This window comes from Onychomys torridus, chromosome 1 (genome assembly GCF_903995425.1).
Source record: "Onychomys torridus chromosome 1, mOncTor1.1, whole genome shotgun sequence".
Classification (NCBI taxonomy): domain Eukaryota; kingdom Metazoa; phylum Chordata; class Mammalia; order Rodentia; family Cricetidae; genus Onychomys; species Onychomys torridus.
Window position 1 is genome coordinate 65,379,015 of NC_050443.1, and position 72,089 is coordinate 65,451,103.

At 38.1% G+C, this 72,089-nt stretch overlaps 1 protein-coding gene across 1 annotated transcript; it reads right to left on the reverse strand.

The window, feature by feature from the left end:
- Positions 1-10,049: 10,049 nt before the first annotated feature.
- Positions 10,050-33,135, reverse strand: LOC118568868 (vomeronasal type-2 receptor 116-like). The gene is made up of 6 exons (XM_036166381.1): positions 32,936-33,135; positions 25,155-25,434; positions 23,981-24,787; positions 23,049-23,273; positions 22,540-22,663; positions 10,050-10,969 (listed from the first exon to the last, which is right to left on the reverse strand). The coding sequence occupies exons 1-6, from the start codon at positions 33,130-33,132 to the stop codon at positions 10,050-10,052; spliced, it is 2,553 nt and encodes an 850-aa protein (XP_036022274.1). The 5' UTR covers positions 33,133-33,135.
- Between the last annotated feature and the right edge of the window lie 38,954 nt (positions 33,136-72,089).

Below are 72,089 nucleotides of genomic sequence, written 5' to 3' on the forward strand. Positions count from 1 at the left end.
ACCATATTGTCTTATTCTGCCAAATATGGAAGAGACATGACATTCTCATTAAAAGATCCTGATAATTTTTCAGCCAAAATTTTATTAAATTTTACTACTTGTTCATAACCTAAATAAAAGTTTGATAATGTCATGATCGTTGTTGGTCACCACTAAGTGGATTATTTCAATTTCTTTTTCCTTGAATCCCTTTGTATTTTTCCATGCATTATTCAAATTTATGAATTTAATGTGCTGTGCAAACCCACTATATATAAAGAGAAAAAAGAAACTAGACCCAATTCTCCCTCCCTATACAAGTAAATTACTACAGATGGATCAGTATTGGCATTTGAAAAGTGCTGGAAGAAGGTAAAAGGCTGTGGGCTCTAGAGAGTCAAATAGAGACTAGTGACAGGCCACATGTCCAAGAACATATCAGCAGTACAAATTAAATTTGATGAGTTAAAAAAGAGTCACAGGAGAGCCAATGTCATGAAAAGTTATTGTATAAAATTATCAAATAAGTGATAAAATTGTACCCAAGGAAATCAACTCCAAAGCAGGACAGGTTTTTAGTAATCTCATAATCTTGGAAATTAGACTTAATCTGAATGGGGTTTTATTGATTTCTTCATTTTCTTGAATACATTTTGCCTCTAGGTAGGAGAGAACAGGAACCAAACACATTTACATCACATATTGGATAAAGAAGAGGATGTCAGGAAAAATTGGGATTCCATAATCCCAATTATATCAAAAAAATATCAAAAAAGCACACTGTGAATTACTTAACTTACTATATCATGCACAATGTACAGAGAGTTTCAAACTGAAGTTCAGCCATTCATGACGCCAGCACTTACTAACCTTCCAATGCAATATATAGAAATTCTGGAAAAATAAATAAATGGAATATATTAAATAAGCTTCATTTTCTTCTATTATTTAAATTACACATTTTAGCTAATAACAAATCCAGAAGAAAAAAATACTTTATTATTCACAGAAATTCTAATTACATAAATCATCAGAGGAGTTGGCACATGTGAAATCTAGTTTGGAAAACCACACAAGAAATATTCAAAGTGTATTGACCTGGCCAGCAAGTAGATAAAACAAAAATTCTTTTGAGGGATTGTATTTGTGAAAATATGTGGGTGCAAAATATTGGTGTTGTACATTGGATTAATTCTTTAATTCAAGATTAGAATAAATTCATATTGTATGTTGTCCATAAATACTCTAACTTGTTACAAAAATCCCTGATTTTCTTTAAGGCGCATGAAGAACAAGAAATGCCCAATATTATCACATATTTAGTAGGTGAACTGTGATGTAATAAGATGTTTGGCAGAAAGAATCAGGAAAAGTTTGATGATATTTTGTTCTCTCTAGAATGTCACATTACTACCATAAATATGCCACACTCATTTTTTTTTCCAGACAGGTTTTCTCTGTGTAGCTTTGTGTCTTTCCTGGATCTAACTCTGTAGACCAGGCTGGCCTCAAACTCACAGAGATCTACCTGCCTCTGCCCCACAAGTGCTGGGATTAAAGGCATGTGCCACCACTGCCCAAGTCAAATATTTTTATGACAAACATAATCACAGGAACATCCTTTTGTTGCTTAAATGCAATTGACATTTACCCAACTGGTAAATATCCTCATTATGAAAATACAGTGTTATCTTAATAATGTTCCTATGAAGCAAGGCAGAAATATGAAAGTCCTCTCTTCACAGGAATTGGGCATTGCATTACGATATTAGAAATACTAGCAGACCATTGAACGAAAATTTTATTCATTCTGTAAGATAAGAACTCATGGCAGTGCTCTGGAATGTGCTTCTTAGGGACATCAATTGACTCAAAATAGTGTGAACTGCCACTACCAAGTGTATCCCTATAGAAGAAAGGTAGACAGAATGTATCATTCAGATTCCAGTCAGAAAGATGTGAGTTTAAAATGACATGCAAGGTACCATCTAAACCACCACAAACAGGGAAGTGATAAGCAGTAAAATAACATAAATTTGCTTATTTCCTAGGTAATAAAGGAGTGTAAATTGAAGAGAAGTGCCGCAGACCACCCAGAGGGAGACCACCACTGCGGGAGAACCAGGGAGAAGGCTCAAGGAGAAGTCAGGAATCGGCGAGGAGAATGACAGACAGACACATGTGTTGATGTGCTGCTGCAATTTTACTTCTGTATAGGCAATGCTTATATACTTTTACAATCAAGGAACTTGGCAGGGGGTTACATCAGGTCATTATTTTTTACAATTACTCAGAGTCAGCAAGAAACAATAACAAGAGACATCCATATCTATTTTTGTGTATCACTTCCGCAGCGCGAGTTCACCGTGGCTATTGTCTGAGGGCATGATCTCAGAATTTTGTGAAATCTGTCTCGCGCCAGTGACCACATCTGTGGGGAGCCAAACTCTTGCCAGTCTGGGTTATATTTTACTATCATATACCCATTTGCTTTCCAAGCCGTTCTTTATAATTTACCCATCTGTTCCCAACTTTATCATAACTTCCTGTATATGGGAGCGGCTCTAGGTAACTTCCACCTTCGGGGGTCCACCTAGGGGCTGTCCTCCAGCTCTCTCCTAAGAAGTACTGTGTATACCCCCCGGGAAGTGTGTGTTGGGGAATTTTCTCTAACTCTTTCTCTCTAGAAGGGTCTGGCATGCTATGTTTATTCCCTCGTAACATTTTTATTTTTACTTTCATTTTTGGGCTTTCTGGCTGTTTCTGACAAGAGCTCGCGCTGCTCTACTCTAAACAGGAATGACCCCAGAGATGTATTTGAGGAAGTCTTTTGAAGTTCCTTATACACTGGTCTGATAAATGGAGGTGCTCCGGGTACAGGTGACCTGGGTCAGTCATGTTGGTGCTGACCTGTACTGGTTGTGCTGTTAACTGGAGAAGACACAGATAAGACATACAGAGAAAGATCATGATTAGTGCCAACAAGGACTGTTGTCAAGGCCATTTATTTCTCCAGGGCTTCCTGGGATCCTCAGGCTGCATGACGATTGCTGATTGTGGGGGAACCGCTTGAGGCCACGCTCCGGGAAGCTCCAACCTCAACCCTTCAGCTGCTGGGCCCCAGCACAGCGGCATACTTGCTACAGCTACACAGGTGTCACAGCTGTGGGCGTAGCAGAGAAGCTTAGTGGTCTGCCTATGTTCAGCTTTATTCTATATTCTTTACAGTGAAAATTAATAAAAAAAAATAAATAAATGAAAGGTACTTATGCCAGGCAGTGGTGGCAGAGGCCTTTAATCCTAGCACTTGGCAGAGGGGAAGATGCAGGCAGATCTCTATGAGTTTGAGGCCTGCCTGGTCTCCAAAGCAAGGTCCAGGAAAGGCGCAAATCTACACAGAGAAACCCTGTCATGAAAAACCAAAAAAAGTACTTACTTATCTATATTCTTAATGAAACATTCAGTCTTTCCATGACCATGCAACTGCATAAATGGGAGAAAAAAGAAACATTTTATCCCCACCCCACATTTTTTAATCTCCAAAAGCACCCAAGATCAGTCAAACTGAAGAAAACAAAACAAAACAAAAACTTTAGGACAAAGAACAATAATATCAAGTAGAACATCTTTATCATGTCAACAAGAGGGAGCATCTGTTAAAATTGCTACAGTAAAGCTTCATAGAAAACCATTTTGTCAAATATTCCTGTACCCACACAAGTGTCTCTTTTTATTATTATAGTCACTAAGAAGTTCATTGATCTTTCCCAATACTTTTCTTCTCAGCTTTCTGTTCTGTGGAGTTCTCATTCCTAAGGCTCTGATTATCTGGACTCATGTCTAGGTGCAAACAACAACTGTTAATTTGCTTTCAGGATCATTTTTCCTTCCACATTCTGGATGATTAGATCATATCAGTGGACATGAAACACTCAGGCCAGAATCCTTTTGAGCATATTAGCTCATAAGCATAATTCATCACATCACTAGCTACATCACCATGTGAACTCCTTGAAGCAGATTCCATTAGACATTCCAAAGCAAGATTAAGGTAGAAGCACAATAAACAACTCATCCTAGACACAGCTTAGTATAAACACACAGGTATTATGTTCATGAATACCTATAACATGCAACATATTTGGTATCTAGACATCCATGGAATATTCATACTATCTGTCTCTTTGTCTCTATCTCTGCCCTCCTTCTCTCTCACACACACATACATTACCAGATACTGAACAAAATCTACCAAACTAGCAGAGATTAGTGTATCATGAATAGTTATAAGTTCTTATTAATAAAAACAAGCCTGGAGCCAGGCAATGTGGTGAACACTGGAAGATCAGAGAAGCAGAACAAGCCACAGCCACCTCAGCTTGCCAATTTCTCAGCTGATCCTGTTTCCTCAGAGTGGAAGCCTCTGAGTCCTTATCCAAATCATTCTCAGCTGAACTGCTTGTTGAAAGCCTGAAAGCTTAACCAGCAAAAAGATTCTAGTTTCAGGTTCTCATGCCTCATATACAATTCTGCTTTCTGTCATCACTTCCTGTCATTAAAGGCTCACTTTCTCAGATTAAAGGTTTGAGTCACCATGCTTGGCTGTTTCCAGTGTGGCTTTAAACTTACAGATATCCAGATGGATCTCTGCCTCCCAAGTGATAGAATTAAATGCATGTGTGCCACTGTTTTCTGGCCTCTGTGTCTAATGGTTGTTCTGTTTCTGTTCTCTGACACATGGATAAGGGGATGCACAATATTTTGGGGAACAAAATATCACCACAGATTAGATAGAGAAACATTTATCATTCTAAAACCAGAAATCCCATTAGTATGTCAATATCAAGGTAGACACTAACTTTCATTTTAAAGTACTCTTTATGAACTTGAGGTCATTTTCAGTGGATAGACATCTTGTGATCAGATACCTATGTCTGTAATATTGGTTTACCCCATTGTTTATTCTTTTTTTTTGAATAGTGTGCTCCCTGCAATTGACTCCATAATTTTTAATGTTCTATCTGACCAAAATAGAATGCAGCTGGGTCTCTTTGCATTTCCACTTTTTTGTATTGTTCCTGGTTTAATTTTTTCCTTTTATTTAAAAGAGCTTACTTTCCCACAACATATATTTCAATTATGGTTTCCCCTGTTTCTCCTTCTCCCACTTCGACCTCACCTCTTCTTCCACAAGATTGAGACTCTTTCTATCCCACATTAGAAAACAAACAGTCTTCTAAGGGATAATAATACAATATAAACAAGATAAAATAAAAACTAACACATTTGCATTGTACAAAATGAACAAACAAAAGGATAAGAGCCCAAGAGAAAGTTGAGATAACAGAACCCACTCATTTGCACACTCAGGAATCACAAATACTTACTAAATGGGAAGCCATAATACACATCTGAAGGAAATACAGGATAAAAGGAAAGAATTAAAAATGCATTGTTAAAATAAAATGGAAATAGACCAAACACCCTAACTGTCATGAGAGTACTCTCATCTAGTGACTGGTGGAAGCAGATGCAGGGATCTATGGCCAAACTCCAGGGGAAGCTCCACAAGTCCAATTGGCATGAGAGAGGAGGAATTATATGAGCAAGATATATCGAAACCATGATTGGAAAAAGCATGGGGACAAATAGCCAAACTAGCAGAAACACATGAACTGTGAAGCAATAGCTAAGGAGCCCCCATGGAACTGGACCAGGCCCTCTAGATAAGGGAGAGAGTTGGAGAGCTTGAACTGTTTAGGAGGCCCCCAGGCAGTGGAACTGGGGCCTGTCCTTGGTGCATGAGCTGGCTTTTTGGAACCTAGGGCCTATGCTGAGACACTTTTCTCAGCCTTGTTGCAGGGAGGAGGGGACTGGACCTGCCTCAACTGAATCTACCAGGCTTGGCTGAATCCCCCGGGGAGACCTTGCCTTGGAGGAGGTGGGAATGTGGAGTGAACTAAAGTTAAATTTATTATAAAATAAAATATTTATAAAAAGAAGTAAAATTGATATTCTTGAGACCTAAAAAAAGAGAAATAAATGAATCATTGATGGAGTGGCTCATCTATCTCAGTAGCAATATTTGGTTATCTTCTTCTGAAATCTTCACAAATAGCAGTGGTTACAGGACTATAGAGGAGGTACAGGTGCCATGTAGGGAACCAGGAACAAAGAATTCTGTGTGTGTAACCAGTTAAGTAGAACTATGCTCACAGAAGATTTAATAAAATGTTAATACAGCAGGGATTTTGAGACTGGTATGGAACTTTGCTCAAAGTGGCTTTGCTCAACTCTTCATTGGAGCAAGAGCCTTATAAATTAGGAAAGGCTTTGCTTTATCTCAGCTTTTTGGGCCACAGTGTAAAGAGAATTTGTAAGGTGATAGAGCAAGCTAGAAGGGATAGAAAGCACTTAAAGCAGAGGATGGCATTTGTCTGGGTTACTTTCAAACAAATATGGTAAACACTTGGATCAAGCGAGACTTTGTAATAAAAAAAATGGACAAAAACACAAACTGTGTGTTAAGGAGCTTCTGGATGGATTTAAAGTCTGAGGAGCAATTCCTGTAAGATATCTGTGATAAAACAATACAGGAAAAATGATCAAGCCTCCCCCAGAGTGGGGTAATTATCCCCCCCAATATAAAATGGGTTCATTTCCCTCTAACAAAATGTTATGCTAGGGGAGGAAATATTTTGCCCAGCCTTGGTGTATTTAATAGTGTGGTAAATGCTATACCCATAGTCACCACACCAACCAAGTGACACTCAGACACAGGAAGATAGCAGGAGAATCAGGAGAATAAAGCAGTGTTCACATCTGGCCTTCCATAGGTCTGAATTGATTTAGTCTGGCTTCAAGATTTCATCATGGTTAGAGAAATGTATGGGGTTCTCTGGAAGAGCTCAATCACATGCAAATAAAATGGCTTGGAGAGAAATACTGAGGAATACAGAGAATATATTACATTAGCACTGCCTACTCATGCTTTGTAACAAACTTTAATGTTTGGAGGAAGCAGGTGATGAAATGGATGAAACCTTTCCATGCTGTTATGAGGTCATGCTGATGTTCACTGTTAGTATCTTCTTAGCTGTGATTGTCCAGAATCATCTAACACTTGCTGAAACAGATGGCAACAGAATTTCAGAGTGCTTCACCTAGGTAATCTTTGTAACCCCACTGTTGTAATGGAGTGTTACTCTGTCCTGACTATCCTCTGAAAAGGATTTGTTATATAGATGACATAATTTTAAGCAATAAGTGCTTTGCAGATTTGGAAAGCCCTTGCTGAGACACCTAGTTATAATGAATAGTACTTTGATCTATCTTGCCATGCTTCTGACAATGGCATAATTAAAGAGAACAGCTGGACAGTGGTGGTGCCTGCCTTTAATCCCAGCTCTTGTGAGACAGAGGTCTGTCAGTTCAAGGCCAACATGGTCTGCAGAGCTAGCTCCAGGATAGGCTCCAAAATTTGTACCGAGAAACCCTGTCTTGAAAAACCAAAAATAAACATATAAATAAATAAAGAAAAGAAATTTAAAAAAAGAATCCAAAAATGAGGATATGCTATACGGCTAAAAAATGGACATTGCCAGAGACCCTAAGGGTATTAAATTAAAACTTTAATGCTAAGAATAAATATGTTACTATGTGTTTTGGGGCAGAGAAGCCCTTGAGGCCCACAAATCATGAAAGTTATTGTTTATTCTCTTGATTGTATGCCAAGACTAGATGGTATGACTGTCTATGGCTAAAAACATTGAATTTACATACTTTGAGTTTAGGACACTGAATGTACATATTTTGAATGTAGGACATAGTGAAATTAAGCTGGAACTAATCTGGAAACTCCCACCATTCTAGAGTCCTTATGGTGTGTCAGAGGGGCAACATGCAGACTTCCAGTGGAGAATTGATAAGAGTCTTTCACAGATAAAATTAAGCCAAGCTGCAAAGAAGTCGCTCAGAGAATCAAAGACTTTGAGACCAGACCACATCCACATCACAGAACAAAACTCAGGCCATGGGAAATTTTTGAGACTTCAATTCTCATTCAAATTCTTATTATTATACCTTCTACTGGGAGAGATCACAGAAGAGACACATTGGTTTTTCTTATAACTTCTAACATTGTCCAACATGTTATCTCAAAGAGATCTCACCAGATCTGGACTTTCCCTAGGATACATTCCTGTCACACTGTCCTTTAAAGAAACCAATGCCTTGCTGAAAATGTCAATAAACTTAAAACCATGAATTAAGGAAAGAATAGCAACCAGTTTCTAAATTATTGGATACTAGCCACAAAACACATGAACCGCTTCATGACCAAGCCATTTCTAGTCCATAAAAATGTCACAAAAATTTTACAGAACAATCCATAGTTAGAGGGTTATAAATGATATGTGGTCCCAGTCTATACTATAGTTCTAAGAACATCAGGATTTTAAAGATGACAAAAAGCACCACCAATTTTCAAGTTTTAATCAGCATTCCTTTGCCTTCTGTCTATGTTTTTTTCTAGTTTCTGTTACCATTCAGGTAATAGGAACTCTCTATTTAGTTCGCTTACTAGATAATCTAGGCCCTAGGACATCTGACCTTAGGAATTCCTATAAAGCCCAAGAATAGGGCACAGGTTAATATTATTCCCATGGACACTTATGTTGATTTCTGGGAACAATCAGCTTCAATTCATAGATGAATGATGAACAATCTCATCGAGAACATTTTTAATTTTATTTCTTTTTGAGAATGTCTTTAATCAATGAAACAGAATTATATCTACTCCTTGATTCTTCATACAACATTCTACTCATTGAAAGAGACCCATCTCCCATATTTTTGACTATTGATTTTCATAACACAAAAAGCTCAATTAGTGATGGTAACATGTGCATGAGTTTAGGGTCATTTATTAGAATCCTAATAGAAAACACAGAATCAAAAGAACTTTTCCCCTATAAGCACTATCAAGTGCCTGTAGTTCACTTGTGTGTTGGATTGGGTTACTAAAGAAGATCTACTGAGTCTTTGCTGGTATTTTCCCATGTTTTTTCTTGTGGAGATTTTGTCAAGTATCCAGAAATACAATAGAAACATCTTGCTATAACAATGGAATTTCCAGAACTTTTTACCGTTTGGCTCTTAAATCTTTCTACCACCTATTCCAAGAAGTTCCCTAAACCATAATAATGAGAGCATTTTGTTAGATATCCTGTTTAGGTCAGAGCACTAAGTCTGTTCTTCTCAGGAATTTAAAATATTATGCATTTCTTCTTTGCCTTCTATTACATAAATAAGCTTTTATGACCAAGGCTGAGAGCAGCCTATGTCTCTAGATATAAGCATAAATATTAAAAAAACATTTGATACTTTGATCACTTAGCAAACTATCAATACACTGTTATACTGTGAGCCCTTTTCCATTTCCAGCCATGTGATATTCAATAGCCTTACATATTGAGACATGAAATATCTTCCAATTGTTCAAGCCTCAAATTAAATAAGAAAGCATTTAGCATTTTATATATATATATATATATATATATATATATATATATATATAAATATATAAATATATATCATCATTATTTGTATTATCCCATTTTCTGGTGTTATACCCTTTCATGGAATATAATTTAATTATTTTTATAGTTTTCTTTACAGTTCTAGATTAATGTGAAGCATTTCAAATTTAAGTTTTTTTGTATATACACTCTACATTCCAGTATTTTTTGGAATGTAAAATTAACACACAATTTGTAGTGGATAACTGCAATCAAATGAAATACTGTAAAATTTTCCATGCCCATACTCAGATGCTACACTATTCAATAATAAACAATAACAAAAATCAGATTTACATAAGTAGAAATGGCTTATTATAATGTTTTATTTAATAGAACTGAAATCCAGATTTTGTGTTCAAACTTTATTATGCAGTTTATTTTGTACATTTTTCCATAAGATCAAACATCTTACTTTGACATATTTGCTTAGCAGAAAGGATACTTGTGATATTGTAGGCATGTCTTGTACAGGAAATAAGTTTGTTATATTTAATGGAAATTTTCATTCTTAGAATGTGTTTTGGTGATCTTATGAAAAGAATTTATCTGTGGCTTGAACAAAATAATGTAGCACTTTGGGGCAAAGATGCACAAAAGTAGCCCTGCACTTGAGGCCAAGATACAGAAAACCTCCACAGCTACTGTAGCCTTGCCCTTAGTGCTTTGGTAGACAGGAAGGAAGGTGATCCAGACACTGCAGAACACCAGCATGCTGAATGTCAGGAACTTGGCTTCATTGAATGTGTCAGGCAGATTTCTGGCTAAGAAAGCTACAGTAAAGCTTGCCAGGGAAAGGGAGCCCAAATATCCCAAGACACAGTGGAAGGCAATAATTGAACCTTTGTTGCAGACAATCAAAATATGGCCATGTTCAGCATGTACATCCTCCTCAACAAATGGAGGAGAAGTTCCCATCCAGATTCCACAGATAATCAGTTGGATCACAGTACACATGGGAATGATGAAGTTAGGTGCACCTGATGCCAGCAGCCATCTCTTTCTTCTATCTGGAACAGTGACTTTGAATGCTAGTACCACAGTAATTGTCTTAGCCAATACAGAGGAGGCTGCCATGGTGAAGACAATTGCAAATGCGGTCTGCTGCAAGATACAGGTGGCCCTATGGGGATGGCCAATATAGAGCAAGGGACAGAGAAAACAAAATATGAGGGAGATGAGGAGGACATAGCTGACAACTCGGTTATTGGCCTTAACTATGGGTGTATCTTGACATTTCAAAAAGATAGCTAGCACAACAGCTGTAAGTGAAGAGAAACACAAAGCCAGGCCAGCCAGACATGTTCCCAAGGGATCTTCATAAGCCAGAAAGGTCACAACTTTTTTGAGGCAGTGAGTTCGTTTTGCATTGCTGTACTGATCATCTGGACACTTCACACAATCAACCGAGTCTAGTATAGGAAGGGAAACATTTGAGTTTTAATTTTATATTAAATTTTATAATGTGAAATATGACACATTAATGCTTTAGGAAGACATAGCTAAATTTTATTTACATCTTGTGTTATATAAAAAAATAAATGTATTTCATGAATAGGATTTAATTCTATTTTCTGTTGTCTTTCATCTTAAGGCAATGGTTTTTTGTATATTCATCTCACTATCCATGAACATTTAAAAAAAAACAATAATATACTTTTAAGTAATGTTCAGACAGCCACAGTAAACTAACTTTGGTTGAATCATTTATGGAAAAACACATTTGTTATTCATAGTTTTATATACTATACAAAACAAGAACTGATAATGAGATAGTTCACCACATCTTATAATTCATCTATTGGCAACAAATTAGGACTCACATATAAATGACCTCATGGGGAACTTTGGAAATCAAATTATACCCAACCCATATCATAGAACTCATGTGTAATACATTATGGTTACAATATAATACGTAACAATGTTTAAAATATTTATCCTTACACACATATTAGTAAAGTCCTCTCCACTCATCAAGGAAACTTATCATTAAGGCAGAGCCTACTAGAGAAAAATAACAGCCACTTAAAATGTAGACTTGTTTTCCCTGAGACAGAGCCTGCCAGCACCCTACTAGACTAAGAGGTGAGTCTTTATCCACATACCTGAACACCCCAGCCCCTAGGCTTTGGGCCCAGGGGTACACCCCTGTGCCCCAACACCCCCACCCTTGGAAGTTCCAGTTTCAGGCCAGTTGGCAGTCAGACCTCCTGCACACAGGACAGACTACCACAATCCCCCATCAGACCTTGTAACCAAAGCCCCACCTCCACCAAATCCCACCCACCCTCCCAGACTGCAACTGTTCCCTGAGACAGAGCCTGCCTGCAAACAATTGGACTAAGAAGTCAGTTGGCAGGTAGACAACTGGCAGACAAGTCAGACTACCACCATCTACCACAGGCTAAGACTGCAGCTATTCCCTGAGACAGAGCCCACTAGCACCAGTTAGACTAAGAGCTGTCTCTAAGAGAAAAAGTTCATTAGCATCGACTAGACCAAGAACTCCCACTGGATCAAGAGTATCAATCAGACCAAGAGAGGATAACAAAATGGATACAAAAACAAGATCCATTCATTTCCTGCATATAAGAAACACCTCAACTTCGAAGACAAACTCCTCCTCAGAAGAAAAGGCTGGGAAAAGACACTCCAATCAAATGGATTTAAGATGCAAGCTGGTATAGCTATGCTAATATCTAATAAAATAGACTTCAAACTAAAATCAATCAAAAGAGATCAGGAGAAACATTGCATATTTATCACAGGGAAAATCCAACAAGACGAAGTCTCAATTCTGAATATTTATATCCCAAATACAAGAGCACCAACATTCTTAAAAGAAACATTTCTAAAGCTTAAATCACACATCATATACTAGTAGTGGGAAACTTTAACACCCCACTCTCACCAATGGACAGGTCTGCCAGACCAAAACTTAACAGATAATTAAGGGAACTAATATACATTATGACTCAAATAGACATAATAGATATCTACAGAATATTTCACCCTAACACAAAAGAATATAGCTTCTTTTAAGCACACCATGGAACCTTCTCTAAAATCGACCACATACTTGGCCACAAAGCAAATCTCAACAGATAACAAAAAATAAATAAAATAACCTCCTGTGTCTTATCAGACCACCATGTCTTAAAGTTAGACTTCAACAACAACAAAAATTAAAGAAAGCCTACAATCTCATGGAAACTGAATAATGCTCAACTGAATCACCAATGGGTCAAGGAATAAATACAGAAAGAAATTAAAGATTTTCTAGAATTCAATGAAAATGAATGTACAACATACCTAAACTTATGGGACACCATGAAAGCACTGCTAAAGGAAAATTAATATCACTAAGTGCCCACATAAAGAAGTTGGAGAAATCTAATACTAGTGACTAGCAGCACAACTGAAAGCTCTTGAACAAGAAGCAAACTCTACCAGGAGAAACAGATGCCAGGAAATTATCAAATTGAGGGCTGAAATAAATAAAATAGAAACAAAGAGAACAATACAAAGAATCAATGAAACAAAGAGTTGGTCTTTGAGAAAATCCCCAAGATACATACCCACTTATCCAAATTAACACAAAAGCAGAGATCATCCAAATTAATAAAAACTGAAATGAAAGTGGGGACATAACAACAGACAATGAGGAAATAACGAAAATGATCAAGTCATACTTCAAAAACCTGTACTCCACAAACTTGAAAATCTAGAAGAAATGGATAATTTTCTGGATAGGTACAACATACCTAAGTTAAATAAAGCCCAGTTAAACTATTTAAATAGTTCAATAAACACTAAAGAAATAGAAATGGTCATTAAATGACTCCAAACCAAGAAAAGCCCAGGACCAGATAGTTTCAGGGCAGAATTCTAACAGATTTTCAAAGAGGAGCTAATAACAGTACTCTTCAAATTGTTCCACACCATAGAAACAGAAGGAACATTACTAAATTCTTTCTATGAGGCTACACTTACCCTGATACCCAAACCACACAAAGATGCAACAAAGAAGGAGGAATACAGATCAATCTTCCTCATGAACATTGATGCAAAAATACTCTATAAAATACTGGCTAACCAAATCCAGGAAAACATAAAAAAAAATTATCCACCATGACCAAGTAGGCTTCATCCCAGTGATACAAGGTTGGTTCAACATGGGAAAATCTGTGTAAGTAATACACCATATAAACAAACTGAAAGAATAAAAACCACATGATCAACTCATTGGATGCTGAAAAAGTCTTTGACAAAATCCAAAACCCCATTTATGATAAAGGTTCTAAAGTTATTAGGAATAGAAGTTACATACCTAAATATAATAAAGGCAACATACTGTAAAGCTGACAGCCAACATAAAATTAAATAGAGAGAAACTCAAAACAATTCCACTAAAAACAGGAACAAGAAAAGGCTGTCCACTCTCCCAATATTTATTGAATATAGTACTCAAAGTTCTAGCTAGAGCAATAAGATAACAAAAGGATAACAGGGGGATAAAAATTGGAAAGGAAGAAATCGAACTTTTCTTATATGTAGATGATATGATAGTATATGTAAGTGACCTGAAAAATTCTACCAGAGAACTTCTGCAGCTGATAAACTCCTTCAGTGACGTGGCAGAATATAAGATTAACTAAAAAAAATCAGTAGCCCTCATATATATAAGTAAAAAGTGGGCTGAGAAAGAAATCCAAGATACATCAGCATTTACAATAGCCACAAATGATATAAAATACCTTGGGGTAACTAAGTAAGTGAAGGACCTATATGACAAGAAATTTAAGTCTCTGAAGAAAGAAGTTGAAGAAAATATCAGAAAATGAAAAGATTTCCCATGATCATGGATAGGTAGAATCAACATAGTAAAAATCCAATATTACCAAAAGCAATCTACAGATTCAATGCAATCCTGATCAAAATCCCCACACAATTCTTCATAGCCTTGGAAAGAATAATACTTAACTTTATATGAAAAAAAAATATTGGATAGCTAAAAGAATCCTGTATAATAAAGAAGCCTCTGGAAGCATCATGATCCCTGACCTCAGACTTTACTATAGAGCTTTAGTAATAAAAAAAAAAAACAGCTTGCTACTGGCAAAAAATAACAACATGTGGACCAATGGAATTGAATTGAAGATCCTGACATTAATCCACACATGTATGAACACCTGATTTTTGACAAAGAAGACAAAACTGTCCAATAGAAAAAAGAAAGCAACTTCAACAAATGGTGCTGGCATAACTAGATATCAACATGTAGAACATCTGGTGCCATGCACAAAACTCAAGTCCAAGTGGATCAAAGACCTCAATATAAATCCAGTTTCACTGAACTTGATAGAAGAGAAAGTAGGAAGTAGTCTGGAATGCATTGGCACAGAAAGGCACTTCCTAAATATAGCACCAGTAGCATAGACACTGAAAGCAACAATTAATAAATGGGACCTCCTGAAATTGAGAAACTTTTGTAGATTAAAGAACATGGTAAATAAGAACAAATGACACCCTAAAGAATGGGAAAAGCTCTTCACCAACTGCATGTTTGACAGAGGGCTAATCTCCAAAATATATAAAGAACTCAAAAAGATAGACATCAAAATACTGAAGAATCCAATTAAAAATGGACTACAGAGCTTAACAGAGAATTCTCAACAGAAGATTCTCAAATGGCTGAAAGGCATGTAAGGAATTGCTCAACATCCTTTGTCATCAGGGAAATGAAAAGAAAAACAATTTTGAGATACCATGTTACACCTGTCAGAATGCCTAAGACCAAAATCACTGAAGACAGCTTATACTGGAGAGGGTGTGGAGCAAGGGGAACACTCCCCCACTGTTGGTGAGAATGAAAACTTACACAGCCACTCTGGAAATCTATATGGTAGTTTCTCAGAAAATTGGGAATAAGTCTTCCTCAAGACACAGTTATACCATTCTTGGGCATATACCCAAGGAATGCTCAATCTTACTACAAGGAGACACGCTCAATGATGTTTATATCAGCATTATTTGTAATATCAAGAACCTGGAAACAACCTAGATGCCCCTGAACTGAAGAATGGATAAAGAAAATATGTCACATGAATACAATGGGTTCTACTCAGCAGTGAAAATAATTATGTCATGTAATTTGCAGTCAAGTGGATGGATCTAGAAAATATCATCTTGAGTAAAGTAACCCAGACTCAGAAGGACAAACATAGTATGTACTCACTCATTAGTAGATACTAAATGGGAGGAAGTGATGGTCAGACTGCAACCCACTACTCCAGAGAGGATAGCTAACAGGAAAGACCCTAGGAGGGACACATGGATAATCCTGTGAAGAAGTGGATGAGATCTACATGAGTGGACTGGGTGTGTGTGTGGTGGCAGAGGGCGAGGAGTGGGGCATGAGAACATAGGAAAATGGGAGGGTCAATCTGGAACAGGGACAAAGTGGGAGGGCAGGGAAGAAGATACCATGAGAGATGAGGACATCATGGGAACAGGAAGAGGCAAGGTGCTGGGGAGGCTCTTTCAAATCCACAAGGTCTGCTGGCAGTGGTCCAGAGGGAGCTTGGAGTGGTCTACTCTGATGACCAGCCTAGCAAATAACCTCGCTGTCATCATAGAGCCTTTGTCCAGAGACTGATGGAGGCAAATACAGAGATCCAAGGCCAGGCACAAGACTGAGATCCAGGAATCCAATTGATGAGAGAGAGGAGAGATAATGCAAGCAAGGGTTGTTGAGATCATGATAGCAAGACATACAGAGATGACGGGCCACACTAGTGGAAGCCCATGAACTGTGGACTGGTGGCTGTGGAGCCCCCATGGGACTGGACTAGGCCCTATGGACGTGGAAGACAGTTGTTTGGTTCAAACTGTTTAGGGCCACCCAGGTAGGGGGATTGGGATATGTTCCTGGTCTATGGGCAGGCTTCTAGAATATGATATCTGTGGTGTGATAACTTGTACAGCCTTGGTGCAGTGGGAAGGGGCTTGGTCCTGCCTAGGTTCAGTGTGCTGGACTCTGCTGACTCCCAATGGGAGACCTCAATTTGGGGAATGGGGGGATGCGGGGTGGCTTGAGAAAACAGGGCTGGGAGGATAGGAGGAGGGATTAGGGTGTTCTGTGGAGAGCATGAGGAGTGAGTAGAAAACTTCTTAATAAAGAAAAATGAAAAAAAAATGTAGAATTGTGCCACCAAGTACAATGGATACAACTACTAGAATCCTTTGTCACTTAAGGCTCAGGAAAAATTGCAGAAGAGTGGGATGGAAAGATTGTAAGAGATAGGGGATCAGGGAAGTTGATATGAGTCAGTATCTCCAAGAAATGTCACAAGCTACAGCCCTAAAATCTTACCAACAAGATTGCTTAAATTAAGGTGAACATGTACAAAAATAATAGACATGCCAAAGTGGATGGTGATAGACCATCAGGCCGCAACACTAGAAAGAGAGCTACCAGCATCTAAGGGTTATTGAGAAGCAGAAGAAATTGTCTTACCTAGAAAAATACTCACCAGCTGATTGTTTTTGGAAATTAAAAAGGTCAGCCCTGAAACCATACAAGCAATACTGAAAAGACTGAAGAGTTTGTATTTAGAAATATATCTACATACTCCTACACATAAAAAAAATTCACATACCAACAATTAATGAGAAAAGAGGCTATAGATTTTAAAGAGCACAAGTTACTTGACAGCACACCTGAAAGGCCTTGAACAGGAAGAAGCAAAGTCTCCCAGGAGGAACAGATGCCAGGAAATTATCAAATGGAGAGCTGAAATCAATAAAATAGAAATAAAGAGAACAATACAAAAGATTAATGGAACATAGAGTTGGTTCTTTGAGAAGATGAACAAGATAGACAAGCCCTTATCCAAACTGACTAAAAGACAGAGAGAAAGCTTCCAAATAAACAAAATCAGAAATGAAAAGGGGGACATAACAACAGACAATGAGGAAATCCAGAGAATCATCAGGTCATACTTCAAAAACATCTACTCCACAAAACTAGAAAATTTAAAAGAAATGGATAATTTTCTGGATAGGTACCACTTACCTAAGTTAAATCAAGACCAGATAAACGATTTAAATAGTCCAATAATCCATAAGGAAATAGAATCATTCATTAAAAGTTTCCCAACCAAAAAATGCCCTGGACCTGATGGTTTCACTGCAGAATTCTACCAAATCTTGAAAGAAGACTTAATACCAATACTCTTAAAATTGTTCCACACAGAAGCAGAAGCAAAGAAAGAGAACTACAGACTGATCTCCCTCATGAACACTGATGCAAAAATACTCAATAAAATTCTGGCAAACAGACTCCAAGAACACATCAAAACAATTTTCCACCATGATCAAGTAGGCTTCATACCAGAGAAGCAAGGGTGGTTCAACATACGAAAGTCCATCAATGTAATACATCATATAAACAAACTCCAAGAAAAAAAATCACATGATCATCTCACTAGGTGCAGAAAAAGCATTTGACAAAATCCAACACCCCTTCATGATAAAGGTCTTGGAGCAATCAGGAATACAGGGAACATACCTAAACATAATAAAGGCAATCTACAGCAAGCCAACAGCCAACATCAAATTAAATGGAGAGAAACTCAAAGCAATACCACTAAAATCAGGAACAAGGCAAGGCTGCCCCCTCTCCCCCTACTTATTCAATATAGTACTTGAAGTTCTAGCCAGAGCTATAAGACAACATAAGGAGATTAAGGGGATACAAATTGGAAAGGAAGAAGTCAAGCTCTCCCTATTTGCAGATGACATGTTAGTATACATGAGTGACCCCAAAAATTCAACCAAGGAACTAATACAGCTAATAAAAACCTTCAGCAACATTGCAGGATACAAGATCAACTCAAAAAAATCAGTAGCCCTCCTATATACAATAGACAACAGGCTGAGAAGGAAATCAGAGATACATCACCCTTTACAATAGCCACAAATGATATAAAATGCCTTGGGGTTATGCTAAATAAGCATGTGAAGGACCTATATGACAATAACTTTAAGTCCCTGAAAAAAGAAATTGAAGAAGATGTCAGAAAATGGAAAGATCTCCCATGCTCATGGATAGGCAGGATTAACATAGTAAAAATGGCAATCTTACCAAAAACAATCTACAGATTCAACACAATTCCCATCAAATTACCAACACAATTCTTCACAGATCTGGAAAGAATAATACTCATCTTCATATGGAAAAACAAAAAACCCAGGATAGCCAAAAGAATCCTGTACAATAAAACTACCTCCAGAGGCATCACAATCCCCGACGTCAAGCCTACTATAGAGCTACTGTAATAAAAACAGCTTGGTACTGGCATAAAAACTGACATGTGGACCAATGGAATCCAATTGAAGACGCTGATATTAACCTGCACACCTATGAACATAATTTTTGACACAGAAGCCAAAAATGTACAATGGGAAAAAGAAAGCATCTTCAACAAATGGTGCTGGCATAACTGGATGTCAATGTGTAGAAGGCTGCAAATACATTGATATCTGTCACCGTGCACAAAACTTAAAACCAAAGTGGATCAAAGACCTCAACATAAATCCACCTACTCTGAACCTGCTAGTAGAGAAAGTAGGAAGTACTCTTTAACACATTGGCACCAGAGATCACTTTCTAAATATAACACCAGTAGCATAGACACTGAGAGAAACAATCAATCAATGGGACCTGTTGAAACTGAGAAGCTTTTGTAGAGCAAAGGACGTGATCAACAACACATAGCAACAGCCTACAAAAAGAGAATAGGTCTAAACCAACCCCACATCTGACAGAGGGCTGATATCCAGAATATATAAAGAACTCAAGAAATTAGACATCAAAATGCCCAACAGTCCAATTAAGAAATGCGCTATAGATCTAAACAGAATTCTCCACAGAGGAAGTTCAAATGGCTGAAAGACATTTAAGGAATTGCTCAATATCCCTAATTATCCGGGAAATGCAAACCAAAACGACTCTGAGATACCACCTTACACCTGACATAATGGCTAAGTTAAAAAGCACAGAAGACAGCTTATGCTGGAGAGGATGTGGAGCAAGCGGAACTCTCCTCCACTGCTGGTGGGAATGCAAGCTTGTACAGCCACTTTGGAAATCAATTTGGTGCTTCCTTAGAAAATTGGGAATCCATCTCCCCCAAGACCCAGCTGTAGCACTCTTGGGCATATACCCAAGGAATGCTCAATCATACCCCAAGGGCATTTGCTCAGCTATGTTCGTATCAGCTTTGTTTATAATAGCAAGAACGTGGAAACAACCTAGATGCCCTTCAACTGAAGAATAGATAAAGAAAATATGGGACATATACACAATGGAGTACTACTCAGCAGAGAAAAACAATGCCATTGTGAGGTTTGCAGGGGAATGGATGGATCTAGAAAAAAACCATCCTGAGTGAGGTAACCCAGACTCAGAAGGACAAACATGGTATGTACTCACTCATAGGAGGATACTAGATGTAAAACAAAGATGACTAGACTGCTACACAACTCCAGGGAGGCTACCTAGAAAATGGGACCCTAGAAAAGACCCAAGGATCACCCAATGACAGAGAAATGGATGAGATCTACATGAACAACCTGGACGACAGTAGGAGTAATGAAGGGCAAGATTTGAGGGAAAGAAAGCTTAGGGGAGCGGCAGATCCCAGCTGGATCAAGAACAGAAAGGGAGAACAAGGAATAACAGACCATGATAAATGAAGACCAGATGAGAACAGGAATATGCAGAGTGCTAGAGAGGTCCCCAAAAATCCACAATGATACATCCTCTGTAAACTGCTGGCAATGGTTGAGGGAAAGCCTGATCTGACCTAATCCAGTGATCAGGTGGCAGAACACCCTAACAGTCATCTTGGCACTCTCATCCAATACCTGATGGAAGTGGATGCAGAGATCCTCAGCCAGGCCCCAGGTGGAGCTCCAGGTGTCCAACTGTCGAGAAAGAGGAGGGTCTGCAAGAGCGTGAATTGTTGAATCCAAGATTGTAAAAAGCACAGGGACAAATAGCCAAAGGAATGGAAGCACATGAATTATGAACCAAAGGCTGTGGAGCCCCCAGCGGGATCAAGCCCTCTGGATAAGTGAGACAATTGAATAGCTTGATCTGTTTGGGAGGCACCCAGTCTGTGGGACCAGGATCTGTACTTAGTGTATGAGCTGGCTCTTTGAAACCTTGGGCTTACACATGGACACTTTGCTCAGTCTGGAAGGAGGTGACAGGACCTGCCTGGACTGAATCCACCAGGTTTAAATGAATCCCAAGGGGTGTCTTGATCCTGGAGGACATGGGAATGGAGTGGACGGGCTGGGGTGAAGGTGGGGGTGGGGGCTGGAGGGGGGAGGACAGGGGAACCCATGGCTGATGTATAAAATTTAAAACACATAATAATAAAGAAAAGAAAAGATGATCCTGACAACTTGTGATTTTTACCACAACATATTTCTTTTTCTTCCAATTGCATTGATACAACAGACCAAACTGAAAAGTGATGATTCCATTTCAGCACTGAGTCTATCCATCAAAAAGTTTTGTGGGTTTGGGGATTTAGCTCATTGTTAGAGTACTTGCCTAACAAGTACAAGGCCCTGGGTTAGGTCCACAGCTCTGGCCAAAAAAAAAAAAAAAAGTTTCTTTTCTGCTTCAGTCTTTCAATCCTCTCTGATGTGGCTAAGGAATGTAATCTAAACTGTTGATTGGGAGCATTATAATACTTTAATTTCTAATATTCTTTTAAAGTTAATTATAAAATGTTCCATTTATTTATTTGTATTGAAAATATATTCTTCTCCTGTACAATACACCCTTAACATAGTTTCCCCTTCCTCAACTCCTCTCATGCTTTTCTAAGTAGGTGAAGGAGAATTTAAAAATTGAGTACAGTATCTTTGTGTTTCACCAACACAAAAGTCAATATTTGATCAGGTAATTTGGAGTGTGTGTCTGTGTGTGTGTGTGTGTGTGTGTGTGTGTGTGTGTGTGTGTATCACTTGAATTAAACAATTTTTATTTTCTTTTTATTTATTATTGTATTCAAGTGGTTTACTATCTCACATTGTTCACTGGGTTTTATATTCAAATATACTTATTATTTTAGTGTAATTTTTAAAAACCTGCACTATATTTTTTTTATAATCCTCAAGTTTAACTCATATAGAATCATTTACAAGGTGGTCTGGCTCTAAGTGAAACTGTCAGTTAACTATTTAGCTATTTCTTATCAGCACTAATGTTATTGTACCTTTCTGTTACATGATACACGACGAAAATGATGTTTTCAAAGTTTCTGTACCTCAAATTGCATTAATACCCTTCTTTGATTAAAAATGTCTCTTTGATTTACTTGTTACGAATATTATAATCAACTCTTTATTTCAGAGTTCAATATGATGACATCCAAACTCACCTGGAGTACAGTAAAACTGAAAATACAAGCTACCAATGATAACTTTTCTACATTTCTAAATTCTACATTTCTAGTTAGCATGATCTACATTTCACACAGTACAAAAAAAGAGTGTTTCTAAAACATGGTACAATGTCACTGAACATCTACTCCTCATTAGAAACACTGGGAAGGGGGGAATTAGGAACATATGTATGTGCAGTGTAAAAGTCTTAAAGAAAGTGGAAGGTAGATACAACTTATTACAAAATTCTGACTATTAGGATGAAGATGTGTTGCAACAGTAACCATTAGTGTTCTAAAGTAATGTGCAGAAGAAAATATTATGTTCATGAGTTCTCGAATAATGACACAAAAATGCAGTTTAAAAGACAGAGTATATTATTTCAAATATCAGTGCTACTTATGCTTTCAACTTCATAGTAAGATTCATCTATTCTGTTTTCCCAAAGAACTGTTTGAGAACTATGTTAATATGAGAGAAAATAAGACATCTGTTGATATAATTTCCTTACTTGTCATGTTTGAAATTTTATTTTCTGGACATGGATTACAATCAAAACAACAGACAGCCTTCCCATCCTGAGGGGATTTTCTGTGTCCAGGACTGCAGGGCCTACTGCATATGGAGGGTGGAGTCTGAGGAAAATCAGATACATTTTAGACACAAGGAGTTTAATGTAAGTTGCAAAGGCTGCAGTGATTCACAATAAGGAGCCAATAAAAATTGTCTTCTTAAACATATGTGTTATAAAGTAACACTCCATTGTTTTTTTATGACAAATATTATGAATGTATGGTGATTTATGCATTGTGAAACACACAAGAGAGGAGAGAGGTAAAGAGACAGAGAGAGACACACACACATACACATACATACAAACACACACAGAGAGAAATAATATAGAGGGAGGACATGAGCCAATAAGCTAATAAATGTCAAAACCTATTAGCCCAATAATGAAGCATGCTATTTTAGAGTATTTGTGCTACATGTAAATTATTTGAGTTAAGAATAAATTACCTGCCTAAAACCGGTGGCCCACTCGATCATTTCATCAGATATGTACAATTGTGGATCATCATGAGAATGTCCAGAAAAATTTCCTATTTTTACTTTAAGTCCAAAGTGTTTAAAATCTGTGACATAGAAAATGTCATACTCTGTATCCTGTTTTGCCTCCTGGTTCACATTCACTAGGTCTCCAGCAGGATTTACAAATTGTATGTTCTTCAGAAAAGAGAATATCTAAAACACAGTTGTCATTTTAGTCTTAACTATGCCTACAAAGTGCAAGAGAAAGTATAAAATATATAATGTCTATAATTTTCATTAGCCTCACCTAAAATATAACTTTATTAGAAGTACTCAATAGTAAATAAAATAAATTACCTACAAACATAAAGTTTCACTACACTTTAAAGTTAAAATTTTCTCACTGGTGTTGATAATCTAACATGGGCACTCTAAACTATATGCTCATAGATCAGAGCTGCAATTTCTATTTCTTCCTGTAAATATTGTTATTTGATCATAACCTATGGAACTGTGTTCCATAATAGTTCAAAAATTAGCAGTACTACTAGTATTAACTGGAATCTGTTTATTCCAATGAAGAGCAACTTTTTGATCATAGAACAAAATTCATTTTCTCGTAATTAGAGAAATTCATTAAAAATATTTTTCTTCCAGATTTTAAAACATAAGATTAATGTTTGTGTTTGAAATACTCTGGACAAAATCTCTTCACTTAGAATGCAAAATGCAGAATTGTGTGCCTGTATCAGTTGTATCATAATTTAAGACACTAATATGATCTTCAGCACATGCAGTGAAAGAGTCCAGAAATATATGCATCTGGAAGAAAAGTTTAATTTGCCTAATTTAGAAAACTGTGGTTCCCTTCAAGAAAGCCATCTGTATGACATACAGGCTATGCAATACAAGAATAATACCTGCCAGGAGTCAAATTCCAGTCTTTTTCCAGCATTCTCTGACCATAAGTCTACTTCTTTCAGAAGCATTTTATGGAGTGAGTGGGCCACAGCATACACAGCATTGTATAAGTTATAACTTGAGTCACTCATGGACACTCCAAACTGGTGCCTAAACAACCACTTTAATACATTTATGGTAGAACAATTTTTCAGTTTCGTACAATTAGATGAGGACCAAGAACAATTAAAATAAATCCACCATAGTCTAATTAATGAAATTTCATTACTGTAGTTTGAAGGGTGCACACTCTGCATAAATTGTTTAAAACCAGACATCTCTGAATTCTTATGTGAATAAATGAGAGTCCCATGGGGGGAGTTAAGCAAGAAGTCTCCTTTAATTGTGATTCTATCAAATTGTGACATACTGACCCAGATTCTGTTAAATGTTACAGATTTCCATAGTATAAAATTCAATTGTATGTTAGAGTCTTTGTCTCCATAAACAATCACAACTTTTGCTGAAGACATCGTGATCTGGTTAAAGTACTTGTCAAACATTTTAAGGAGTGATAAATTCCCATGGAAGATAATACTCACAAATGCTAAACAGACAATGTTTCGTTGCATCTCCTCTCTCAATTCAGAAAGAAATTGAATTCCATGGTCATCATCTGAAATGATCACTCCTACCCAGTTCCATCTAAAGTGAACCAGTAATGACACCATGGCTAGTGGTAGAGATGTGTCCTTGGGAGACATCTGGTAGAGATGAGGAAATTGTTCATGGACATTCAGGAGAGGTTGAAAATAACCATAGTAGAGCTGAAGGATATAGAACATAAGGAGAAATGAAGAAGATACAATGAATAATATTTTGTCTAAGACCTACATGTACTAAGCAAATGCTGGGGGTGTTAGAAAATGTGAGTTATTATCCTCAATACTAAAATCACATTACATGTGATTGTCCAAAACTACAAATACACTAAATTTTCTGGTTAAATGTTTCAGACTTCTACTGCCTTTTTGTGACAAAGTTGTTTTGTTTTCTGTTGAAATTATCTGAGCATCTATTTTTGATAGAACTGAATAGATATTAACCCAGTCTCTGCCTTTTAAACTTTTTGGTACTCAAAATGTCAACTTGAAGGAGACAGTATTTCATTAAAATTATCCCACCTCAACTCACCTCTGGAGTTCTAGACATGTACTGGAGTGATCCAAAATTTGCAGAAACTCCCCATGTTGGTCCTGTAAGTACAATTAAATATTTTCTCTGATTTTTGCAGTAGTAGTTAGGAAAGTTTTCACTTTTTTTTGGAGATAAATCATATTTGGTCTTCTCCTCCCTCAGGTTACATTTGATGTTAGCTCTCAGAGAAATATTTGGTAAAATATGAGGATTCCTATTGATTTCTTCCATGGCAAAATAAAGAGAGAAAATCAAGTGGACATTCTTTGGTGTCATCCTGAAAACAGAACATACTATTCATGAGAGATTATATTCCAACATGACAATTTTAAATCACAACCAATGTGATAATAGTACTGAATTCCTGTCCTTTGTGTCTCATTAGTAGTTCACCTACATGCTAGTTCTTTGATGTATGATGATTTGAGACCTGTGGGAGAATTATAAGATTCTCAAAGGATCTTTTTTGAGAGGTGTGGATTTCATACCAATGAAATTGATTCTTATACTTTGAAGTTTCTTAAATTTCCATCCTGTTTTCTGTAACCTTCATAAAAAGTATGTACGCCATTCTGGTACTAGAAAAGATTGTACTGTCTACAATTAAATCTGCTCATGCCATCATCTTGTTCTTCTAACATTTAACATTTATGGAAAATAAATGGTTATTATATGCTGTCTGGAATACTATACTTTTATACATAAGAAGCACTGGACAAAGATATGTATTTGTTAAGGATATGAAGACTAGGTAGCCAAAATTGCCTGTGCCAAGAGCTCTAAGAAGGCTGAGGGATTCATAGGTAATGTAAATAGCATAATATTTTTACACCTTCTTCTTTTTCTTCTTCTTCACATACTTTATTAATTATATTTTTACTTGAGTATGTGCAATATTTAGAGATGGAATATTAGTATACCTGCTTCCAGTGAGGAATGGATTACCTTCTGTTTATGTGGACCCTTAGGCCATACTGATGCATTTCAACCTGTATACTCAGCTTGGTATTACAGATCAGGTCCTGTGTAGAGTTGTTTTAGACTTGTCCTGATATGTCCTGTGTAATAGACTTACTTTAGCTTCTATCTTTCATTCAAGATATTTTGAGAAATGCAAATGTTTTAATGTATTTCATGTAGAGTTTGATCTTATTTAACAATAACATCTCATTTCAATGTGTTCGTTGTTTATGAATATTTTAGATACTGCCTCATTGTGAGAGCTGCTGGTAGCAATGGTTTTACTAGACACCCAAGAATATATAGCAGATGGCAAATGCTAGTTCAGGTGTCATCTCACCAGATAAATAATTATCTCATGGCAGAACATATTCAGACACAGATTAAAGGGTCACAGACTCTGGAAACTGTTGTTTGTGTCTGTAATTTCACTTGTGCATTTAACAGCTACTTGCAAACAGAAATTTAGTTCTCTCCAACAGAGTGTCCCTGGGGACACAAACCACCCTTTAGGGCTGGCCAAAATGGCAGTATATGGCCCAAACAATATAAACTCAAGGGTATCTGTGAGGCTTCATTGTATTATAATTCATTTTTCAGGACTTTAAAATTATTTATCCTTAAGATCCTTTGGATTTGTATTATGTCTTCCAGATTTATGTTTTTTATGGGATTTCTGTGTCTAAGAATGCATGTCTCTTATTATCTATATGTATATCTCATTCTTTTTATTTCTTCTGTTTGTCTAATTGTGTTACCTATTCTGATATGTTTGTTTTTGTTTTGTCTTATTTCCTAATTATTATTTAGAAGAACCTTTGTTTTCTATCAAGAGAAAGAAAAGAGGTATGGGTTCAGATAGGAGGGGAGGTGCAGAGGATCTCAGAGGAGTTGGAGGAGTGAAAAGTATAATCAGACTATAATGTACAAAAAATAAATTTTCAATGAAAATGAAGGGGATATAATTTTGATCTGTGCTGTAATACATATATATATGTATATATATACGTATATATATACATATATATATATCCCTGTGAAAAATATTTTATTAGATTAAAAACATAAAAGAGCAAAAAGCAGATTATCTCATCCATATGAAAAGCCCAACTGAAACTTTATGGGACAGAATGTAGATTCAGGAATAGGTAGGAATTAGGGAATAAAATGATGACAGCTGAACAGTACAGTATTCATGATTCCTAGTGAAATGTTCTATATATTTTGAACATGACTATGGTGAAGATACACACATCTGACTATGTTTCATTCATTCTATTAAACAAGTAGACCATAAAATATATCTTCACAGAAACAAAACACATGCCTAAAACAAATTAGCTGTTTTAGATTTGTGCTTTTCCCCCTTTGGAAACATAGTTCAATTTAAATTGACAATTTTGTTATTTAATAGTTTTGTATTGAGAGTTTTATATATAAAATCTTTAAAGTTTACTGCTTTACATTTCAAAAAGTATCCACTGTTACATTGTGCCATCATCAATGATGCTGCTTTTTCTCATGTGCTTGGGAAGCCTCTACTTATCAGTTGTTCTTTTAATTTTTAACCTGTAGAAAACCTGGAGTTTACCAAAGGTTTTTCTCTGGGACACAGCACATTATCTGTGAAAGTGAAGTGGTATTGTGAACTTTATAACTTAAATGTTCTATTGAGTCACAAGCCTCTTACCATTCTGTAAAAAATTCACTATATTTATAAAGGAAAACAAACTTATTCCAATGTTCTCCCCTCATAGATGACTAGAAACTAAAACAATATTGCCAATTGATAGATAACTAAAAGATGAAGGCCAGTTTTTAATTTTTGTTTAAGATTAATGCACTTTGATTTTTGGGTTTTTTTTTTAGCTGAGGATTGAAGCCAGTGCCTTGTGCTTGCTAGGCAAGTACTCTACTACTGAGCTAAATAGGAAATGTAAATCAAAACGATTCTGAGATACCACCTTACACCTGTCATAATGGCTAAGATCAAAAACACAGAAGACAGCTTATGCTGGAGAGGATGTGGAGCAAGCGGAACTCTCCTCCACTGCTGGTGGGAATGCAAGCTTGTACAGCCACTTTGGAAAACAATATGGCGCTTTCTTAGAAAATTGGGAATCCATCTCCCCCAAGATCCAGCTGTAACACTCTTGGGCATATACCCAAGGAATACTGAAGCATACCACAAGGGCATTGGCTCAGCTATGTTCATATCAGCATTGTTTGTAATAGCCAGAACCTGGAAACAACCTAGATGCCCTTCAACTACTCTCACCTCCAGGGAGGCTACCTAGAAAACAGGACCCTAGGAAAGACCCAGGGATCACCCAATGACAGACAAATTGTTGGGATCTACATGAACAACCTGGATGACAGTGGGAGTATTGAAGGGCAAGGTTTGAGGGAAAGAGAGCTTAGGGGAGCAGGAGTCCCAGCTGGATCAATAACAGAAAGGGAGAACAAGGAATAACAGACCATGAAAAATGAAGATCACTTGAGAACAGGAAGAAGCAAAGTGCTAGAGAGGTCCCCAGAAATCCACAATGATACATCCACTGTAGACTACTGGCAATGGTCGAGAGAAAGCCTGATCTGACCTAGTCTGCGATCAGATGGCCAAACATCCTAACTATTGTGCTGGAACTCTCATCCAATAACTGATGGAAGTGGATGCAGAGACCCTTGTCTCCTAGTGGATCTCCAGGACTCCAATTGTTGAGAAAGAGGAGGGACAGTAAGAGTTAGAATTGTTGAGACCAAGATTGGAAAAAGCACAGGGACAAATAGCCAAACTCATGGAAACATGAATTATGAACCAAAGGCTGTAGAGCCCCCAGCTGGATCAGGCCCTCTGGATAAGTGAGACAATTGAATTGCTTGAACTGTTTGGGAGGCACCCAGGCCATGGGACCTGGACGTGCTCTTAGTGCATAAGATGGCTGTTTGGAACCTGGGGCTTAGGCGGGGACACTTTGCTCAGCCTGGAAGAAACTGGACCTGCCTGTACTGTATCTACCAGGCTGAGCTGAATCCCCAGAGAGTCTTGGCCCTGGACAAGATTGGAATGGAGGGAAGGGGCTGGGGAGAAGGTGGTATCAATGGCAGGAAGGGGGAGGACAGGGGAACCCATGGCTGATATGTAAAATTAAAACACAAATATAATAAAAAATATTTTAAAAAGAGTAAAAGAAGATGATTGCATTTTGATGGTTAAACATTTTCCAATGGAAGCCCTTTTTCTCAAGAGAAATTGGATGGTACAAATAAGACTTGTGATGGGATAAAATAAGTGAGACATAGTAGGCTGGTTGGAGAAAGAGTCATGGATCTGAGGAAGTTGTTGGTAGGATGCAAATATGATCATAATGCATTCCATGCAGTCCTCAACTGAGTAATACAATTTTAGATGGGTAACACAGTTGGTGTAGCTATGTGAGAAAGTAAGTGAATCCTTCCTGCATTGTTCAGGTAGGCTCACTGTTTTGGAGATGTGAATCAATCTGAATGGAGATTGATTGATTGCTTTTGTTCCCTCTCATCACTGTACATCCATATTGGAAATATGTATGACTAAAATAGTTACAACATGGTTTGGACAAATAGTAGAAAATTATGGGAAAGATTGTGATTCTAACTCCAGTGGAGGGTACACATACCAATAACTTAGTTTCCTGTTATATAGAAACAATGCTGACCTGAAGATCAATGATATATAGTACAAGCATTTGTATATCCCTCATAGTTAGTCTCCAACAACATTGGAAATATACAGAATATATACATATAATAACCTTACTTTACTTTCTTATGTCAGTCAAATTCAAGCTTATAAAGAATAATGGATACCACAAGAAGAATCCTTTTCTCTGTAACAGAAATTCTGTTTATGAATGTCAACATAGGAATTGGAGTATTTGAAATTTTGTTTGTTAAATGACACAGCTAAGTGCACATTCAAATAAATTTTGTAAAATGACCAGGAACTGCAAAAACAGTCCTTCTGACAAATTACATCTTATGATAGCTATAAAGATCCATAGAATTTATTGAATTAATGGAACATACCATTTATTTTTTAAGTTAAAATGAATACATATACAATAAATTTATATTAAATTCTCTAACTTGCCACAAATTAAGTTCTTGATGTTCTACAAAGCATATAAAAACAAATGACTGGACTATCGCTTTTCTTCTATGTTCACTGTGATGGCATAGTACATTAGTAGTAACAGTCTAACAAAATATGTATGGAATTGCGTTGTCCCTTAAAATCCATGTGCAGGATTCCTTAACCATGCTATTCACATATAACTAAACAATAATCTTAAAGATTTTGCTACTAGGTATATAGACAGAATGTCTCTTTTTAATATCAATTTATATTTCCACAGAAAAGGCTTATTTGAAATGGTGAATATGTGTTTAGTTTTTCTGCATCTCATTCATCCTGGCCATGTTTTAGAATTTCATATTTTATTCACAATGATCTAAATTATATACTTATTTATTTAGATAATAAACCATGTAGATCCATAAGTAATAACATATTTTACTTCTATAAATTCATTTGCTTTACAAATGTGCTATCTCCTTTCTAATCATGTTAGAACCATGCAAATATTGCTTAGAAAATCATATTGAAGTCATAAAAGAAAAACAGCTGTTTAATCATAATACAGGAAGAGAAACATACAGTAATCTGGAAACATATTTGCTATATAATAAATAAGACTTAATAGCTATTTAGATACTAAATATCTAGTCTGTAATGAGCATACAAATATATGAAGAAAATTCAAGATATGGTCAGGACCATTGTTTTATAAGTGAGGTATTTATGCCTCCATGAGAATGTTTCTATACTTATCAATTACTTTGAATTAATAAAAATCCAGACAAAGGAGTCTAGGAAGAAAACGTTAGCCTTGACATTTTCTTTGTTACTCATAAGTTAGGAGAAATCAAAACATTTCTCTGGACCTCACTCATCTTGTATCATGTAAATATGTAAGCATAGATGTAGAATGATTCTGCAATTTCAAGTGCCAGAATTTCAGACATAAAATTCCCCGTCATCTTAAAACAGGAAGTCACATCACTGAGGCATATTAATTCATTAGGTGGTGAAATTTGAGTGAGTGAAATGAATTAAAAACATCTTCTCCTAGACTATCAGGGCACATCCTGCATGGAGACAATCATAGGCTTATGTAAGACATGATATATGTATTGGTGAACTTGTTTTCTGTTCAAATTCTACTTAATTTGCCTTCATTTGTATCTGATCATTTGGATATCTGGGTCATCTCCTTTATGTTCCATATTACCATGAATATTATTTGAATAACTACTATATGATTACTTGCTCATTGCTCCACATTCTCCTTGAAACCCAAGGATATTTTTGATAAACAGATGAATGATCAACACAGAGGATATTGTTTTACTTCATCTATCATTTTTAAATTCTTCTGAGATTTTTATATTTTGTAATACACTCACAAACTTTCTCATCTGTGTAGAATTTCATACTAGTATATGCTATCAAAAACTGAACATAACCTTTATCTAAAACTGAAAACTGTAATGATTCTCAAACATATACAATGCCACACCTAGAAATGTGGCTTTACCCAAATTTAGAATGTTATTTTTGATAATTTCCCTTTCAAACTCCAAGAGACATTGTAACAATTTCCCCAGCTGAATCTCAGCCAGTAACCTCATTGAAGAAAAATTATGGTCATTAATATAAATCAATTATTGTGTAGTGTACTCATTCTCAAAATAAAAACAATTATTTTATATAATTAGAGAAAGAGGAGAAGGAGATTTAAATGTGGAATAAAATTAATAAATGAAAGCATATGTAGAAAAATGAAATATGACAATTTGTAATCTATAAATGGGCTTCATCTTGGAGAAATTTGGATGAATTTATTGCCTTAGTACTTCTCTCTCAACAGTTAGCAGGTACCACAAACAACACCTTTTATTCTAGCTCTTTCAAAGAAAAATAGTAAACCATTGCTTGTAGGGGCACCCTCTATTCCAGCAAATGGACAAATTGACTATTGGGGCACTCTTAATGGATGATTCATGTGGTTCTAAACTAGAACTTTGAAAAAAGTTATGACATTGTTTATTCAACAAAAACGTGGGCAAGCATATATAAATGAATGTTAAGGGAAAGGTGGCATAATACTATCATAGAGAACATATATTGTTTTTTTCACACCTGATTTCAGCTGCAGGAGTTAAAGAACACAACCGTTGTAAAATTATGACAAATAGATTATTTGAACAATATGTTTGTACCTTTTTAATATATTTAACTAAAAGTCAGGGCAAGTAAACCAAGGTCCACTGTGTAGGAATTGGGCATTTTGTGCTGATGAAACTCCCACCCCCCCAAAAAAAAACAGTAGCAGGCAACAGAAAGACCACTTTATTGTAACCTCTATGAAATTAACTAAAAGCAGGGTTTAATACTATGTATGTGAGGGACATCACATGACACCAGTTGGGAATTTCATATTAAAGGATTGTTTCTAAAAGCAAAGTTGACAGCATAGACCATGCAGCTTCCAGTCTAGCATATGTGGCTTGAGAAATAAAAAATGTTAACCCTTAAACCACAAGAAACAGGACAATAACCTTCAGTAAACATGAAATAAATTTGGAAAATGTCCTAAAAGGAGGAAGGATGAGACAGAAATAAGACATACAGCTTAATGGTCTACCTCTCAGCAGCCCTAGAATGTGTCATAAACCATGATAAACAAAAATTAATAAGCGAAAGGGGCACTTACTGCTTATCTAGATTCCCACTGAAATAATCATTTTTCATGTCTCCATGCTCTGTATAAATGAAAAAGGAACAATCAATGTCTTTATCTCCTTCTGGATTTTCCTTGTCTTTCACTCTGAAAAAGCACACAGGATCAGTCAAACTGCAGAGAAGTAAGGCAGGCTTCAGGAACAGGAAGACAAAGATCAAAGACAACATCTTTGTAATGTAGCAGAGATGAGAGCCTGAGCAAAGTGCAGCATGAAGAATCATGGAGAAACCTGTGTATCAATTATGCATGAGCTCATCCATGTGTCTCTTTTTATTATTAAAGTTACTGTGAAGGAATTAAATACTTTTCAAAAATCTCAGTAATTTTCTTTTGAGTACACTGTCTCTATGGGTTTCAAAATCACTCTCTGGCCTGTGGCTCTGCATATGAGTTCCTAAGTCCAGGGGATAACTAAAAGATAATAATTTTATTTATGATAATTCTTCTGCTCCATATCCCTTATGATTAGATATATGTAATTGGACATGAAGTTCAGAGACACAATTACTCTTAGGCAAATTTCCTAACAAGCTCTGATTATAATTAGTAGTAGTTGACTTGGATTACATCAGATATTACAAATGAATTTTGTATCAAAAATAGTTCTCCAGGTGGATCTCCAGGTGTCCAACTGTCGAGAAAGAGGAGGGTCTGCAAGAGCGTGAATTGTTGTATCCAAGATTGCAAAAAGCACAGGGAAAAATAGCCAAAGGAATGGAAGCACATGAATTATGAACCAAAGGCTATGGAGCCCCCAGCTGGATCAGTCTCGCTGGATAAGTGAGGCAATTGAATAGCTTGATCTGTTTGGGAGGCACCCAGTCTGTGGGACCAGGATCTGTCCTTAGTGCATGATCTGGCTGTTTGAAACCTTGGGCTTACACAGGGACACTTTGCTCAGTCTGGAAGGAGGGGACAGGACCTTCTTGTACTGAATCCACCAGGTTTAAATGAATCTCCAGGGGTGCCTTGATCCTGGAGGACATGGGAATGGAGGGGAGGAGCTGGGGGGAAGGGGGGGGTGGGTGTGGGACAGAGGAGGACAGGGGAACCCATGGCTGATGTATATAATTTAAAACATATAATAATAAAGAAAAAAATTAAAAAAAAGAAAGAGAAAAAATAGTTCTTCATAGACAAAGCTTATAACAGACATACAGGAATTATGACCTACAATGTTCACAATAGGAAGTAGTATCATTACTGTCTGTTTATATGAGGATGTTCTTTGCCTGCTTGAATGCTGTTTTGTCTGTCTGTCTGAGAGGCTTCTGATTGCCAAAGACAATGACAATCAGACAATGCATTAACCTTCAGAATGAGAAAGAGGAAACTCAAATGGCTGAGAAACTCTTAAAGAAAATTTCAAAATTATTAGCAGTCATATAATTACAAATCTAGTCTACACTGAGATTTCATCTTACACCTGTCAAATGGCAAAGATCCACAACACAAGTGAAAGTAGAGCTGGCAAAAATGAGCTGATTGGAATGAAAAATCACAGTCACTATGAAAAAAGTGTGGCAGTTTGTCTAGAAGATGGCAATCAGTCTACCTCAAGATCTTGCTAAACTATGCTTGGGAATGTATCCAAAAGATGTTTATCCTGCCAGTGAGAACTTGTTAATTTATGTTCCTTATTACTCCATTAATAATAGTCAGAATTTAAAAATCAACATAGATTCTCCTAAACAGAAGAATAGATAAAGAAAATGTGGAACATTTCCACAATGGAGTATTACTTAGCTGATAAAAATAGTGATATCATGAAGTTTGCAGGAAAATGGGTGGAATGAGAAAAAAAACATACCAATGAGGTATTCTAAAATCAGAGAGATAAATGTTGTATAAATTCACTTATATGTGGATATTAGCTGTGAAGTCATTGATAAAAAAGCTACAATTGATGGAACCACAGAGAGTATGTTTAGCATGAGGGACTGGAGGAAACGTTTGGATCTCATTAAGTTAGTGATATTGAATAGACAGTTAGGGATGGCTAAGGGTAGAGGGCTAGAATGGGAGGATCAAGTGGGGAAAGGAAGGGTAGAAGAGGTTATGGGAGAGAATAAAGAGAGAAATATCTAAAATCTAAGGGCCATTTGAAGGTTAGTATAGGACCCTATTACAGTTTAAACTTCCGCAAATATATATGTACATAAAGGTATTTTAATGAAATTATCAATATTATAGTACACAGAGTATAGATGAAATTCTAAACAACTTAGTAAAGAAGAAACACAGAGTCAAATACAGAGTTAAATAGCCAAAGAGATCAGAGAGTCACAACTACCTTATCTTACCATCTCACTGCTGTAGCTTCTCCAGAGAGAGAGTTTTCCTGCAGGACTTGTGTTTCTATTGCCTTTCTGTTCTGCCTCCTCATTGGCTATAAAGCTAATCACATGACTTCCTCATCACTGCCTGTTTATACAGATCTCCAGGTCTCTATGGTTGGTAATGGGATTAAAGAATCTCACGATACTTGGCTGTGTCCTTGACCATACAGAGACTCTGCTTGCCATATGAATGGATTAAAGGCATGGACTACCACCACCTGACTGCTATTCCTGGCTCGCTATGACCTCTGATCTCTAGGCAAACTTTATTTATTAACATACAAATAAAATCACATTTTAGCACAAATAAAATATCACCATAACTGAGTCCCAACTGCTCATCTTTTTTCACCAAATGAACCTTTTTAGTGCCCAGATTGGCTAACATCTAATTGAGTTATTAGTCAAAAGTGACTCACAGGGATCAAGAAAAAAGCCAGGATGTTGCTAAGAGTAAAGATTTCTCTCCACACACTGACATCAAGGTTCCATTGCCAAAGAGGGTACCTACAGAACTCATTGAAGATGGAGACATCAAGGCAGTTCCTACATAGAGTCTTTTCTCCCATGTTTCACTGCATTTGATATAGGAACTACTCTGTAAGTTCACAAAAGTGAAAAGTAAACACTTGGCCATACAAACCTCATACACACAATACTGTACTGCCTGAGAGATATTCTGGGGTAATGGTGCCAAAGAGCTAGTAACCAACAGATAACTGATTTGACTTAAGGTACACTCTACATGATAGAATTTAGCCTACACTGCTTACATGTCCAATACCTTGAGCCTAGATAACACAGACATGGGATAAAATTAAGTAATACAGATTTATGAAAAGAAAAAAGTAGTGATAAGATGACAACTAATGATATTCTGCTATACTTCAAAACCAGTGTCTCTTATATTTTTGGTTGTGAGCCTAGCCTTTAACAGGTTGGGGATTTAGCTCAGTGGTAGAGTGCTTGCCTAGCAAGCACAGGCCTTAGGTTCGGTCCTCAGCTCCGGAAAAATAAAACAAAACAAAACAAAACAAACAAACAAAAACAAAAAAAAAAACAGTGTCTCTTCCCTTGTCATCAGAATGGTTTCTTCTACAGGCGATGGGTACAAATAGTGAGATCCACTACCAGACACTATAAAGAAGGTGAGAGATCTTGAAAATACTAGCACTAAATAAATCTCTCTCTTCAGAGCTCAGGGCTCCACATAGGAAGGAGCACAAAGAGTCTAAGAGTCAGAGGGGTTGTACAACAAGAAAACTAGCCCCTCTAAATCACCATGTCCAAAGCTCATAAGAACTCGAGACTGACTGAGATAACATGCATAGGACCTGCATGGATCGGGACCAGGTCCTTGATATTTGCATTATGGATCCCAGTTTATTGTCTTTGTGTGAATCCTGAGTGGATGAATGAGTGTGTCTCTGATTATTGTGCTTTCTCTTGGGCTTTTTTTCTTCTCTTGATTTGTGTTGTCAAATGTAACATGAATCTTTTTTTTAATTTAAATTTTTTTTTAAATATTTGTATTAAGAGGTTTTCTATTCATTTTACTTATCAACCATAGATTCCCCTGTCGTCCCTCCTCCCAAACCCCCAGCCTTCCCACAAAATCTACCCTCACCATTCCTACCTTCTCCAAGGAAAGGTCTCTCTTGGGGAGCCAGCAGAGCCTGATATACTCAGTTGAGGCAGGTCCAAGGCCCTCCTCCCTCCACCAAGGCTGCACAGTGCACCAGGCTCCAAAAAGCCAGCTCATGCTCTAGGGACAGGTCCCAGTGCCATTGCTTGTGGGCAACCTAAACAGTTAAATCTAGACAACTGTTTCACTTATTCAGAGGGCCTAGTCCAGTGCCATGTGGGCTCCTCAGCTGTTGGTCTATAGTTCATGTGTTTCCACTACTTTGACTAGTTGTCTCAGTACTTTTTCCAATCATGGTCTCACTATTTCTTGCTCATAGCATCCCTCTTCTCTCTGGTCAATTGGACTCCTAGAGCTCCACCTGGGAACTAGCCATAGATCTCTACATCTGCTCCCATCAGTCATTGTATGATGGTTCCACCATGACAGTTAGGGTGTTCAATCATCCAATCACCATAGTAGGTCAGATCAGACACCCTGTGGACCACTGCCAGTAGTCTATAGTGGAGTCATCTTTGTGGATTCTTGGGGACCTCTCTAGCACTCTGCTTCTTCCTTTTCCCATGTTTTTTTTTTCATTTATTATGGTATTCTTTTCCTTGTTCTGCTACTCTATTCTTGATTCAGCTAGTACCTCCTGCTCCCCTAATCTTTCTTTCCCTTGACCCTTGTTCTCCATTACCCCCCAGAATCCAAGTTTTCTTATGTAGATCTCATCCATTTCTCCATCACTTGGTGATCCCTTAGTCTCTCCTGGGGTCCTACTTACAAGCTCATCTCCCTGGAGGTGTGGGTTGCAGTCTGGTTTTCCTTTGCTTTACATCTAGTATCCATTTATGAGTGAGTCCTGTAGTTAGAGTTTTCCTGCCTGGCCCAGTCAGGACAAATCTCTCTCACCCACCAGTCCCACAGTCTCTCAGACCCAACCAAGAAAGCACACAGAAACTTACATTGTTTAGAAACTGTATGGCCATGGCAGGCTTCTTGCTATCTACCTTTTCTATCTTAAATTAACACATTTCTGCTAGTCTATACTTTGCCACATGGCTTGTGGCTTACCAATGTCTTTCCATGTTGCTTCTCATGGCGGCAGCTGGCGGTGTCTCCCTCCAGCCTTCTACTTCCCAGAATCCTCTTCTCTCTTGACCCGCCTATACTTCCTGCCTAGCCACTGGCCAAACAGCATTTTATTTGTACAAAGCGATATCCACAGCACTTCCCCTTTTTTTTTTTTTTTTTTTTTAAGGAAGGTTTTAACTTTTACATAGTAAAATTACATATAACAAAACAATTATCAAGCAAGAATTATAGTTACATTATTAAAGAAGATATCTTATCTATCTTATATTTATGAGTCTAAGGTTTTATATCTAACTTATCTTTTATCATAACTAAGCAAAATTATAACTATCTAGTATTCAACACATCAAAGACCTCAGAAGGATATAATATTACCTGAGAACCGGGAGAAGGATGCAAGCATTTTTCGGGAGTCTTGCAAGAGTAGACAGAGACAGCTGGCAGCCTGGACAGTCACCTAATGTTCCTTTGTAAATTTGGGGCATTTGTCTTCAGCCCACAGGGCTAGAGTCTCTTGGTCACTTTTCTCAGTGTCCTGTAGAATGTCTGGCAGTTTCCTCTGCAAAGCAGGAACCTGAAGGACCATTTTGTCAAGCAAAGTTCAGTGGTCACCTTTCTATGGGTCCTGCACGTACAGTCGATCAAGCAGTCCAGGCAACAACAGTTTCTTGCAAAAATGGCTATTTTTGCCAAGGTGAAGATAAGATATGCAGTGTCTTCAATGCCCATCCTCGTCTCTGAAGTAAATTGGTGTTGCCAGGAGCAGACATGTCTCATTATCCAGAAAGTCTAAATTTTAAAAATATTTTAAATGCCATATTCTGTAGACCTTTGAAGTGTTTGAAGAGTACCTGTCTATCTGAAATATCTCTGTGTATACTTAGAAGACTTAACTAACATGGCTATGAGTATGATTATCACAGATGACTAATTATCAATCTATTTTTAATTATCCCTTACAATTTAAAATGAGCTATATAAACATAATACCCTAAACAAGAGTAGAAATATACACACAGTATAACAATATTAACTTTAAGTTTGTATCGATAGACCAAAATCCATACCAATGTAAAACATTTTAAACAAGTTGTTGCTCTTTAGAAGTAAGTTCCCTAATCTACCCTTTCATCCTATTATGTCTATATCATATCCCCTTTTCTTCTTTAGAAAGAGATCTCATTTATAATCAACCTGTTTTAAATAAAAATATTGGGTTTTTTTCTGTCCCACACCAGAGGGCTCTTCTGATTTGGGACACAAGAATCTCTTAACCTTTTCTTTTAACAATGTGCTTGGGTTTAGAGAAGGAGTGAGCCAATTCCATCTCCAAAGCCAGCTTGATAATTTGGGGAATGTGGGTGTAGTTTTTCTTACTACTTCCTGCTGGAGGGGGGAGCTGTATCTTATAGGGACACAAAGAAAATTTTAGGATTATGGAGTAGTCCATTAGGGTGAACCTCTGAGCCAGTTGCCTTGAAACAATTTTGGATGTCGGATCATCTGGGCCATTGTGTCATTGGAGACCTTTCAGGTGGTCTCAGCTGATCAAACCTGTTGTATCTTAATCTGGAACAAATCCACAGCCTCTGGTTTTCTGTGGAAACAAAGCAGAGACTCCTTTCCAAAGCAACATATCCTTATATTCAAATTTTGAAGTCAAGGTTCCTTTAAAATTTACATATTTGTTTAACTCAACAGCTTTTATGATCAAATCTTTTTGTGCAGTTAAAAATCCCAAAGACAACATAAACCAGAGTCTCTGTGTAATATCCATCTTTGTAAGACTGAAAGGCTGCTGTGGCTGCTGGCTCCACCCACCTCTGCTTCCCAACATGGCGGTGGTACAGTTTACCACCAGCTCTGGGTCTGGAGCCATGTGTACCATCAACTATCAGAAGCAGTTCTATCGAAGTAGTGCATAGCCCAGAAAGTTTTTTTTTTTTTTTTTTAACTAGCAAAGACTAAATCCACCATGCAGCACAGTAAAGTGCCACTTGTAGACTCCTCATTCCCACCACACTGCAGGTCAGACGCACACACCAGGAACCTGCCATAGTGGCTCAAACCAGCAGGCTGCCACTAACTTGAGAGAGACAACTAGGAAGCTGTTTTTAGTCCGTTTTAGAATCTTTTTTCTCAGGTTTTAGGTGGAAATTCTTGCCAACACGTTGGATGCCATTTGTAGTTAGAGTTTTCCTGCCTGGCTCAGTCAGGACAAATCTCTCTCACCCACCAGTCCCACAGTCTCTCAGACCCAACCAAGAAAGCACACAGAAACTTACATTGTTTAGAAACTGTATGGCCATGGCAGGCTTCTTGCTATCTACCTTTTCTATCTTAAATTAACACATTTCTGCTAGTCTATACTTTGCCACATGGCTTGCAGCTTACCAATGTCTTTCCATGTTGCTTCTCATGGCGGCAGCTGGCTGTGTCTCCCTCCAGCCTTCTACTTCCCAGAATCCTCTTCTCTCTTGTCCCGCCTATACTTCCTGCCTAGCCACTGGCCAAACAGCATTTTATTTGTACAGAGCGATATCCACAGCAGAGTCCATACCATGTTTTTCTATCTGAGTCTGGGTAACCTCACTAAGGATGATATTTCTACTTCCCTCCATTTACCTGCAATCATCATGATGTCATTGTTGTTGTTGTTTTACTACTAAGTAGTACTCCTTTGTTGTATATGTGCCATATTTTCTTTATCCATTCTTCAGTTGAGTTGTTTCCAGGTTTTTGTTATTACAAATAATGTTGCTTTGAACATAGTTGAGCATGTGTCCTTGTGGTATGATTGAGCATTCCTTTGGTATATGCTGAAGAGTGGTATAGCTGAGTTGAGGAAGATTGCCAATTTTTTGAGAAACCCCCATATTAATTTTCAGAGTGGCTGTACAAATTTGCATTCCCAATAAGACTGGAGGAGTATTCCCCTTGCTCCACAACCTCTCCAACATAAGCTGTCATCAGTGTTTTTAATCTTAGTCATTCTGACAGTTGTAAGATGGTATCTCAGAGTTGTTTTTATTCACATTTCCCTGATATCTAAGGATGTTCAGAAATCCTTTAAATGTCTTTCAGCCATTTGAGATTCTTCTGCTTAGAGTTCTCTCTTTAGCTCGATAGCCCATTTCTAATTAGACTGTTAGGTTATTTGATATCTTGTTTCTTGAGTTCTTTATATATTCTGCAGACTAACCTTCTGTCAGATGTGGAATTGGTGAATATCATTCCTATTCTGTATGCTAACCATGACCTTTGCCCTACAAAATCTTATAAGTTTCAAGAGGTTGCATTTACTAATTGTTGCTCTTGTTGTCTATGCTACTGGTGTTATATTTAGGAAGTGATCCCAAGTGACACTGGACTCAAGAATACTTCCTAATTTGTTTTCTATCAGGTTCAGAGTAACTGGATTTATGTTGAGGTCTGTGATCCACTTGGACTTAAGTTTTGTGCATAGTGACAGATAATGGGTATGTTTGCAATCTTCTACATGTTGACATACAGTTATGCTAGCACCATTTATTGAAGATGATTTATTTTTTCTATTGTATAGTGTTGGCTTCTTTTTCAAAAATTAGGTGTTCATATGTGTGTGGATTACTGTTATGGTCTTCAATTGTATTTCATTGGTCCAAATGTTTTTATGACAGTGCAAAGCTGTTATTTTTTAATTACTGTAGCTCTAGAGTAGAGCTTGAAGTCAGGGATTGCAATGCCTCCAGAGGTTGCTTTGTTGTACATGATTCTTTTAGCTATCCTGGGTTTTTTTATCTTTCCATATGAAGTTGAGTATTGTTGTTTCCAGGTATGTGAAGAACAATGTTGGGAATTTGATGGGGACTGCATTGAATCTGTAGATGGCTTTTGATAAGACTACCATTTTTACTATGTTAATCCTACATATCCATGAACATAGGAGACCTTTCTATTTTCCGATATTGTCTTCAATTTCTTTCTTCAGAGACATAAAGGTCTTGTCATACAAGTCCTTCATTTGCTTAATTAGAGTTTCCTCAAGGCATTTTATATTATTTGTGGCTATTGTAATGGGTGATGATTCTCTGATTTTTTTTCTCAGCCTGTTTGTCATTTGTATGTATAAGGGCTACTGATTTTTTGAGTTAATCTTGTATTGTGCCACATTACTGAAGGTGTTTATTAGCTGTAAGAGTTCCTTGGTCAAATTTTTTGGGTCACCTATATATACTACCATACCATCAGCAAATAGTGAATGTTTGATTTCCTACTTTCCAATTTGTATCCCCTTGATCACCCTTTGTTGTCTTATTGTTCTAGCTAGAACTTCAAGTGCTATATTGAATACATATGGGTAGAGTGGGCAGCCTTGTTTTGTTCCTGATTATAGAGGTATTGCTTTGAGTTTATGTCCATTTAATTTGATGTTGGCTGTTGGCTTGCTGTAAATTGCCTTTATTATGTTTAGGTATGTTCACTGTATTCCTGAACTTTCTAAGACCTTTATCATGAAGTGGTGTTGGATTTTGTCAAATGCCTTTTCAGCTTCAAATCAAATGATCATGTAGTTTCTTTTCTTTTAGTTTGTTTACATGATATACTACATTGACAGACTTTCATATGTTGAACAAACCTTGCATCACTGGGATGAAGTCTACTTGATCAAAAAGGATAATATTTAATGTTGTGTTCTTGGAGTCTGTTTTCCAGTATTTTATTGAATTATTTTTGCAGCAATGTTCATGAAAAAGATTGGTCTGTAATTTTCCTTCTTTGTTGCATCTTTGTTTGGCTTGGGAAAAAGAGTATTTGTAGCCTCATAAAAGGAGTTTGGTAATGTTCCTTCTGTTTCTACCATGTGGAACAATTTAAAGAGTATTTGTATTAACTCTTCTTTGAAAATCTGGTAGAATTCTGCATTGAAACCATCTGTTCCTGGTTTTTTTCTCCCCATTGGGAGACTTTTAATGACTGTTTCGATTTCCTTAGAGGTTATTGATCTATTTAAATAATTTATCTGGTCTTGATTTAACTTAAGAATGAGGTACCTACGCAGAAAATTGTCCATTTCTTTTCTATTTTACAATTTTGTGGAGTACAGGTTTTTAAAGTATGATCTGATAATTCTCTGGATTTCCTCATTATCAGTTGTTATGTCTCCCCTTTCATTTCTGATTTTGTTGATATGGATTCTCTCTCTCTCTCTCTCTCTCTCTCTCTCTCTCTCTCTCTCTCTGTCATTTGGTTTGTCTGGATAAGGGCTTGTCTATCTTGTTGATTTTCTCAAAGAACCAACTCTTTGTTTCATTGATTCTTGTATTGTTCTCTTTGTTTCTATTTTACTGTTTTCAGCTGTCAATTTGATTATTTTCTGGCATCTATTCCTCCTGGGTGACTTTGCCTCTTCTTGTTCTAGAGCTTTCAGTTGTGCTGTTAAGTCACTAGTGTGAGGTTTCTTCAACTTCTTTATGTGGGCATTTAGTGCTATAAATTTTTCTCTTAGAACTAATTTCATAGTGTCCCATAAGTTTGAGTATTGTAGTGCATTAACTTTCATTGAATTCTAGGAAATCTTTAATTTCTTTCTTTCTTTATTCCTTGACACATTGGTGATTCAGTTGGGCATTATTCAGTTTCCATGAGATTGTAGGCTTTCTATATTTTTTGATTTTTTTTTGAAATCTAACTTTAAATCATGGTGGTCTGGTAGAATATAGGAGGTTATTCCAATATTTTGTATCTGTTGAGATTTGCTTTGTGGCCAAGTATGTGGTCAATTTTAGAGAAGGTTCTATGGGGTGCTGAGGAGAAAGTATATTCTTGTTTGTTAGGATGGAATGTTCTGTAGATTATTGATTAAATCCATTTGAGTCATAACATCAGTTAAGTCCCTTATTTCTCTGTTAAGTTTCAATCTGACAGATCTGTCCAGTGTTGAGAGTGGGTATTGAAGTTTCTCACTATTAATATGTGGGGTTTGATGTGTGATTTAAGATTTAGTAATGTTTCTTTTATATAAGTGATTGCCCTTGTATTTGGGGCATATATTTTAAGAATTGAAACTATATCTTGGTGGTCCTGTGAGGAGTATATGATGTCCTTCTCCATCTCTTTTGATTTATTTAATAGAAGCCTATTTTTGGATATTAGTGTAGCTATACCAGCTTTCTTCTTAAGACCATTTGATTGGAAAGACTTTTCCCAACCTTTTACTCTGAGGTAGTGTCTATCTTTGAAGTTGAGTTGTATTTCTTGTATGCAGCAGAATGATGGGTCCTGCTTTCATATCCATTCTGTTAGTCTCTGTGTTTTTTATAGGTGAATTGTCCATTGATATTAAAGGATATTATGCACACAGATGGTTAATTCCTGTTACCTTTTGGTGATAATATGTGTGAAATTCTCCTTTTTGGGATTTACTGCTGTGGGGTTATCTATTGACTGTGTTTTTGTGGGTGTATCTGATTTCCATTGGTTGTAATTTTCCTTCTAGTACTTTCTGTATGGCTCTATTTGTGGATAGGTATTGTTTAAATCTGGTTTTGTCTTGGAATGTCTTGTTTACTCCAGCTATATTAATTGAAATGTTTGCTGCATATATTAGTCTGGGCTAGCTTCCATGGTCTCTTAGTGTCTGCATTGCATTTGTCATGGGCCTTCTGGCTTTGATTGTCTCCATTGAGAATTTGAGTGTTATTCTGATGGGTATGATTATAAGTCACTTGGCCTTTTTTATTTGTTGCTCTTAATATTCTTTCTTTATACTGTAGGTTTAGTTGTGTAATTGTTTTTGGTGAGGGTACTTTTGAGGGGTGTATAGACTATCTCTTGTTATTTAGGCTTATTGTATCTTCATAGGTATTTCCTTCCTTAAGTTGGGAAAGTTTTCTTCTATGATCTTGCTGAATAAATTTTCTGTGTCTTTGAGTTGGTATTCTTCTCCTTCTTCTATCCCTATGATTCTTAGGTTTGGTCTTTTCATGGTGTCCCAGATTTCCTGGACATTTTGTGTTATGACATTTTTAGTTTTGTTATTTACTTTGACTGATGAAAAACTATTACCTATATTGTGTCATCTACACCAGAAATCCTCTCTTCCATCTCTTGAACTCTGTTGGTTATGCTTGCATCTGTTTTTCCTGTTTATTTTCTCAGATTTTCCAAGGCCAGCATTCCCTCTGATTTTGTCTTCTTCATTGTTTCAATTTCACTTTTCAGGTCTTGAACTGTTTCCCTCACCTGTTTAATTGCTTTTTCATGGCTTTCTTTAAGGGATTTATTGATTTCTTCCAATTTTTAATTTGTCTTTTCCTCAATTTCGTATTTCATTTTTTGCAAGGCCTCTAGCATGTTTATAAAGATGTTTTTAAGGTAGATTTCTACTGCGTCTTCTACATTTTGATAGTCAGGTCTTGCTGTTGGAGGAGTGCTAGATTCTGTTGATGCCACATTGTTCTTCACGTTGTTGTGTGTAATTTTGCCTTAATATCTGCCCATATCCTTCTCTAATGGGTATAAGAGGTGACTGTGTCTGAATGAGTTGCTATAGGTCTACTCTGTGCTTGTTGTGTCTGTGTCTTAGGGGACCACTCTGGATCCAATCTTGGCTCTTGGTATAATTGGAGCTGGCAGATTCTGTACCTCAGTGAGCTGCACTTTGCCTTACCTAAACTATTTGCTTCTGTGACTCACAGAGCTGCTCTTGGTCTTACTGGGGATCTTGGTCCAGTCAGAGGTAACAAATTCTGTATCTCAGGCAGCCTCTCTTGGTCCAATGAGGTCTGGCAGATATTATATCTCAGAAAGCCACTCTTAGTCCAACTAGGGGAGGTGGATTCCCTGTCTCCAGAAATTACTCTTGGTCCAATGAGAGCTCTTTGTCCAATGAGAGTTGATAGCTTGGGTACTGAGCCTGAGGAAGTTACTGGGGTCACAGGCAGATGGCTACATTGCGAGATGTGTAACTTGTAGATTTCATGGTCCAATGGGGGTTTTGGTGGGTGGGTGGGCTTTTTCCAGGTTGGGTGTGATTCCCCCAGGAGTTTTCTTCTGCTTACTGGCAACTGGCACAGAGTTTGGTCATAACATGAATCTTATACTGAATTTATCTTCCTCTATAATCAGATTAATGACTACTCTAATTGTCATCATAAAACCTACATTCAGTAACTGGTGGATGCAGATGCAGTGATCGATAACCAAGCACTGGTATGAACCTCTAGACTTTAGTTGAAGAGAGTTAGGAGGGATCGCAGGAGCAAGTGTTGTCAAGAAATTGATGGGAAAAACCACAGAGACAGCTGTCCGAAGCTGGTGGGAGCTCATGGACTCTAGCATGCAAACTATGGAACCTACATGGTACTGAATTAGGTCCTGTGAATGTGAGTAACAGTTATTTGGCTAGGTCAGTTTAGAAACCCCTGACAGTGGGACAAAAACTTATGTCTTCTGCATAACTTTATGGAAAGTATTACCTAGGGTGAATATTTCACCTTGAAACAGGGTGGAGATGCTTGGTACTGCCTCACCTTTGTATGCTAGACTTTTTTGGCTCCCCACAGGAGGCCTTACCCTCTCTTAGGAGTGTAGGGGGGATGGAGGAAGTGGGGTGCAGGAGAAGAGGAGGCAGGGGGAACTGTGATTGTTATTAAATTAAAATAAAAAAAAACTAAAAAAATAAAAATAAAAAACTAACCAAAAACCATAAACAAAACAAACAGCAAAATAAGAAGAATGCTGTTGTGGATGCTGTAGTACAGTCCATTGAGTCACAGTTTCCCCTTTATTTCACTCATCTTTACTTGCAAGTTTTCATTGCCTGGGGTCATTTGTCTAGCTAGAGATCTGTTGTTTCTCCTACACCCTGATAGTGAGCTCTCACTTGGGCTTCTCTTGAATGTTCTGCTGTTTTCTTGTGTCTTTGAAATTTTCTTGTTTTACACCTATAGGTCCATCCTGTTCACATACTCCAACAGTTCATAGATTCACTGAATGTTGGAGTGGTCAGTCTCATAGTCCTGCCTCTGTATCTGGGTGGTAGCTGAGTTGATCAGCCTTCCAGCTTTCCCTAATCATCACTATCTAGGTGAACTCTCCAGCACTGCCTTGGCTAGTTCAACCTATGCAGCCTGAATCAAGGAATGGGACCAGTTCTCCTGTTCTCAGGTCCTCATATTTGGTTCATCCACACTCACAACATCAGGATCAGCTCTACTCCTTTGCTGAGGGAAGTGAAAGGCCTTTTCTCCTGATTGCTGTAGGGTTCATATGGGGTGCAGTGGGGTCTGCTCTCTGTCTCTAACACTCTCAGGGCTGGCTCACTTCCATTCCCAACAACAGGGTCAGCTCTAGTGTGCTGCCAATATGGGAAGCAGAGCCACTTTCTCAGATTCTGCAGCAGGTGATATTCAGAGTTAGTCCTCTGACTCTTGTGACCAGGGGCCAGCCCTCTCATCTGCCACTGGAGGTGATAGATGAGGAAAAGGTGACATCTATTCTCTCAACTCATGCCAACTCATGAGGGGTGAGGTCAGCTCTCCTGTTCTCAAGCCCTCTGGGTTGGTTCACCTGTGTCCCTGACTACTGGATCAGCTCTAGTGTAGTGCACAGATGAGAAGTACCTATGGTGATATCACCAGATACCTATGGTGAGAAGTGGGACCATCTTTCCATAGTGCTGGGACAAGCCTTCCCCTGAGAGGTAGGGCCAGTCATCCTGCTGCAGTGTCTAGTGTGGGCTGGGGTAGTGATTCCAGGATCAGTGATGGGCAGGTAGGTTCAAGACAGCATGGGTTCAATGAGCCCATGAGCTAATATGGGCCATAGATATCATCATAGACTCCAGATGAAGCAAGATGACAGACCGAGACCTAGCCCTTAGCAGAAGCTCTTGTCTGGAAATCACCATCACTCAGTTGGCAACACAAGCCACCAGATCATTATGGTCCCTATGACAGCATGGTCTCAGGCACCAACATGGTCTCAGGAGGCAGACAGTCCCCCCCCCCCGCCACCGGCATCCGCAGAACCCTCAGTGTTAACAGGAGCCATAGGCACAACCCCAGACCCTGACCACTATATGGTCACAGAACCGAACATGGACCTAGGCAGTGACTCATGCCAGGAGGTTTCCATAGCCCCAAGTGGGAGTATTAAACACCCAGATCAGTTTCATTTCAGCAGTGGCATGATCCTCAGACACTAACATGATCTCAGGTGACTGACCAGACACTAGTCATCTGCATGGGCTTCATTGGTAACAGGACCCATGGCCATCAGCCCAGACATTGACTGCTGTGAGGTACTGGACCCAGACATGGACCTCAGCAGCAGCTCTAGCAAAGATGTCACTGTGGCCCTAGGTGACAGCACAGGCCACTCAGATAAGCATGGTGCGCTATAGAAAATAATCAATAAAATTGCCAGTGTCTCTACAAACTGTTTCTATGATGAACAGTTTTATTTTGATCCCAGAAGATTTTTAAAGGTTAAAACTTATGTAGATAGAGCATCAAATCCTAATCTTATGAAAGCTATTAGCTTATTGTAAACTGTTAAAGGTAGTTAAGAACTACAAGTTAATGGTTACTCACCTTATAAATGATCAGTTCTTTAATATGTTTAAAATTGTACTCATACTAAGAACTAGGATAATTAATTACAAATACTGGTATTATTAATTATAAAAATAAGCTTCACTTTGCCTTCTGTATAAGTTCAAATTTAAACCTAAAACAAGTCATTAAAAATAAAATTTCTATTAAAATATGTTTCAGAGATCTTCAAAATTAAATACTTAAAATGTTTAAGCTTCCAATAATAGACAGAAATGCTGCTTTCTAGAGCAAAAACATAAGGTAACCAAAAATAAAAATAAATGGGGCATTTTAACTTCATCTGAATCATGGTAACAATGGCCACTGAGTTAAAACTGCCCCATGTCTTGCTAGTTGCTAGAACACTGCTCAAACTGTGGACACGTTTGTGTTGATCACTCTACTTTGCTTGATCAAAGTGAGGTCAATCTCCTAAATTGCTCCTTTACAGAAAAATAACCTCAGACCTGGTTCTGGCAAACAAAGGCCTATGCTGCTCTCTGTGACAGCTAAAGATTAAATGCTGTCCTATATGACAGCCAAAGACCTGCAACTACTGTCTCAAAGGAGAACTAGTGTCTGTGTCAACATGTCTAGGTAATGGGTCTCTGCCATTTAAATGGACACATGTATCATTTAGATTTATAGCTTTAATTTGTCCTTTTCAGGTCTTTGAGGATAATGATTTATTGTAGCTTTAAGAGTAACAAACACCCAGTTCCATTTGCAAGGATTCAACTTCCTTCTGAGTTCTCTTTATGTAAAAATCAGCCTATGGGCCTTACTTCCTTAAAGCTGCTACAATGTATAAAAACAGTTTGCTTTGCTATCAGGTTCCAAAAAGAGATGAACTCACCAAACAGATTTTAAAGTATCTTTTTAGTATTACTTTATTTCAAATAATTTGCTTTATATTAAAAATTGACTAATCAACCACCTATTTTTCATGTTAAACAACTGGATAAAAAATAGTGGAATGCTCATACAAGGTCTAAAGCTATAAAAGCATGGCTTTAAGGAACTAAGATATTTTAAAATATTTTTATAAATATAAATTATTTATATACATATATATATATATGTATGTACTATATATAATGTAAAGTATGTAAACACAAGTTATAAAGGTGTATAGACATGTGGCTTCAGTGATGAGGGTTTGAAAAGTGTTTTGAAGTATGTGGATATAATTTGTGAGGGTATAAAAAGGTGACCTAAGATATATAAAATGTTTAAAATTTATTTCCCTTTCTTATTTTCCCTCACTATACTATTGTTATATTAATACTTCAAAGGTTCACTGTTCTAACTTTAATAACTAAATTTCTGATAAGCTATCAACCTAGTTCTTGTAAACACTGGCTATTATTATCATAGTCACAAGTTCAAGATTTAAAATTTTCCTATGGTTGTTTCTATATATAAAGTTAAAAATGCTTCTCAGTGTATTAAAATCATTTGCTTAATCTCTATACACCCAGTCTTTTAGAAAAATAATGTTAATGCTTTTAACCAAAATTATTTTTAGGATCACAACTTTTACTATGACTCAAAGGCATGAGTCTATTGACTTTTCTACAATGTGAATTTTAGGACAGACTACAAACAATTACAATGCTAACATGCTAACATATCTAGACCTTTTGCCTTCAAGTACATAAATAAATAAAAGGTTCTTATAAGCTTCAGAGATTAATTTGGAGCCACCTTTCACACAGTAGATTAAGTATTGCCAATCAAAAAACGTGTTTCCCACCTGCCTATTCCTGATGGGGATGGGACCTACTCCCCTTTCCCTGATTTTGGAAAATATTTCCCCTAGTTACCATGGCTGTGGACCTGGAAGTTTCAAAAGTACACCTAAGAAAAAATGCTCCTCTAAAAGTAGTTAACTTTATTTCCTGATATATATATATCTATATAATATATATCCTGATATATATATATATATATATATATATATATATATATATATATATATATATATTCCAGCATATTTATTTTTATTTTATAATTTAATTTAATTTTACATACCAGCCATGGATTCCCCTGTCCACCCTCCTCCTGCCCTCCCACTGCTCTCCCCCCAGACCACCCCCATTCCCATCTCCTCCTGTTTCAGCATATTTCTAATTAAAGACTAAAGACTGCTCCAAATGAAGTCTGCATATCCTTAGTCCCAGATTGTTTTACAGAGCCTGAACAGCAAATAAAGCAGCCTACTCTTCCTGCAACTGGTCAACACTCTAGCCTTTCTGGCAGTCTTCACTCTTTCCATGGCTAGTCCCCTTCATAGGGCTACAGGTAACAATCTTCATGGCTAGACCCATTGAGATTATGGCTGGCTCCATGGCTATCCCTGTTCACTGGGCTGATGTGAATGATAGATTTTTTTCTCCTAGCCACTTGTCTTCTGTACTTCCTCATGGAAAAGTATCCTGGGGTCTCCATAATGGTAGTTAACCAAATCCTTCTTAACTCATTCCTCCTGATGAGTATGAGCCCATTGACTGTGATGTCCCCTTCCCATGTTGTTCTTTGCCAGCAAGTAGTGGGAGCTGAACCACTGTCCATGTATCCAAAAAGTCAGGATGTTCAGCTGGGATCTCCAGCTTACCCCTGCTTGATCTAGCCATTCCTCTCTCTTCAAAACCTGCTCTCTCAGAAGTCTGCCAAGCCCAGTTCCCCCGCTTGGATGCCAGCTTCCCAAGCCCCCACCAAGAAACCTTATAAATGGGCGTAAGTCCATCTTATAGAGGACACACCATCCTCCCATACCTACAGGGTATTTCAGCCCCCCTCCTTTAGAATAGCAGCCTTGTGATTTCTCTCCTAACCTCTTCCCCTGCCTTGCTCTCTAGAGGCTGGGTACTCACCCTGGAGTGTTTTGCTTGAAAATACCTGCTCTTTTTAATTTTAATTCAGCTTGATCTGCCTTACTGTGTCAGTAGAGAAACCTATTATCGAGGTACAGAAAACTTATCATTATGTACTAATTTATAATTGGATATTTGCTATGAGTAAAAGATAATCATATTACAATTCACAGATCCAGAGGCTAAGTAACAATGAGAGCTTAAGAAGGGAAGCAAATATTTCCCTGGGAGGGGAAATAGAATAGTTGTCAGGCAGACTCAGGTGAGGGTGTTGGGGACAACTGGGATTGGGTATCTTGGAGGAAGGGAGAAAATACTTAGATAAATGACTGGAAATATGGGGCATTTTGGATACAAGATAGAAACCTATTACAATGGCAACTCCATGGAATCTATGAAAGTAAACCTGGCAAAACCTCTTAGTAATGGGGGACATAGAACCTGAAGCAGCCATCTCCTTCAACATGGCATGTCCTCAAGTATAGTGGGTAGCTGTTGTAGCTTTGACATGGAAGTACTACCCCACAGTGAGACTTCCAGTAGCTGTTATGCCTATGTGTGACCTTCCCCTGAGGTGGGGCCAAGATGGGAGATTTTAAGGCCTGAGACCCAAGAGTGTTGGCAGTTTTGGTTTCTGGTAATCTTGGATGTTGGATGGTAGGCCCAGTGGAGTTCTCTGGAGAACACTGCTGGACTGCACTTCACCTATCCTGGACCCTGTAACATGTCCTTTTATTTTAGTAAGTAAAACCCCCAAGTAAACTTACCTTTAACTCTGTGGAGTTGGCTAAATACAGGCACCAAAATCTGGCAATCAAGTGAGGCAAACTCCAAAAGCCTGGGTGGCTTCCACCTTCAGCTTCCTTTGTGGCTGTTGTGGCATGTTTTCCACACTTACCACACATCCTTGTATTTTTTTAAATCCCACACTTCCTGGGGACCAAATGCTTACCCATTTAACACTATAAACCATTCAGCTTATAACCTCCTGGTACTCTTCCTTCCCTCTCTTTCTTCCTACTCCCCAGCTCACAGGCTGCAGCACCCGCCTGCTGAGTTCTGTTTAACTAGAGAGCACATCCATGGTCCATTTCCGAAGCAAGAGAGCAACTAAGAATGGTCTGAGATCCCCAGCAATCATAGCTCCCAGACTGGTGAAAAACACTTTTTTTGTCTTTGGGATTATTATTATTATTATTATTATTATTATTATTATATATTTTAATTTGATACATCAGCCATGGGTTCCCCTGTCCTCCCACCTCCCAAACTCATCCCTCCTTCCCCCAACCCTCTCCTCCATTCCCATGTCCTCCAGGACCAAGACACCCCTGGGGATTCATTTAAACTTGGTGGATTCAGTACAGGCAGGACCTGTCCCCTCCTTCCAGACTAAGCATGTGTCCCTGTGTAAGCCCAAGGTTCCAAACAGCCAGCTCATGCACTAAGGACAGGTCCTGGTCCCACAGACTGGGTGCCTCCCAAACAGATCAAGCTATTCAGTTGTCTCACTTATCCAGAGTGCCTGATCCTACTGGGGGCTCCACAGCCGTTGATACATAACTCATGTGCTTCCATTCGATTGGATATTTGTCCCTGTGATTTCTACAATCTTGGATTCAACCATTCACCCTCTTGCAGTCCCTCCTCTTTCTCGACAGTTGGAGACCTAGAGCTCCACCTGGAGCCTGGCTGAGGATCTCTGCACCCACTTCCATCAGTTATTGGATGAGAGTTCCAGCATGACTCTTAGGGTGTTTGGCTATCTAATCACAAGACTAGGTCAGATCAGTCTTTCTCTTGACCATTGCTAGCAATCTACAGAGGATATGTCATTGTGGAATTCTGGGGACCTCTCCAGCACTCTGCCTATTCCTGTTCTCATGTGGTCTTCATTTATCTTGGTCTGTTATTCCTCATTTTCCCTTTCTGTTCTTGATCCAGCTGGGAACTCCTGCTCCCCTAAGCTTTCTTTCCCTCAAATCTTGCCCTTCATTACTACCAATGCCGTCAGTTTGTTCATGTAGATCTCATCCATTTCTCTGTCATTGGGTGATCCCTGTGTCTTTCCTAGGGTTCCATTTACTAGGTAGACTACCTGGAGTTGTGTAGCAGTCTAGTCATCTTTGTTTTACATCTAGTATCCTCCTATGACTGAGTACATACCATGTTTGTCCTTCTGAGTCTGGGTGACCTCACTCAGGATAATTTTTTCTAGATCTATCCATTTGCCTGCAAACCTCATGATGTCATGTTTTTCTCTGCTGAGTAGTACTCCATTGTGTATATGTACCATATTTTCTTTATCCATTCTTCAGTTGAAGAGCATCTAGGTTGTTTCCAGGTTCTGGCTATTATAAACACTGCTGATATGAACATAGATGATCAAATGTCCTTGTGGTATGATTGAGCATTCCTTGGGTATATGCCCAAGAGTGCTATAGCTGGCTCTTGGGGGAGATGGATTCCTAATTTTCTAAGGAAGCGCCATATTGTTTTCCAAAGTGGCTGTACAAGCTTGCATTCCCACCAGCAGTGGAGGAGAGTTCCCCTTGCTCCACATCCTCTCAAGCATAAGATGTCTTCTGTGTTTTTTAATTTAACCACTCTGACAGGTGTAAGGTGGTATCTCAGAGTCGTTTTGATTTGCATTTCCCCAGAAAATTATGGATGTTGAGCAATTCCTTAAATGTCTATCAGCCATTTGAACTTCCTCTGTGGAGAATTCTCTGTTTAGTTCTATACCCAATTCTTAATTGGACTGTTGGCCATTTTGATGTCTAATTTCTTGAGTTCTTTATATATTCTGGATATCAGTCCACTGTCATATGTGGGGTTGGGGAAGACCTTTTCCCATTCTGTAGGCTGTCACTTTGTCTTGTTGACCATATCCTTTGCTCTACAAAAGCTTCTTAGTTTCAACAGGTCCCATTGATTGATTGTTTCTCTCTGTGTCTGTGCTACTGGTGTTATATTTAGAAAGTGATCTCCAGTGCCAATGCATTCAAGAGTACTTCCTACTTTCTCTTCTGTCAGTTTCAGAGAAACTGGATTTATTTTGAGGTCTTTGATCCTCTTGGACTTATGTTTTGTGCATGTTGACAGATATGGATCTATTTGCATGCTTCTATACATTGACATCCAGTCATGCCCGCACCATTTGTTGAAGATGCTTTCTTTTTCCCATTGTACATTTTTGGCTTCTTTGTCAAAAATTATATGTTCATAGGTGTGCGAGTTAATGTCAGGGTCTTCAATTTGATTCCATTGGTCTATGTGTTGGTATTTATGCCAGTACCAAGCTGTTTTTATTATGGTAGCTCTATAGTAGAGATTGAGGTTGGGGATTGTGATGCCTCCAGAGGTTGTTTTATTGTACAGGATTCTTTTGGCTATACTGTTTTTTTTTTCCATATGAAGTTGATTATTATTCTTTCCAGATCTGTGAAGAATTGTGTTGGTAATTTGATGGGGATTGCGTTGAATCTGTAGATTGCTTTTGGTAAGATTGCCATTTTTACTATATTAATCCTGCCAATCCATAAGCATGGGAGATCTTTACATTTTCTGCCAACTTCTTCAATTTCTTTCTTTCAGGGACTTAAAGTTCTTGTCATATGGGTCCTTCACATGCATAGTTAACATAAACCCAAGGTATTTTATATCATTTGTGGCCATTGTAATGGGTGATGTATCTCTGATATCCTTCTCAGCATTTTTGTTGGTTATATATAGGAGGGCTACTGATTCTTTTGAGTTGATCTTGTATCCTGCAATGTTGCTGAAGGTTTTTATTAGCTGTACCAGTTCCTTGGTTGAATTTTTGGGGTCACTCATGTATACTATCATGTCATCAGCAAATAGGGAAAGCTTGACTTCTTCCTTTCCAATTTGTATCCCATAATCTCTTTATGTTGTCTTAGAGCTCAGGCTCGAACTTCAAGTACTATGTTGAATAAGTATGGGGAGAGGGGACAGCCTTGCCTTGTTCCTGATTTTAGTGGTATTGCTTTGAGTTTCTCTCCATTTAATTTGATGTTGGCTGTTGGCTTGCTGTAGATTGCCTTTATTATGTTTAGGTATGTTCCCTGTATTCCTGATCACTCCAAGACCTTTATCATGAAGGGGTGTTGGATTTTGTCAAATGCCTTTTCTGCATCTCGTGAGATGATCATGTGATTGTTTTCTTTGAGTTTGTTTATATGGTGTGTTACATTGATGGACTTTCGTATGTTGAACCACCCTTGCATCCCTGGGATGAAGCCTACTTGATCATGGTGGAAAATTGTTTTGATGTGTTCTTGGAGTCTGTTTGCCAGAATTTTATTGAGTATTTTTGCATCAATATTCATGAGGGAGATGGGTGTGTAGTTCTCTTTCTTTGTTGCATCTTTGTTTGGTTTGGGAATCAGGGTAATTGTAGCCTCATAGAAGGAGTTTGGTCATATACATTCTGTTTCTGTGTGGAACAATTCAAAGAGTATTGGTATTAAGTGTTGTTAGAAGATCTGGTGGAATCTGCAGTGAAACCATCAGGTCCAGGGCTTTTTTTGGTTGGGAGACTTTTAATGACTGATTCTATTTCCTTAGGTGTGAATGGATTATTTAAATGTTTTATCTTGTCTTGATTTAACTTAGGTATGTGGTACCTTTTCAGAAAATTATCCATTTCTCTTAGTTTTTCCAGTTTTGTTGAGTAGAGGTTTTTGAAGTATGACCTGATGATTCTCTGGATTTCCTCATTGTCTGTTGTTATGTCCCCAATTTCATTTCTGATTTTGTTAATTTGGATGCTCTCTCTGTCTTTTGGGTAGTTTGGATAAGGGTTTGTCTATCTCTTTGATGTTCTCAAAGAACCAACTCTTTGCTGCATTAATCATTTGTATTATTCTCTTTATTTCTATTTTATTGATTTCAGCTCTCAATTTGATAATTTCCTGGCCTCTGTTACTCCAGGGAGACCCTGCTTCTACCTGGTCAAGGGCATTCATGTGTGCTGTCAAGTCACTGGCGTTAGATTTCTCCAGCTTCTTTATGTTGGAATTCAGTGCTATGAATTTCCCTCTTAGCACTGCTTTCATAGTATCCCATAAATTTGGGTATGTGGTGTATTCATTTTCATTGATCTCTAGGAAGTCTTTAATTTCTGTCTTTATTTCTTCCTTAAACCATTGGTGATTCAGTTGAGCATTATTCAGTTTCCATGAGATTGTAGGATTTCTGTAGTTTTTTTCTGTTGCTGAAATCAAACTTTAAACTATGGTGGTCTGATAGAACACAGGAGGTTATTCCAATTGTTTTGTATCTGTTGATTTTAGAGAAGGGTCCATGGGGTGCTGAGAAGATTCTTTTTTGTTTGGGTAGAATGTGCTGTAGATATCGATTAAGTACATATGAGACATAACATAAGTTAAGTCCATTATGTCTCTGTTAAGTATCAATTTGCAGATCTGTCCAGAGGTGAATGTGGGGTGTTGAAGTCTCCCACAAGTTTTATATTTGATTTAAGCTTTAATAATGTTTCTTTTACATATGTGGTTGCCCTCATGTTTGGGGCACACATGTTCAGAAGTGAGACTTCATGTTGGTGGATCTTTCCTGTGATGAGTATGTAATGTCCTTAATCATCTCTTATGATTGAGTTTAGTTTGAAGTCTATTTTGCTGGATATTAGGATGGCTACATCAGCTTGCTTCTTAAGACCAATTGATTGGAAAGTCTTTTCCCAGCCTTTTATTCTTAGGAGGTGTCTGTCTTTGAATTTGAGGTTTGTTTCTTATATGCAACAGGAAAATGGGTCCTGTTTTTTTATCCATTCTGTTAGTCTGTGTCTTTTTGTAGGTGACTTAAGTCCATTGATATTAAGGGATATTAATGACCAGTGATTGTTCGTTCATGTTGTTATTTTTATTTTTTGGTGGTAGTGTGTGTGTACTTCTGTTCTTTGGGGTTTACTGCTGTGGTGTTAACTATTGCCTGTGTTTTCATGGGTGTATCTGCCTTCCTTAGGTTGGAATTTTCCTTCTAGTGCTTTCTGTAGGGCTAGTTTTGTGGACAAGTATTGTTTAAATCTGGTTTTGTCTTGGAAGGTCTTGTTCACTCCATCTATGATGACTGAAAGTTTTGCTGGGTATATTAGTCTAGGCTGGCATCCATGGTCTCTTTGTGTCTGCATTATATCTGTTCAGGTCCTTCTGGCTTTCAAAGTCTCCATTGAGAATTGGTGTTATTCTGATGGGTTTGCCTTTATAAGTCACTTAGCATTATTCCTTTGCTGCCCTTAATATTCTTTCGTTATTCTGTACGTTTATTTGTTTAATTATTATGTGGCAAGGGGACTTTTTTGGGGGTCTAGTCTGTTTGGTGTTCTATAGGCTTCTTGTATGTTCATAGGCATTTCCTTCTTTAAGTTGGGAAAATTTTCTTCTATTATCTTGTTAAATATATTTTCTTTGCCTTTGAGTTGGTATTCTTCTCCTTCCTCTATCCCTAATATTCATACGTTTGGTCTTTTCATGGTGTCCCAAATTTCTTGGACATTTTGGGTCATGACTTTGTTTGCTTTAGTGTTTTCTTTGACTAATGAATCTATTTCTTCTACCTTATCTACAACACCAGAGATCCTCTCTTCCATCTCTTGCATTCTGTTGGTTATACTTGCCTCTGAAGTTCCTGTTTGTTTACTCAGATTTTCTATTTCCAGCATTCCTTCTGCTAGTGTCTTCTTCATTTATTCTATTTCCCTCTTCAGGTCTTGGACTGTCTCCCTTGTTTTTTCATGATTTTCTTTCAAGGACTTATTGTTTTCTTCTGCCTTAATTGTCCTTTCGTCTAGTTTTTTTTTTTTTATAGTATTCTTCCCACTTTTTGTTTGTATGTTCCTCTACTTTATTTTTGATTTCTTCTATATAAGGCTCTAGCCTCTTCATGGTGTTACTTATAAGGTTGTTTTCTTCTTCTTCCATTCCATGATGTTCATTCAGGTCTAGCTGTTGGAGAAGGGCTAGGTTCTGGTGATGCTGTATTGCTCTTTATTTTGTTGTATATATTTCTGCCTTGATGTTTGCCCATCTACTCTTGGGTTTGTTCTTGGTCTTATCAGTGTACTTGGTCCAGAGAGAGCTGACAGATTTAGGGAACCTCTCTTTGGTCCAGATGGAAGCTCTGAGCCAGATGGGAGTGCTGGTCCACATGAGAGTGCTAGCCAGATAGGAGCTGGGGGGCTAGACTCTGAGCCTCGGGAAGTCCCTGGGGTCTCCTTATTTTGTCCAGATTGGAGCTCCTCTTGTCCAGATGGGAGTTCCTCTGATCTCTGGTCCAGATGGGAGTTCCAGGGTAGGATGGAACCTGGGGGCTGGTCTCTGATTCTCAGGAAGTGCCTGGGGTCTCTAGCAGATGGGTGTGGGGGCAGGGTGTGGAGACTGCAGTGTCTGCCTGCAGTCTTGGAAAAGGGGAGCCTTCCCGCAGGGCCCACCAATTGGCTGGAAACTGGGGCCAAGTTGGGCAGGTCCTCCCGGGATGGCCTTTGTCCAGCGGTGTGACACAGGGGCTGCTGCTTCTCTGGCTATAACCCCAGGCACTCACCTCTGGTCCACATGGGAGTTCCGGGGTAGACTTAAAAAACACTTTGATTGAGGCCGTCTCCTCTCTCTGTATGCCAGCATCTCTCCTGAGCCAAAGGCTTCTACAGTCTCCACCTTCCTCTCAAATGCTGCTCAGAAGTTGCGTGGTTCCCCAATGGTGAGGATTCCATAGCTGCAGAGGTGTGAAGAGTGGCTTGGAGCCACCTAGTGCTCTCTGCCCACTGAGCTCAGGCTACTCAATCATATATGCTGGACACTGCCTCATGCACAAAGGACATCCCACTTGTAGTTGACACCAGCCAAAGCCTTCAGAGGGACCTGCATTAGAGCTAAAGCCAGCAATACCTGCAACCCCAAAAATGCTACTACACATAAAAAACAATTGAAAGAAAAGTAAGACAAGTAAGCCAGTGTTTTATTTCAGGGAATAGTATTTGATAATTTTATGCCTTGATACTAGCTAACAAACTTCAAGTAATCCTTATAATATGGCCCAAAACATTGCCTCAAAAGAATTTAAATCTTTTTTGCATGTATGATGAATGACATTTTCCTGGAAATATAGGGCCTTCCTAAGGTGTATCTGAACTGTATCATTTTGGCATTTACTGTAATAATTCACACAGTATTCAAATACTGGTTTAATAATAATAACTAAGATGAATCATTGAGACTGATACAAGCTTTAAAAGATAGCAGTGGGGAATTCCCTTCTGGACCAGAAGTGTGTGCCTGAGGTTATAGTCAGAGAGGCCACCTCCTCTAGGTCTCACCCTTGGGCACCATCCTTCCAGGGAAGATTGCCCAACTTGGCCCAAGTTTCTGGCCATTCCTGCAGGCCCTGCAGAAGGTTCCCCTTTTCCAAGACTGCAGGCAGACCCTGTAATCTCCACACCCTCCCCGACACCCATCTTCTCAAGACCCCAGCCACATCCTGAGATTCAAAGACTGGGCCCCACTCCTATCCGCCCCTGAACTCCAATATGGACCAGAGGTGACTCCCTGGATTCACACCCAGAGAGACCCACACCTAGGACCCAGCCCTGGGCACCAGCCATTCTGGGGAAGTCCTGCCCAACTTGGCAGGACAGGACCCCCCAATCCTACCAGAAAGATTCCCCCTCTCCAAGACCCCCAGGTGGACCCTACTACCTCCACACCCCTGGCCCCACACCCATCCACCAGAGACCCCAGCCACTTCCGGGGACTTATAAACCATCCTCCAGAATCTATCCTGTCCCAAAACTTCCCATCTGTACAAGAGATGAATGCCTAAGTTTATAGTCAGAGAGGCCCCTGCCTCTAGGTCCCACCCCTGGGCACCAGCCATCCAGGGAAGACCTGCCAAACTTGGCCCCAGTTTCCGGCCATTTGGGGGGCCCTGTGGGAAGGTTCCCCTTTTCTCAGACTGCAGGCAGACCCTGCAATCTCCACACCCTGCCCACACCCATGTGCCAGAGATCCCAGCCACTTACTGAGACTCAAAGACCAGCCCCAGCTCCCATTTGCCCTGAAACTCCCATCTAGACCAGAGGTGAGTACCAGGACCAACACCCAGAGAGGCCCATACCTAGGTCTTAGCCCTGGGCTCCAGCCATTCTGGCGAACACCTGCCCAACTTGGCCCCAGGATCTGGCCATAGGGCAGGAAGCCCCAACCCCACCTGAAAGGTTCCCCCTCTCCAAGAACCTCCTGTATACCCAAAAACCTCCATGCCTTGAACCTCTACACCCTGGCCCAGCACACATCTACCAAAGACCTCAGCCACTTCTGGAGACTTAGAAACCAGCCCCCTTCTTCCATCCTGCCCAGGAACTCCCATCTGGACCAGAGACTACAGCTCTTATTTAGACCAGAGCTTCCATTGTGCCCCGGAGCTCCCATCTGGACAAGATAAGGAGACCCCAGCCACTTTCTGAGTCTTACAAACCAGCCCTCAGCTTCCATCCTGACCCGGAACTCCCATCTAGAATGGAGCCCCCAGTTCCCATCCTGCCTTGGAGCTCCAATCTGGGCAAGATACAGACACCCGAGTATCTTCCTGAGAGTCAGAGACCAGCCCCCAGTTCCCATCCAGCCAGCACTCCCATCTGGCCCAGAGTTTCCATCTAGACCAAAGAGAGGCTCCCTAAATCTGTCAGCTCTGTCTGGTCCAAGTGCACTGATAAGACCAAGAACAAATCCATGAGAAGATGGGCAGACATCAAGGCAGAAGTACATACAACAAAATCAAGAGCAATAAAACAACACCAGAAACTAGCTCTCCTCCAACAGCTAGACCTGAACATCACAGAATGGAAGAAGCAGAAGAAAACAACCTTATAAATAACATCATGAAGAGGCTAGAGCCTTATATAGAAGAAATCAAAAATAAAGTGGAGGAATGGACAAACAAAAAAGGGGAAGAACACTATAAAAATCTAGAGGAAAGGCCAAATAAACAGAAGAAAACAGAAAGTCCCTGAAACAAAATCATGAAAAAGCAATGAAAAAGATGAGGGAAATAATCCAAGACCTGAAAAGGTAAATAGAAAAAATGAAGAGGAAACAAGCAGAGGCAATGCTGGAAATAGAAAATTTGAGTAAACAATCAGGAACTTCATAGGCAAGTATAACCAACAAAATGCAGGAGATGGAAGAGAGGATCTCTGGTGTAGAAGATATGGTAGAAAAACAGATTCATCAGTCAAAGAAAACACTAAAACCAACAATGTCATGACCCAAAATGTCCAAGAAATTTGGGACACCATAAAAAGACCAAACCTAGAAATAATAGGGATAGAGGAAGGAGAAGAATACCAACTCAAAGGCACAGAAAATATATTTAAAAAGATCATAGTAGAAAACTTCCCCACCTTAAAGAACAAAATGCCTATGAAGATACAAGAAGCCTATAGAACACCAAACAGACTAGACCCCCACCCCAAATTCCCCTCAACACATAATAATTAAACAACCAAATGTAAAGAATAAAGAAAGAATATTAAGGGCAACAAAGGAAAACGGCCAAGTGACATATAAAGGCAAACCCATCAGAATAACACCCGATTTCTTAATGGAGACTTTGAAAGCGGGAAGGACTTGGACAGATATATTGCAGACACTAAGAGACCATGGATGCCAGCCTAGACTAATATACCCAGCAAAACTTTCAATCATCATAGATGGAGTGAACAAGACATTCCAAGACAAAACCAGATTCAAACAATACTTATCCACAAACCCAGCCCTATAGAAAGCACTACAAGGAAAATTCCAACCTACATAAGTCAGACACACCCAGGAAAACACAAGCAATAGATAACACCCCAGGAGTAAACCCCAAAGAAGAGAAGCACACACAAACTACCACCAAAAAATAAAAATAATGACAGGAACAAACAATCACTGGTCATTAGTATCCCTTAATATCAATGGACTTAAGTCACCTGTGTAAAGACACAGACTAAGAAAATGGATATGAAAACAGGACCCATCATTCTGATGCATACAAGAAACACACCTCAAATCCAAAGACAGATACTACCTAAGAATAAAGGGCTGTGAAAAGACATTCCATACAAATGGTGTTAAGAAGAATGCTGGTGTATCCATCCTAATATCCAGCAAAATAGACTTCAAACTAAAATCAATCAAAAGAGATAATAAAGGACATTACCTACACATCGCAGGAAAGATCCACCAAGATGAAGTCTCAATTCTAAACATTTATGTCCCAAACACAAGTGCATCCACATATGTAAAAGAAACATTACTAAGGCTTAAACCACATATAAAACCCCACACATTAATAGTGGGAGACTTCAACACCCCACTTTCACCTCTAGACAGATCTGCCAAATTGAAACTTAAACAGAGAAATTATGGCCATAACTTTTGTTATGACTCAAATGGACATAAATGATATCTATAGATATTCCATCGAACCAAAAAAGAATACACCTTCTTCTCAGCACCCCATGGAACCTTCACTAAAATCGAGCGCATACTTGGCCACAAAGCAAATCTCAACATATACAAACATTTGGAATAACCTCCTGTGTTCTATCAGACAACCAAGGTTTAAAGTTAGATATCAATAACAACAAAACTACAGAAAATCTACAATCTCATGGAAACTGAATAATGCTCAACTGAATCACCAATGAGTTAAGGAAGAAATAAAGAAAGAAATTAAAGACTTCCTAGAGATCAATGAAAATGAATACACTATACACCCAAACTTATGGGACAGTATGAAAGCAGTTCTAAGAGGGAAATTCATAGCACTAAATGCCCACATAAATAAGTTGGAGAAATCTCACACTAGTGACTTAACAGCACACATGAAAGCTCTAGAACAAGAAGAAGCAAAGTCTCCCAGGAAGAACAGACACTAGGAAATTATCAAATCTGAACTGAAATCAATAAAACAGAAATAAAGAGAATAATACAAAAAAATAGTGAAACAAAGAGTTGATTCTTTCAGAAAATCAACAAGATAGACAAGGTCTTATTCAAACTAACCAAAAGACAGTGAGAGAGAGAGAGAGAGAGAGAGAGAGAGAGAGAGAGAGAGAGAGAGAATCCAAATCAACAAAATCAGAAATGAAAAGGGGGATTTCAGACAATGAGGAAATCCAGAGAATCATGAGGTCATACTTCAAAAACCTCTATTACACAAAACTGGAAATTCTAAAAGAAATGGATAAATTTCTGAATAGGTACCACACACCTAAGATAAATCAAGACCAGATAAACCATCTAAATAGTCCAAAAACCCCCAAGGAAATAGAATCAGTCATTAAAAGTCTTCCAGCAAAAAAAAAAAAAAGCCCAGGTCCAGATGGTTTCAGTACAGAATTCTACCAGATCTTCAAAGAAGACTTAATACCAATACTCTTTAAATTGTTCCACACAGAAGCAGAAGCAATATTACCAAACTCCTCCTATGAGGCTACAATTACCCTGATTCCTGAAACAAACAAAGATGCAACAAAGAAAGAGAATTACAACCCGATCTCCCTCATGAACACTGATGCAAAAATATTCAATTAAATACTGGCAAAAAGACTCCAAGAAACCATTATCCACCATGATCAAGTAGGCTTCATCCCAGGCATGCAAGGGTGGTTCAAAATATGCATGTCCATCAATATAATGCACCATATAAACAAACTGAAAGAAAAAAAAAAAACATGATCATCTCACTAGATGCAGAAAAGGCATTTGACAAAATCCAACACCCCTTCATGATAAAGGTCTTGGAGTGATCAGGAATATAGGAAACATATCTAAATATAATAAAGGCAATCTACAGCAAGCCAACAGCCAACATCAAATTGAATGGAGAGAAACTCAAAACAATACCAGTAAAATCAGGAACAAGGCAAGGCTGTCCACTCTCTCCATACTTATTCAATATAATTCAATATTATTCAACAATGTTCTAGCCAGAGCAATAAGACAACATAAGGAGATTAAGGGGATATAAATTGGAAAGGAAAAAGTAAAGCTTTCCCTATTTGCTGATGACATGATAACATACATGACTGACCCCAAAAATTCAACCAAGGAACTGATACAGTGAATAAAAACCTTCAGCAACATAGCAGAATATAAGATCAACTCAAAAAAATCAGTAGCCCTCCTATATACAATACACAATCAGGCTGAGAATGAAATCCGAGATACATCACCCTTTACAATAGCCACAAATGATATAAAATACCTTGGCATTACTCTAACTAAGCATGTGAAGGACCAATAGAACAAGAACTTTAAGTCACTGAAAAAGGAAATTGATTAAGATGTCAGAAAATGGAAAGATATCCCATGCTCAAGGATAGGCAGGATTAACATAATAAAAATGGTGATCTTACCAAAAGCAATCTACAGATTCAATGCAATCCCCATCAAATTACCAACACAATTCTTCACAGACCTGGGAAGAATAATACTCAACTTCATATGGAAAAACAAAAAACCCAGGATAGCCAAAAAATCCTGTACAATAAGACAACCTCTGGAGGTATCAAAATACCTACCTCAAGCTCAACTATAGAGCTACAGTATTTAAAAACTGATTGGTACTAGTATAAAAACCGACATGTGGGCCAATGGAATCGAATTGAAGACCCTGACATTAACCTGCACACTTATGAACATATGATTTTTGAAAAAAAAGCCAAAAATGTACAATGGAAAAAAGAAAGCATCTTCAACACATGGTGTTGGCATAACTGGATGTCAATGTGTAGAAGGCTGCAAATACATCCATGCCATGCACAAAACTTAAATCCAACTGCATCAAAGACCTCCACATAAATGCAGTAACTCTGAACCTGAATAGGAGAGAAATTAGAAAGTAGTCTTGAATACATTGGCACAGTTGATCACTTCCTAAATATAGCACCAGTAGCACAGACATTGAGAGAAACAATCAATCAATGGGACCTATTGAAACTGAGAAGCTTTTGTAGAGCAAAGGACATGGTCAACAAGACAAAGCAACAGCCTACAGAATTGGAAAAGGTCTTCACCAACCCCATATCTGACAGGGGGCTGATATCCAGAATTTGTAAAGAACTCCAGAAATTAGACATTAAAATACCCAACAGTCCAATTAAGAAATGGGCTGTAGAACTAAACAGAGATTTCTCAACAGATGAAGCTCAAATGGCTGAAAGACATTTAAGGAATTGCTCAACATCCCAAATTATCTGGGAAATGCAAACCAAATCGACTCTGAGATAAAACCTTACACAACTCCAGGGAGGCTATCTAAAAAACAGGACCCTAAGAAAGACTCAAGAATCGCCCAATGACAGAGAAATGGATGAGATCTACATGAACAAAGTGGGTGAGAGTGGGTGTAATAAAATTCAAGGTTCGAGGAAAACAGAGCTTAGGGGAGCAGAAGATCCCAGCTAGATCAAGAACAGAAAGGGATAACTAGGAATAACAGACCATGATAAATGAATAACACATGAAAAAGGAAGAAGCAAAGTGCTAGAGAGGTCCCCATAAATCCACAATAATACATCCACTGTAGACTACTGGCAATGGTTGAGAGAAAGCCTGAACTGACCTAGTCTGGTGATCTGATGGCCAAAAACCCTAACTGTCATGCTGGAACTCTCATATAATAACTGATGGAAGTGGATGCAGAGATCCCCTGCCAGGCCCCAGGTGGAGCTCCAGCACTCCAATTGTCTAGAAAGAGAAGAGACTGTAAGAGTGTGAAGTGTTGAGACCAAGATTGGAAAAAAATGGACAAACTAATGGAAACACATAAATTATGAACCCAACTGGATCAGGCCTCTGGATAAGTGAGCCAATTGAATAGCCTGAATTGTTTGGGAGGCACCCAATCACTGTGACTCAGACCTGTCCTTATTGCATGACCTGGCTGTTAGGAGCCTGGGGCATATGCAGGGACACTTTGCTTAGCCTGGAAGGAGGGGACTGGACCTGCCTGTACTGAATCTACCAGGCTGAGCTGAATTCCCAGAGGAGTCTATGCCCTGGAGGAGATAGGAATGGAGGGGAGGAGCTAGGGGGAAGGCATGGGCAAGGGCGGGATGGGGGAGGACAGGGGAACCCATTGCTGAAAAATATTATTATTGAATCTAATATTACTAAAAGAAAAAAAGAAAAGAAAAGAAACTAAGCTAATTAAATTTATGTGATATTTTCAAGTTTAGAATGTCTTTTCTTGACCTTATGAAAAGAATTTACCTGTGGTTTAAACAAATATTGTAGCACTTTGGAACAAAGGTACAAATAAGGGAATTTATGTGTGGTTTGAACAAAATAATATAACACTTTGGGGCAAGGATGCAAAAAAGTAGCCCTGCAATTGAGGCCAAGATACAGTAGACCACCACAGTTACTGTTGCCTTGCCCTTGATGTTTTGTTAGACAGAAAGGAAGGTGTTCCAGACACTGTAATACACCAACATGCTGAATGTCATCAACTTTGTTTCATTGAATGTGTGAGGCACATTTCTGGCCAGGAAAGATACAGTAAAACTTGCCTGGGCAAGGGAGCCCAAGTATTTCATGACAGAGTGGAAGGCAATAACTGAACCTCTGTAGCAGACGATCAAAATATGGCCATCTTCAGCATTTACATCATCATCAACAAATTGAGGAGAAGTTCCCAGCCAGATTCTGCAGAGAATCATTTGTGTCTCAGTGCAGATGGGAATGATGAAGTTAGGTGCACCTGATGCCAGCACCCACCTAATTCTTCTACCTTGAACAGTGACCTTGAGTGCTAGTACCACAGTATTTGTTTTAGCCAAGACAGAAGAGGCTGCCACAGGGAAGACAATTGCAAATGATGTCTGCTGCAAGAAGCAGGTGGCCATATAGGGATGGCCAATATAAACCAAGGTACAGAGAAACAAAATATGAGGGAGATGAGGAGGACATAGTTGAGAACTTGTTTATTGGCCTTGACCATTTGAGTATCTTTTTTTTTTTTTTTTTTTTTTTTTTTTTTTTTTGAGACAGGGTTTCCCTGTGTAGCTTTGCCCCTTTCCTGGAACTCGCTTGGTAGCGCAGGCTGGCCTTGAACTCTCAAAGATCCGCCTGGCTCTACCTCCTAAGTGCAGGGACTAAAGGTATGCACCACCACTACCAACCTGTGAGTATCTTTATACTTTAAAAAGTTTGCTAATACAACAGCTGTTAGGGAATAGAAAAATAGTTCAAAGACAGCCATAGAATTTCCCCAGGCATCCTTTTAAGCCTGAAAGTTCTCAAGTTTTTTTAGGCTGTGAGTTTATTTTGTTTTGGCATACTGATCATCTGGACACTTCACAAAATGATCTATGGCTAGAATAGAAAGGGAAGCATTTTCAGATTTAATTTTTCCATAGTGTTTATGAAACATGCTACTTGTATTAATGACTTGGGAGGATAGGATGAATTTTATTTACCTCTAGTAGTGTATGGAAACTTAATGTGTTTGGTGCATAATATTTAATTCTAAGTTTCACCTGAATTTCATCTTAATGCAAAGGTTTTGTTTATACTTATCTTACATATCCAAGAACTGTTTAGTATTTTTGTAAACAATAATATACTTTTACATAATGTTTAGGTAGAGACAGTAACGTACCTTGAATTGAGTCATTCATAGAAACACAGTTGTTATTGATAGTTTTGCATACAATGCTAAACAAGAACTGAGAATGAGGTATTTCCTAGCATCTATCTAGCAGCAGCAAGTTAGCTTCCACATAAAATTGTCCTCCCATGGCTCCTTTGGCATACAAACCTTGTGTACTCTGTATCTTAGAAGGAACCTATCTCTATCATTTTATTAAACAAGTACAATTCCTAACAATGTTCAAAATATTTGCTTACTCCCTGAACTGAACTGGCTTATCCCAGTCACGAGATTGGTGAATACCTTAACTGTCATCACAGAGCTTTCCTCCAGGGACTGATGGAAGCAGAAGCAGAGGTCCACAGCCAAATACCAGGCAGAGCTATTGGAGCCCAGTTGTAGAGAGAGGGAAGTGGGATTCTATGAGGAAGTACATTGGGATCATGATGGGAAAAAACTACAGAGATGAACAAACAAAACAAGTGTGAAATCATGAAAGTTAGATCAATGGCTGTTGAGCCTACACGGGACTAAACTAGGCTCTCTGCATGTTGAGACAACTGTGCAGCTTGACCTGCTTGTGGGTTCCTCTGGTAGTAGAATCATAATCCATCTATGGTGCATGAGCGGGATTTTTGGAGCTCACTACTTATGATTGGACAACTCCTCCAGCCTCGAGGCTGGGGGTCAGGCTTGGGCATGCCTCTACTGAGTGTACCTCTCCATGGGAATCCTTGCCTTTCTGTGGGGTGATGTGGAGGAATGGGATGGGGTGGCTAGTGGGTGGGAAGAGGGAGGGAGGGGATCTTTGATTGATGTGTAAAAAGAATGAATTTTGTTTCTTAATAAAAAATAAATAAAAAGGGTGTAGTATTTCAAATAGCAGTGTTACTGATGCTTTCAAATTTCTAATAAAACTTTTCTTTTCCCCAAAGGACTCTTTACAAACTATGTAAATATGGGAGAAAATAAAAAATCTGTTGATTATTTTGGTAAATCACATCTTTACTCATCATGTTGAAAACTTCATTTTCAGAACAGGGATTACAGTCAAAAGAGCAGATAGAATTTCCCTACTGAGGGGATTTTCTGTGTTAAGGCTTGCAGGCCTATTGCATATGGAGCATGGACTCTGAGGAAAATCAGATACATTTTAGGTATAAAGAGTTTAATGTAAGTTGCAAAAGCCCCAGTGAAATACAACATGGGACTAGTGAAAATCCTCCCATTAAACACATGTAGCATATTATAAATTAAAATTTCATTGTTTTTAAGATAAATATTATGAATCTATGGAGATCTTATGAGAGAGAGAGAGGGAGGAAAAGAGAGAGAGAGAGAGAGAGAGAGAGAGAGAGAGAGAGAGAGAGAGAGAGAGAGAGAGAACGAGAGAGAGGCTATAGAAGAGTAAAAATTGTCAAAACCTTTTATCCCAATGATGAAGCATGCTATTTTATAGTATTTGTGCTACATGTAAATCATTTGAATCAAGAACAAATTACCTGTCTAAAATCTGTGGCCCACTCTATCATTTCATCAGATATGAACAATTGTGGATCCTTTGGATAATGTCCAGAAAACTTTCCTATTTTATTTTGAGTCGAAAGTGTTGCTTAAAATCTGTCATATAGAAAATGTCATACTCTGTATCATGTTTTGGCTTCTTGTTCATAATCACTAGCTTTCCAGTGTGATTTGCAATTTGTATGTTCTTCAGAAAAAGGCACATCTAAAACACAGTTGTCATTTTAAGTTTAAAAATTACTACACAGTAGGACAGAAAATATAAAGTATGTAGTGCCTATAATTTTCATTAGCCTGGCCTATAATTTAACTTTATTGGAAGTATTCAATAGTAAATAAAAGAAATTATATACAGGCACAATATTTCACTACACTTTAAATTTAAAATTTTATCACTGGAGTTGATACTCTAAAATACACATACCTAAATTATATGCATATAGAGTAGAGCCACATGCTGTATTTCTTCCTGGCAACATTTTTTTGGTCTTAACCTAGGGAATTTAGGTTTATTTATAGTTCAAAAAGTTGCAATATTACTAGTACTATCTAGAATCTATTTATTACAATGATGAGTAAATTTTTTATCATATAAAATGTAAAGGGAAACTGCAAGAAGTCATAAAGTTATTAATTGAAAACTTTAGTGCTGGTAGTATTAGTGTTTATGACCCTATGTGTTTTAGTATAGGATAGATTCTGAGGCCCACAAATTATAAATGTCATTGCTTATGCTCTTGATTTTATGCCAGGACTAGATGGAATTATTTATGACTAAAAACACTGAATGTACATACTTTGACTTCAGGACACAGAGAAATTCACCTGGGACTGGAATGGAAACTATAACCATGTTAACTGACTTATGGGATATCATAGGGGAAATGTGAATCTGCTAGTGCAGAATTGTCACCAACATTCCTGTTTGTCTATGGACCTTGCAAGCTACACCAACAACATTCCAGGAAAAATATGATTACTTCTGCATAGTTTTTCAATTATCAGGGTTAAGAACAACTGTCTTCCAATAAGATGTAATGCCCACTAGACAAGAGAGAGTTCAAACCATTAATGTAAGTCAGAGAAAAAGTTTGTGGTTGAAGAAGCAATTTTTATAGTTGTATTTGATAGACATTAATGGGCCTATCAAACTTCCTTCTGAACAGTTGTGCTTTTACCCATAGATCACTGTTATTGTCAGTCTCAACACATAACTATTGGTGAATCTCCTGAGAACAATGGCCTGTTTTTGGTACATTGTAGGCTATTAGTTATTTGTGGACATCTGTAGTCATTGATGTGAAAGCTCATGGAACACTGCGGAAGAGGGTACAGAAAGAGTATAAGAGACATAGCGGGGAGTGGACTGCTGTAACAGTTTCGTCTGCAATTAAAATTTCCAACATACTCAGAGCTCCTAAGAAGAGAGATAAACAACTCAAAATAGCTTCAGGGAATCCTTGATACTTACAAAGTTCACTGGATCCCTTCCTGACACTGTAAGCAAATAAAAATGAAAGTCTTTCTCAGATAAAATTAAGCCAAGCTGCAAAGAAGTCTCTCAGAGAATCAAATCCACAAAAAAAGACTTTAAGACCAAACCACATCCATGTCACAGAAGAAAACTCAGGCCATGTAAAAGTTTTTGAGACTTCTATTCCAATTCAAACTCTTATCATTATACCTTCTACTTGGAGAGATCCCAGAAGAAACACATCAGTCTGTCTGTCTTTCTTTCTTTCTTTCCTTCCTTCCTTCCTTCCTTCCTTCCTTCCTTTCTTTCTTTCTTTCCTTTTTTTCTTTTGGATTTTTGAGACAGGGTTTCTCTGTGTGTCAGTCTTTCTTATAACTTCTAATACAGACATACATTGTCCAACAAGTTACCTCAAAGTGTTATTTTCAAAGGGATGTTACAGATCTGGATTTCCCCTAAGATATATTCCTGTCACAATGTCCTTTAAAGAAACCAATGACTTTTCTGAAAGTGGCAATAACCTTAAAATTATGAATTAAAGAAAGATTAGCAACCATTTTCTAAATTATTGGGTATTAGCCATTACTCACATTGGCCACTTCATGACCAAGCCATTTCTAGTGCATGAAAATGTCACAAAACCTTAGAGAACAATCCATAGCTAGAGGGTTACAAAGGATATGTGGTCCCAGTCTATACTGTAGTTCTAAGAACATCAGGTTTTTAAAGATGACAAAGAGCACCACCAATTTTCAAGTTGTAATCAGCCTTCCTTTGCCTGTACTCTATGTCTATTTCTAGGTTCTTTTAATATTTAGGTAGTAGAAACTCTATTTCGTTCACTTACTAGATCATCTAGGCCCTAGGATATCCGACCTTAGGAATTCCTATAAAGCCTAAGAACATTTTAGGGCACAGGTTAA

What these genes read in the sequence shown, in the direction of transcription:
- LOC118568868 (XM_036166381.1), bottom strand. Translation starts at nt 33,132, where the DNA reads ATGTTGTCTTTGATCTTTGTCTTCCTGTTCCTGAAGCCTGCCTTACTT. An exon ending in ACATGTCTAGAACTCCAGAG is followed by an intron (nt 24,788 to 25,154) that starts GTGAGTTGAGGT and finishes TATATCCTTCAG; the next exon opens with CTCTACTATGGTTATTTTCA. An exon ending in TAAAATTTCAAACATGACAA is followed by an intron (nt 10,970 to 22,539) that starts GTAAGGAAATTA and finishes TTCCTATACTAG; the next exon opens with ACTCGGTTGATTGTGTGAAG.